A 70,595-nucleotide genomic window follows, 5' to 3' on the forward strand; every position below is an offset into this window, starting at 1 on the left:
TATAAAATAATTACTATATTTTCAAAGGCACTTCAAAATAAGGGTGCATTTAAATATTTTTTAATTAAAATATTCCAAATATTTTAAATTTTATATTATTTTTTCACCTAGTTTAGAAATAGAAGAAAATGTTAAATGTTCTCTATTCATTATTTATCCATCCGTTCATTTATTCACTTAACAAAAATGTGATGAATGACAAGCATATGTCACACAACAAGGATGTAAAAATGAGCCAAACCAGATGGGGTCCCTGTTCTCCTGAAACGTAGGCAAGAGAGAGAGACATTAAATAAACAAATGAACAAAGTTTATTACAGATAACATACAATAAGAGTAAAGTCGATTCTCATTATTCAAGATTGGTACAGTTTATAAAGTCAACATTAACACTGAATTAGTGAATATTGAACTACTGGTCCCCCAAACTTTAATCCAGGGTCAGCAAACTATGTTCCCTGGGACAAACCCAGCCTGCCATGTGTTTCAGATCGAACTACCGATTTAGAGGACATATAGGAGACAAAGGCCCCTACTACCTGACATCACAGAATGTAATCAGCAAAATCAGAACATACAACCTTAGACGTCGCCTATTTTTTTTTCCATACTGCCCAGTTCTTGCCTTACTGTTTCCACACCTTCATCTCCTTGAATATTATAAATCTAATTTTTTTCCCATCGTGTCCATCATTTTTTAGTTTAGGGATACAAATCTCCCATTTGCTAAATCTGCCAAGTCTCCTTCCTTGTGGTTCACTTCCTTATGTAGTTTGTATGAAGTAAACGTTGTGAGCTCATCTTCAGAAAGACTGCTGTCTACAGGACTCCGTGTTCCCTGAGCTGCAGAAACTTCACTGCAGAGAGGTTTTCCATGCGTCTCTGCCCAGACCTGGGTTTCAGAGGTGCCAGTTAATATGTCCATTTTGGGGATTGGGATCCCTTAACCATGAAGTAATATGGATTCAGGCCTCAGACGTGTGCTGTACAGGATCTGAAGCTCCATCTAGTAGCTGACTCCTTTCCTAGTGCAAGTGGATGGCCAGCTTCTTCAGACCAATGGAGAGCATTTTTCTGGTTATCATCTCAATGTCAAGGTTCTTATGGCCGGTTGCATTTTTCAAAGAAGAATGCACTAATACATATCCATCCCCACATGTTCTTCCTTCTGTGTAATGTCGACACTCCTCCTTCAAGAGGTGAAACTAATTTCCTCAGTCAATACGATGTAGTCAAAGAGCCTGTGTGATTGCCAAGGCGAGTTCATAAAACATGGCTCTCAGAATACTCACCTTTGAACTCCAGTCGCCATATTGTGAGGAAGCCAGGTGGCAGGAAGAGGCCCCACTAAGATCTGTTCATAGCAGCATCAACCACGGACACAGGAGTGAACAAGCCCCAAATCTTCAAGTCCTCCACTGGAGGCCCCAGACGTGGGGAGGCAGAGCCATGCTGACTGTCCTGTGCACTGTCCGAATCCCTGACCCACAGAATCCATGAGCACAGCCAGTGGTTGTTTTCCACTACATTTTGGAGGGCTTTGTGATGCAGTCATGGTAATAGGAACAGTATTCCTTTGTGATTCCCAGCTTTCGGCAGATGCTCAACAGTGGCTTCCTCGGTGAACATGCCTTCATGTATGGCACCTGGGCATTTCTTTCTCTTGCTTCCTAGCCCAGCCACCTACCCATAAATTACCTTATTATATTTACCCCACATTGGAGATATAATGAGGCAGAATGGAGTCTTCTTCATGTCAGCTCACTCTGTCCAGAAGTTCCCAGAATAATTTTTCGAATGAAGACATAAAGAACTGAAGAATTTATTTTATGTACAAGGATACTTAGGAATAAAAATTAAAATGAACCTTGTAGAGAGTATATTTATTAAAGAACAGGTAACTTGTTACAGAAAAAAAAATAGAAATGGTGAATAAAGTTCATCCTCAGTAGTGCTACAATAAAAGCAATATAATGAGCTGTAACTTTTGCCAAATGAATGGCAAGAATTTTTTCTTTACTACTCAACAGTGTAAGATGGGTTTCAAGGAACTAGGCACTCTCATAGGTTTCAGTATATGCATTTTTTAAATCCTCACCCAAGGAGTGAGAATATTTTTTCCATTGATTTTTAGAGAGTGGAAGGGAGGGAGGAAGAGGAGAGGAGAGGAAACATCAGTGTGAGAGAGACACATTGATTGGTTGCCTCCCACACATGCCCCAACTGGAGGTGGGGATCAAACCTGCAGCCCAGATATATGCCCTTGACCGTAAATCAACCCTGCACAAAACAACGCTCTAACCACTGAGCATGCCAGCCAGGGCTAGTAAATGCATTTTTATAGCATTTCCAGATAGCAATATGTATGCCCTTAAAATTTTATGTATGTCTGACCCAGAAATTCACTTCCAGGAATTAATCCTAAAGGAATAATCATTGACACACACAATATTTATCTTCAAGAATGTCAAATTCTGTATTTTTATAATAAAAAGAAAAAAGGCTGAAAATAATCCAAACATCAAACAGCAGATGGTAAGATTAACTTGAATTTTAGCTTTGTTTAAACCAAAATAATTATCAAGTAAACACCAAGAAAGACAAGCCATAGATTCATTAAGAAAGCTGGTTATTTATTTATCCATGCCAGTCATTGCCCTAGAAGCTGAAGCACAAAAATGATGAAGATGCAAAAGCCTACAGTGTACTGAGGGGAACAGAGTAATGATTACAGTTCGTTGTGGTAACCACTCACGATAAAGCTGCGGTGCTACAGAGCCTTTGCTAACCTAACTGAGTGTGCGAGTCGGAGAGTTTTGCTTCTGATTTTAAGCAAGGACGTCAAGCTAAGTGCCACAGGTTTTGATAAGAAGAAATGAACTGTGGCAGAACAGGCTGCATGCCTACCAGAATTCTTGCTCCTCCGGAAGCAAGAATTGTTCTGGGAAGTGCCTGCCTCCCTGAGATGGGAATGTGAGAGAATGCAAGCTTCCTTTGTGCAGGAAGCTTTTATGAAGCAGGTCTAACCTTCTCCATACTCTTTCCTTCCCTTTCTGCTGGCTGCAGCTAGACCAGAGCAAATTGCTCGTGAATGGCAGAGCCTGGATCCTACTACTTATGGGAAGAAAGCAGCCTGCTGATCAGGAACGCCAAGTGCTCTAGTAGCATCATTTTGTTTAAAGTCGTTTTGTGTGCTCGCTTCAGCAGCATATATACTAAAATTGGAATGATACAGAGATTAGCATGGTTCCTGCACAAGGATGACACCCAAATTTGTGAAGTGTTCCATATTTTTTTGGGGGGGAGGGAATAGTTGCTTTGTTGTAACATAAATGAAAACAACTCGATTCTGGCTGGGGCCACTGTCTGTGTGGGGTTTGCACATTCTCCCCATGTGTGCGTGGGTTTTCTCTAGGTCTCCCATGTTCCTCCCACATCCCAAAGACGTGCACATGAGATAAATGAGGACGTACTCTATATGTTAAATCACTTAAATGTTGAGGTCTGTTTGTGACTATAGCTAACAATACACTAATACATGCACTCTTTTATTCCCAAGTGAATGTATTAGCTCACCTACTCAAATATATTCACTAAGCATGTACTACGTGCACATGCGTGTGCCAGGTGCTTCATAAACACAAAGATAAACTAAATAGAGATCCTGCCTTCACAGAATTTCCTGTCCTAAAGGAAACACAATAGCCATTCATACAGCTACAACATGAGGCGAAGTGTGAAATCACAGCCCAAGGGGTGATACATACATAACGCCTCATATTAGAGGAGTTAAAAGACAGGAGATGTGACCTTCACAAGGAGGTTCAAGACTTAGGAGACACTAGAAAATGACATTTATATAAAATTCAAACAGGCAGAAATGTGGGTAATGACATTCCTGGAAAGATACAGGTGTGAAAAGATGCCATGGAAAATGGAGACATGGTTCAGGTAAAGGCATCCTGAGAAACAATGAACTGATGGACCGGAGGTGGGGGGGGGGGGTGAAGAGGGGGGGGCGGAGCATAGACACATCCGAATGCCGAATGCCGTTTGTGCTTTCTTCCCGGAGCAATAGGAGGGCACAAAAGGGCCTTGCACTGAGCTGTGGCAGAGGCTGGGGCAGTTAATACAATAGCCCAGGGTGCTTACATTAGAGTAGCAGCAGTGAGAATGCACAATTAACGACTGATTGAGAGTAGGAGGTTCAGCAAAGAAAAGGGATTTAAAATTCTAGGTTGACTAAGAATTATGGAACCATGAATTAAATTCAAAGAGAAAGAGCTGGCCCGGGGCTGGAGGGCAAGGAACTGTTTTAGATACCACGAGTCTAGAACCTCCAGTAGAGCTATAACCTGGATTTAAGCTACAGGAGTTGAAGACTATAGGTCTGGCTGGGAGATGAAAAATTTCAGTTATCTATTTACTGGTGAGAAGTGAGGCTGGAGACTAGATTAATGTTGCCAAAGGAGATTTGAGAGAGAGAAGCAAGCCAGATTTCCTCAAAATATACACAAGGCAGGAAGATAAAGGCAGAGAAGTGAGTGGAGAGGCAGAGGAAACAGAGGAATCAGAATCGCAGGAAGCTTTGGACCATGTCCAGTTTGATAGAAGTATAGAAAAGAACTATCAGTAATACTGTAACATCAAATACACAATCACATCTAATCCCCAAACAACTCAATGAAACAATTCCGTTACTGATCCAACAAAGAACACAAGCACTGGAATAAAATGAACTTGGATTCTAATCTTGACTCTGACTTTGCCCTTTAATAGCTGCATAACTATAGGATCATGAAGTAAAAAAATAATAGTGCCTGTGATTTGCATTGTATTAGTGAGGATTAACGCCCCACTCCACTCTGCCTCGCCGGCTAGGATTAATTCTAAAACGTGTGCAAAGTGTTCAAAGCCGCACTGGACATGTAATAAACACTCAGCAAGAGAGAGCTATTGCTTTGTTTTTAAATGAGAAACATAGGTTTTTCCAAACACAGCCTGCTGATGGAAATGTCAACCCGTAAAAACTTTTAAGAAGGCAAGATTCCACCAACATTTTTTTTCACCAACATATTTTAGTGTACATATGCCTGACCCAGCAATTCTGCTTCAAGAAATCAACTTTGTAGAACTATTCCCAAGTGTAAGAATGTTCATTGTTTGTAATAAGGAAAAATTGGAACCAACCTTAATGCAAGATGGTTATATAGACTGATACATCTATACCACATGATCACACATCTATCTATATGATACATCTATGAAATATTCAATGCCGACCCATACAAAAGATATGATAGGCATCTGCCATATCCTCGTAAGTGAAAAAGGTAATTTCTCAAAGGAATCCATACATGATTCCACTGATGATATATTATGATGCAATTTCAAAAATGTAGGAACTTAAAAAGGAAATGTCAGAAGTATTTTTGAAGGAAAGCCATTGTAACTGGAGATTTAACTCACCATTAGCAACGTGGGTAGAAAGTCAGTAAGATGAACAGAAAGGATTCCGGAGGGGGAAAGTCAGTAAGAGGAGGAGGACACAAATGCCCAGAAATGGGTGCAAAATTGCGTTTGTCTAGAAAGAGGCTCCACAGTTTTCATGTCTCATCCCAAAAGGTTGTAGGGGAAGTGACTGGTACAGAACAGACGCCGAGCATCACACAAATCTCTTCTAGTATTTTCAACCCCTCATGAAAACAGTAATCAGCTCAAATTACAGGTAAATCAGAAATGGTACAAAGCAAAATCCGCAATGAAAATGGGGCCAGAGCTTTCTAATGAACACAATTGGCATCGCAAACCTGCTCCATCCACGTGGCCCCGTGCACGTGCGGTGGTGGACAGTAAACACCCCCCCCCCCCCCCCCGCACCGCGCATGCGTCTGCTGGTGGGATGTCTGAGGGTGCTGGTCTGTTCCAGAAAGGGGGTGGGGGCGCAAAGGTACAGATCAGGTGGTGGTCCTCCCTGGCTTCACTCCCATCTCAGCCCCGCCCTCCCTGGCCTCCCCGCCCCGGTCCCCTGGAAAAGAACTCTAGGAGTGACCCACGTGCCTCGTGCCTCGCCAGGCTAGTTCTCCCTTCCCGGGGGGAGGTCGGGCAAGGTCCCTGGGCCCTCAGGCCGCCCACACTCACTGTCTCAGCAGCTCCGTGGAGTGAAGGGGCTTCCTCGCCTGCCGGGCCCAGGGTGGTGGCACCCAGATCTGAGTCTGGGGCATTGGAGGCATTGCAGCCAGCGGGGGCAGCGGGCAGCTCGGGAGCCGGCGGCGGCGCACTGCGGGACTGGGCCGGCCGGGCCGCCGCAAGCTAACGGGGCCGCCGCTCTCGGGGCGAACATGCTGGGCTGCGGGCAGCCCGATGATGTTCAGGAGAGGGGAGCGCCCGGCCCAGCCCACAGCGGCCCGGAGGCTGCAGCGCTGCCGGCCAGACGCGCCCCTGTTGCCAGGCGCCTGCAGCTTCCGGCTGCCCTCCCTGCTGTCGCCCGCCGCCATCCCTGCCGTCCCTCTGGGAACCGAGCTAGGAGGGGGCTTGGGCAGCTGGGAGACACCCTACCCCGCCCCCGGGGTCACAGATAAAGGGGTCGGAGTGGAGGGACGGTGGCGAAACAAGGCTGGTGAACGAATCAGTCCTGAAACAGGGTCATAGGGGCAGGAAAAGTGCACCCAGCTACAGGTGGGTGGTGGGCAGTTGGACTAGGCTGGCGATGCGCAGTCCTAAGTTGCATTTTTAAGATTCAAACTACCAGGGTCCCAGAGTACTGATGAGTCTGGACCTTTCAAACACCCCAGTAATACCTGACTAGTCCCGTCTTAGGTAAGTGACAGAATCACCCCGAACTCCCTCCCCCTCCGCCGGAATTCCATGTTCTAGGCTTCCTTTGTCTGGGTTCCTTGGCGAAGGCTTACAGGTGTCCTCTCCCTAGCAAGGAGGCTGCCTAGCACCCTGATCTGCACCGGGCCTTAGCTATACTCCTGACCCCACAATAGGCTGCAGATTTGGCCCTGGTAAAATGGTTTCAGATCCCACAAAATTCCTGAAACTGCTCTTAAACCCACTTTTCTGTTTTCATTAAGCTTGATACGAACTTCTAGTTCCTGGGTTAAGAAAACCAACTCAAATTAGACCTGGAACCTAATACTAGCCCCAGCACTCAATGTAGTTGTGTGATCCTGGGGTGGGTGGGGGGGGGGAGGAGTTAACTCATCCAGAAAATTGGGATAGTGGTATATTTACCTAGAGGAATAGCCAGGGGAAAATATTTGGGGCCAAAACCAATTAGGAACTCAGTTCTGGGGCTGCACTCAGAAGTGGAGAACCATGGACCTATGATTATGTGCATTAAGTGTACACTCCACTCAATTCGTGATCGAATGTTCATTAACTGGCTGCTTTTAAGTCTTGCTATCACATGCTCTTGGCTATCACCACCCCTGCCCCCAGCTCTGTGCCAACTCCAGGCCTGACTCTTACTGTTTTATAACCAGGTACCCAAATCCTACCAACCTATGTGAAACTTCCAATCCTCACAGTGGAACCATCTCTATATTCTCCTAACATGTTGTTATGTTTTCACTTACTATTATCCCTAGACAATAAAACTCATGCATCCACAATCCAGCCCCCACTCTTTTCACCATTCCCCATCCAAACACCCAAGGACTACATGTGCCAACTGGAGATACATCATTTTAAATGGCTATTGCCCTTTAAGAGGGTTAACTCAAAGCAGCAACTGGCATGGGATGCGCCAGGCATTGTAAGGACTAGAACAGAGGACGAGGTGACTCAAAGAGAAGTTAATGGAGAGTTTTATCAAACAGTAAGAGATGCTATGAAGAAAAACATTCTATGAAGAGGTGTGTCAGAGGAGACCTTTTACCCAAATGAAAAAGTCAAGTACACAGACCTGAGGGCAGTGTTCCAGACACAATGTTACAAGTGCCGAGACCCTACATCAGAAGCTTCTCATTTACGAGGAACAAGAAAATATATAGCCGGGAGCCATGCTAAAGATGGCCCTTCCAAAGATTTCCGTCCTATTTCCTGGGACCCGAGGACATGCTACCTTATGCAGGGACTTTGCAGATGAGCCAGAATTAAGATATTTGAGATGGGAAGACTACCCTGGATTACCTGGATGGCCCAATGTAATAACCACGGTCCTTGTAAGAGGGAGGCGGGAGGAGCAGAGCCAGAGGTGATGGCAAGATGGAAACAGATGGCACGCTGAAGATGAAGGGGTGACGAGCCAAGCAATGCAAGTAGCTTCTTAAGTCTCCCCTGAGCTTCCAGAAGGCAGCCCTGCTGACAATTTGGTTTAGCCTAGTGAACCAGATTTTGGACTTCTGACTTCCAAAACTGTTAAGATAATAAATCTATGGTTTAAGTAACTTCAGTTTGTGATTTGTTACCACAGCAACAGTAAACATACATAGTGCCTACATGGAGACATGCAGGTTCAGTTCTATACCGCCATAATAAAGCCAGTCATCTTTGCTAAAGGGTCTTGCCACATCTGCGAAACAATTAAAATGAGGTGTGCTGTGTGTTACATGTACGATAAAAAGGCTAGCCTTAAAGAGAGAGGGATGCCTCCCGAGAGAAGGGAGGCACCTGTATGAGGACAATGTTTTATCCAGTTTGATACCAAATCTGTAAAGGAAAACAGTGGGGGGCAGAAAGTTGTCAATCTTCCCCTGGAGGTGGTCCTCAAAGACCCCAATAAACTGTCACTTTCTAGCAGTCCCTGTAGCACGTACATCTCCGTATTTGTTTCCTCTATCTTGCCCATTTCATTCACAAGAGAACAGAGGCTTATTTTCATTTATATGCCCCTAATAAGTACTCAAATTTTACAATAAATGCTTACTTAGCACTTTGAGCCACACACTGCTCTGAGCATTTTACTTGACCCAACACATTTAATCCTTAAAATCCTATGAAACCAGGTATCACTATTTCCCCCATTTTGCTGATAAGGAAAGGTTAAGTAACTTATTAAGCTAGTAAGCAGTTTGGCTCCAAAGCCAGCACTCTGATCCAGCCTACCAGAGGAACATTCTAGGCAACACGAGGTACCATCAGCTAAAGGCCAGTAGTGAGTGCAACAGATGACACTTTTTGAAAACAGGGGCAGCAAGAGACCTAATAAAGCCGGCACTTCAGAGGGTACAAATGGAAATGCACAGGTGAGTGTGTAGCAGTAGCACCTAATGAGGCCCAGACCTTCAGAAAGGTTGGTTAGCCTTCTTCCTTTTAGGAGAGGTGGGCTAAGTAAAACAAGGCATTGAGCTGCATTTAAATAGGAAACCTATCTACTGTCTTCATGACTCTGTGATGAAGGTAGACTCACTGTCCCCTTTTTACTCACCAGGAAACTGACAGCTTCAATTGTCACATGCTGCCAGGTCTACCTTCTCCCTCTATCCCCTCTGAAACTCCTACTAGATTCCTTAATTCTGAAGCAATCCTCATCTGGATGTCTCTAACTCCTCCCCACTCCCAAACATGTTCCTATTCTCTGGCCACACTTGGGAAATTTACAGGATTAAAAACGGGAATATATCTACAAAGGACAGATACAGCCCAGTCCATTTCTTTATTCTAGATATTCGTGGAGAATTTCCTAGCCCTCGCCAGCTTCAAAAGCTGTGCTACTTTGGGTGGTGATGCATCAATGACTAGGGATCCTAACAAACCTATGGCTGTCCATTGCAGGCAAGATTGTTGGGGACAGGGGCATATGGAAGTGCCCCTTTATCCCGTTTTGCTTTCTATTTCAGTCCAAACCTATATGAAAATTCCAGAATTAAACATGTTTTAAATTGCACAGCATCCTGAGTAGTGATGAAATGCCTCGCCCAGGCCTGGTGGTGACAATCCCTTTGTCTAGTGTCTCCATACTATATATACACTCCTTGCCTGTGAGTCATTGAATAGCTTTCTCAGTGATCAGACTGACAGCCCCTATATTGCAGTGCTTGTGTTCAAGTTACCATTATTTTACTTTAAAGCCACATTCACATAACTTACTACAATATGGTTATGACTACTTTATTATTGTTAACCTCTCATTGTGTCTAATTTATATGTTAAACTTTATCAAAGGTATGTATGTATAAGAAAAAATAGTGTACATATAGGGCTTGGTACTATCCAGTTTTAGGCATCCACTGGGAATCTTATCCCCCGTGGATAAGGGGACTACCATATCTAACCAATTTTACAATAAAAATAAAATAAAAAGGCGTCCTAGCTGGCTCAGCTCAGTGATTAGAGCATCAGCCTGTGGACTTAAGGTCTTAGGTTCGATCCCCAGCCCCAAGGGGCACATGTGAGGCGACCAGTCGATGTCTCTCCCCATTTTCTCTAAAAAATAAATGAGAAAAAAAAAATATCCTCAGGTGAAGATTTAAAAAAAAAAAGCTGTGTTAAATGCCATCACCCATATATAGAGTGTCACTTCTATTTATTACTATCCCAATTCCTCCAACATTTACTTTGCCATGCCTAGGTAGTTAGCAATATGCCATCTGTACAACTTTATTACAATAATGCAATTTTTTTCTTCACAGCCAATTTCTACCTTTCAGGATACTGGATGAGCAAAGGCTGAGATGGGGGACTGGGACTCTATCTACTTAAGCAGCAAAACAAAATGGTAATTTCAAAACTCAGACTCTTAGGCGCCACCTAAAGATTAATGTACATTGGTTAATTTTTTTGTACAGTGATCCAACTGTTAGTACTAACACACTAAATTTCTTGCAACACAGGTATACTCAGACGTGTATTGCTGATTTGATAGACTAAAGGACCATAACGTTAATTTCTCTCCAGACGTGTATTGCTGATTTGATAGACTAAAGGACCATAACGTTAATTTCTCTCCAGAATTCATTGACCCTAAATTCATTAGTCCAGAGAAACAGCTTCCAAGACCAAAGAATTTAAAGAAATTCTTAAATGTATTTATCTAGCAACTTTCAAATACTAAAAAGTAACGATTCTGGTGCAAAAGTGTCAAAAGAACAGGGCATCTGTTTCATATACATCATACCCTTGGCACATCTGAGGATTACAAAAACTAACTTATTATACATATTTCATGTTACACTCTACACTTAAAACTTTCAGTTCATTAACCAGATGATACATAAACCATAGAGGAATGTTTCATATAAAATACCAAAACTGCCCAGCTGGCATGGCTCAGTGGTTGAGGTTCAATGTGACCCAGGTCACAGTTCAATTCCTGGTCAGGGCACGTGCCCAGGTTATGGGCTTGATCCCAGTATGGGGCCTGCAGGAAGCAGCCAGGCAATGATTCTCTCATCATTGATATTTCTCTCTCTCAAATATTTTGGATAAAAAAAAAAATACCAACACTTACCATTTAAAGTTATATTTACTAGTTTCATTAGGAGTGCTTTAGGTGCTCCAAAATAACTATTATCAATGGACACTAATTTCATTTCTTCCTTCATAATATATACACTATATTATTTTTTTAATGTTAATCCTCACCAGAGGATATTTTCCCATTGATTTTAGAGACGAGTAGAAGAGAGAGGGAACGACAAACATGTGAGAAACACATGAACTGGTTGCCTCCTGCACGAGCCTAGACCATGGCCCAGGTTGGGGAGGAGCCTGCAACCAAGGTATGTGTCCTTACCAGAATCGAACCCGGGAGCCTTTGGGCCGAAGGCCGACGCTCTATCCACTGAGCAAAACCAGCTAGAGCCATAATATATGCAATGAAAAACTTACTGACATATGGACAGAAGATACAAAACATGAAAAACAAAGGAAAACACATTTACATACTTTATAGGCAAGCCAAAGCCCGAGAAAATGGAATTTCAGCAATATTTTAAAATGTGACCTGCTTTTATTACATCTTACCTATAAATCATGCACAAAGGCCCACAAAATAAATTTTCCTAGTAAACTAGTTTTGGCAAACTCAATAGTAAAAAATAAAGATGCCTCTTTTGCACAGAAAAGTCCTTACTAAACCCAAGAAGTGTTTTTCACAATATACAAACTGAACCCTAGTTTTGGATGCAATGGCTGTTGATTTGACTTAACTTTATCGCATACTAAAATTTGCTGACAGTTAAGGGACAGCAGAGGTGAGGCAGGCTAACAAAAAAAGTCACCAAGACAACAATATGCTTCAATTTTGAAGACTCAGTTTATTAACTGACCAGATTTACAAAAATAAGCATGGTAGATACCTGAAAGGGAAAAACAAAAACAAAAAACCATTAAAGAAGCCACCTCAATAGCTAGGAATTAACATAAATCAGGAGATTATGAAAGTACCAATTCAGTTTCCATTTTTAAGTAGAAAAAAACAGATCTTCCCCCCTCCATAAATACCCTCAAAAGGAGTAACCAAACCAACTGTAACCCCACTAAATTATTAGGACTCAAACCAAACCCGTATCAATTATTTAGTGGGAGAAGTATTTGAGACTGCATCCCATTTACTCGAGTATTAAGTAAATCTCTCTCGAGTAGATGCTCACCTTAGTTCATCCTTCTAATAAGCCTATTGATCTGGTCTTCCCTGTTCCCAGCATCTCCACCTTCTACAAAATGGGTGGTCTTCTTCTTCATCCCACCACGTGGAGAAGATAACTTAAAGGGCCACAGGAAGTTGTTCGCTTCTTTGAAGCGCTTTCCAACAGTGTAGATCTCATGAATCAGATCTTCCATGCAGATGATGCCATATTTACCTGAACATTTTAAGGTTAAGATATATTTTTTTTAAAAGATTGCTAAATGCTAAATTTTAAGGCACTTGAACAAACACAATTATAGGCTACAATATATACTTAAAAGTCAATAAAAATGAGTAAAAAGAGAAAAATGCAGGCCACAAGATGCCAGAAAATACTAACTCTGTCTAATATCAACTTTTCCCCAAAGAGGCAGAACCTACCAAGAGATCGAGCAATCAGTGAGTTATCTGTCAGGGCAATTCGTTTTTTGTTGATTTTGCCATAACCACGCTTGTAGATCAATTCATTCACTGACTTCAGGTTTGGGTACCTGAAATAAGAAAGCAGACATTAAATGACCAAAGAATAAGGTTACCGCTGTCAAAGCACCTAAAATTCATCAGGCCAACATAACCAACGTCCCCAGTAGAAGTCAAAGGAGAAGGCAGACTCACCCCCAAGCAATGTATGGCTCCACAATCCTCAGCATGTTAATGGAAGCCTTGTTGAGCTTAACGAAGGTGCCGTTGAAGATCTGGCGAAGGCGAAGAAGCTGCAGCACCTTCCGGACCTTTGGGCTCACACCATTGATACTGCAGTGAAAAAAGACCAACAATTTAACTTGGCTTTTTATAAGAATTTTTATTAACGAAGGACAGGAAACCATTACAGTTTTGGACAACACAAGTCCACCCAAATAGACGGGAATCCTCTCCTGCTACAAAGACCACTGGTGTTTTTCCTTATTCGGCTAAATTTTTCTATCACCTCTCCCAACTTGCCCCCTCGCCAAGTGAACGGCCTTCGGACACATACCTAGGACATTTAAACATCCCCTGACCCTTCTGCCACTTCCGGTTTTGTACACATCTGCCATCACACTTGGGAGGCTACATTTTAACGACTTCTCACCTCCAGGACCCGGCTCAATTAGAGAATGGATAGGACCGTTGGGGCACAGCTAAACCATTAAGAAACTCCCTCTTGTGCAAGCTGCCCCCCAAAATACTTTCATCCCAGGACCAAGGCCTCCAGAAGTAATGTCCCGGTTTTGCTGATATTGCATAGTTTTCTTCCCTTCAAAACCAGACTGCAGCAGAAACCAAACAAAAACCAAGCAAACCAAACACGAACTCACCCTCTGATCCTGATGACAAATGCCAACTTGGGCTCGGCGGGGACGTAGAAGTGGCCCGCTTCTCTCGCCATCCTGGCCATCCGGATCTCCGTCCGGTACATCTGCCTGTACTCCTTGTGGTAGTGCTTGGCCTTCTCGTAGATGAGCTTCCTCCTCGCCTTTCGAAGCTGAAAAAGCAAGGGCGACCCATCCGCTCTTTCGCTCCCAAACACAGTCAGAGACCCAGGCCAGTTCTTGAGAAGAAAACGAATCCTCCCTTGAAACGTTTTTCCTGTCTTGCCAGTTTGCACTGACATCCCCCAAAGCAGACAAGACACCGCCTTCATCGGAGACGCCACTTCGAGGAGCTCACCCCGCTCACGGGTAGGCAGGTGAAGGGACAAATCCTGCAAAGGGCACCCTGCTTGCTTGCCACCCCGAAGCCTCTTCTTACACGGCAAGGGTCTAAAAAAAAAAAAAAAAGTTGACTTACCATCTTTTGGGCAAACTTCTTCCTCAGGCGCTTGATCTTCAGCTCCGCGAAGTTCCTGCGCTTCTTCTTGAGGGTTTCTGGCACCGCAGGAACCTTCTTCTTCTTCTTCTCTCTGCATGGACAAGCATTAACAGCTCAGGAAGCGCCCAGCCCCGCCGGCCGCCCCCCCTCACCGAGCACTGAACGCAACTACCGGCACTGGCTCTACCTCGTGGACCTTCCGCTGCGACGGGAGACCAAGATTTTAAGCAATTTCTACGCTAACGAGGACCTTTAACACGGACACTCGCGTCTAATCCACGCCCGGTCCCAGCCTCGCACAACACAAATATCCCCAGCAAAGCTAACAAAATGAGAGACTGCTGCCAGACACGGATCCCGAGACTGTTAACGAGGGCTTTAAACCCAGAAGAAAAAAAAAAATCCCATCACCCTTGCTCAGGCCTCAAGCGCCACATGCTGAAAGCAAAGGACTGGCGGCAGGGACGCCTGGATCAAGTACCAGACAAGGACGAACCCAACTCAGAGGTTCCGTGCCTCCCTCACAAAACAGAGGGGGGGACAACCGGCCGACTCCGCACATTCTCAGCTCTCCCACTTCGCCTCGTTCCCCACAACTCCAAAACCTCCGCCCCAAGGCTGCCTGCATCCCCTGCGAGCCTGCGGCCTCCGCCAATGTCACAAGACGTCACAAACACACAGGTGAGTAGGCAAGGGCACAGGGCACAGTAGGACCGGGGGAAAGTGGGACAAAAGGTCTCTGGTTTCGGGGATGGAAGAGGATTCTCGAGGAGAGGAAGAGCCACTTACTCTGCACCCTCCATGGTTCCAGCCGGAAAAGAGAAAGGGGGCGCATGCGCACTGTTCACTTAAAGACGACACGCGAAGCCCCAGGACTCATAGGTGTCCCAGGATAAGCCAGAAAAGAACTCAGAACTGAGAATACGCCCTGCAAACGCAAAATTAAGAAATTCCTGATTCAGTCTCTTAGGATCAAGTTTAGGATAAAATTTGTATGGGGGAAAAATGTGTATCGATTAAACTCTTTAATCAATATGAGAGCAAGGAGTGCTGACACCTTGACTAGTCCTTAGGGTGCGTTAACCCGGTGCGGATCGAATTCCACCCAGTAATGAATGCAAATGACACGCCACCGGTGCGAACTACAAATCCCAGCATGCATCAGTCCTAGTGCCTGCCCGGCGGGAGGGCGACGTTTGGCCGGGACTGCAGGCAGCCACCGCGGTGGTGGTTCCAGTCAGGGAAAATGAGACTCTTTTGGCCCACGATGTAAAGGGCTAGCTGAGATTCCAAGTCGCTCCCGAGAGCCGGTTTTAAGCACCTTTTCGGCTCTCTGCCAACCCCAGTCACAGCCTCCAGCGCCCCAGTTGCCGCGCGGCCGAGGTCCTTCCGTTCCTCCGGCCTGAAGGGCTGTCTTCCGCAGCGCCTGATTGCAGGCGGAGCCGTCCAGAATGACCTGCTTAACCAAAGTGGCGAGAGGGGCACAGCGAAGATCGGACGCCCGGAGGAGGATGGCCGGGGCGCTGCCGACAGCCGGGCCTGGCAGGCGGAGGCCCGGACACCCCACGGCAGGGGGCGTGAGCCGCGAAGGGAGGTGCGACGAGGGCTGGAGGCTGCGGCCACGGCCATGTGAGAGGGGCTGCCCCGCCGTGGTTCAGCGGACTGCGGGCGGGCGGGGGGCTGGGCCGGGGGCGGGGTGCGCCCGGGGGCGGGGTGGGCCGAGCGGAGGGAGGGCCGATGCCGCCTCTGGCTCTTCCCGGTCGCGGGTTATATAGCGCGGAGCGTGGATCCCGCTCAGAGGCGGTCGGGAGCGCTCCGACTTGCGAGTGGCATTTCGCTGCGGAGCCCGGTGCCGGAGTGACAGCCTCGGAGCGTGCAGGGGCCCCGAGACCGCGGAGCAGCTGCCAGCGGCCGGGCAGCGCTCGCCGGCGCCGGGCGAGTCGCCCCTTCCCGGCTCTCCCGCTGCCCCGCACCCCACGCTGCCACCCGCTCGCAACTTGGGTCAAGTTGACAAGTCCCGCGGCGGCCCGCCGGCCCGAGCCGTCTCCGCCGCGCGCCCCTCCCCCGGGGTGAGAGGGAGCCGCCGCGCCGGCTCCGGGGACGCTCGGGCGGCGGCGGCTTGGCCATGAGGGCAGCGCGCGCCGCCTAACTCGCGGCTGTCACCGCCGCTGCAGCGGGACCGGCCGGCCAGGCGGGCGCTCCGGGGCCAGGCGGGCGGGCGGCCGCCGGCAGGAGGCGCCGAGCCGGGCAGCCGCCGCATCGGGCACCGCTTGGGCCCCCGCGCCGAGCCTGGGCGGGAGTGGCCCCCTCGCACCCCAGCCCGGCGGGCACCTCGGACAAACGCCTTCTAGTCCCGGCCGCTCGGACAAACGCCCCGGGGCGGGGAGCCCGGCTGCAGCCGGCGCGGGGTGGGCGCGGGCGCGGGGCTCGTGCGGGCCCCCGGGCGTCGCGATGAACATCGTGGTGGAGTTCTTCGTGGTCACTTTCAAAGTGCTCTGGGCGTTCGTGCTGGCCGCGGCGCGCTGGCTGGTGCGGCCCAAGGAGAAGAGCGTGGCGGGCCAGGTGTGCCTGATCACCGGCGCGGGCAGCGGCCTGGGCCGCCTCTTCGCGCTCGAGTTCGCCCGGCGCCGGGCGCTGCTGGTGCTCTGGGACATCAACACGCAGAGCAACGAGGAGACGGCGGGCATGGTGCGCCACATCTACCGCGACCTGGAGGCGGCGGACGCCGCGGCGCTGCAAGGTAACCCGCACCCGCGCCGCCCTCGCCCGCATTGTTGAGTCCAGCCCCTCCCCGGCCCCGCACCCACCGGGGAGGGGGGCCCGAACCCCACTGCCGCGGTCAGCCTGGCTGTCCTGGAAGAGACATGCCCTTCTTCCCCCCACCCCCCATACACACACCTACACGGCCCCCGCCCTCCCCATCAAGGAGCGCGATCGCCTGTGTTTTAAAGGGACGTGTGCCAAACCCTGGTCTTAGCCGAGGTCCGGTGTCTCTGAGGACGGGGAAGGCCGAGGGCACTTGTGTCCACAGGCTAGAATCGTAGAGAAATGCCCCCATCGCCTTGGCGATGGGAAACTTGTCTGGGAAGTTGTTCTCGGAGCGGACAGATGCACGTTTGGTTCCTGTGGTCTGAGCCTCGTAGACGAGGGCCGCGCTGGTTTCACTGTAACTTTAATCACGAGAAAATAATTACATTGTGTCCCCAGAGATAAGTACGTACTTTAGTTAGACACTTAGCCTGATGGAAAGACGCGCTGCACCCGCTTCTTGAGACAGAGCTTGAATGACTTGAGCCCTTCGGAAAATTTTTTCCATGTTGTTGGTAGCCTCGGGAAATCTGCGTTTTTGTATATTTTTCAACTGACCTGAACCTGAGACTTTAAAAACAAACAAACGTGGAGACCACCACCAAACCTAAGTATTGATTAGGCCAGGAAATTTGACAGTCACTTTTGCTTTTTAACAAGATGTTTGGTTTCCAGGGAAAACATTGAACTGTACAGAGAAGATTAACTTGGGCACCACCCCTCCCCCATATTGATCATTTGTCGCCAAAATTATTGGCACCTGCTGTTTAGGTCAGAAAAATCAAAGGTTAAAATGTTACATTTTCAGCGATGGTTTGGAGGGCAGCAAATACAGATTTTTGTGCTCCCTGCAAAAAGAGAGAAAGCTATTCGTTTTCCAGGGCAGAGATTGCGGTTTTTAAATTGAGTTCTCGGGTGATAACATGGCATAGTTACCTGTGAACTTGATTTACGTAAGGGTGCTATGCCAGTCCGAACACACCAGTGTGCACTTTTCCTGAGAAACTCTAGGATCATTTATTGGCTTTGGATGAATTCAGATTATTAGTTACAGCGTTGATTTGTGAGCCTTGAGGTGCGTTTCCATTTTGAGGGTGCTCATACTAAAAAGTAAAATCCACTTCTGGCCACTGTCCCGCCCCAAGAGGAGTGTGTACTGTGTGTGCCTGGGAGGAGGGGTGTTGCTCCCTGGGCCCAGATCAGTTCTTTCCAGGTGTCTTTCGCTCCAGGAAGCTGGTCCCATGAGGTCTGACTTGTATTGGGCTTGTCACAGTTACATGATTTCCCCCTAAGCAAAGCTCTCCAGCAAATTGCTGTAGTTCCCCAAGACTTTTCAGGGAGGGAAGCAGCTGTAAGCCCAGCCATTGGCAAGCCTCACGGTGTTAGAAATCTGAAGCTCACTGTAGAATTTTTGTTTTGTGTGATCTTTGTCCTACTGATTGCCATGTGACTCACGTTTTGCAAACCCCCTCCCTTCTCTGTTCCATTCCCCCCGCCCCTCATCTGGACTTCTGAGGACAGCTGGGAATGGCGAGGAAGAAATCCTGCCCCACTGTAACCTGCAGGTGTTTACCTACACCTGCGATGTGGGAAAGAGGGAGAATGTCTACCTGACGGCGGAAAGGGTCCGCAAGGAGGTTGGCGAGGTCTCGGTCCTGGTCAATAACGCCGGCGTGGTCTCTGGGCACCACCTCCTGGAATGTCCTGATGAGCTCATTGAGAGAACCATGATGGTCAATTGCCACGCACACTTCTGGGTAAATATAAACATCCTCTGTTCCTTTCTGGGGCCTCTTCCATGAGAAGCGGGGGACGGAGAGAAGCTTCAGTGCCAGCCTGAAAGCCACCTGCACACTCCCACCTCAGAGCTTCCTTCTAAGCACTGTTCCCGGCGGCGAATTACGTCGCTCACTCACCGGTTACTGTTAAATCGCTGTTTGCTTCCCGCCCCCACCCCCAATTCAGCATTTCTTGAGAGGGTAGAGGACTGAACATTTTGAACTAGTTTGAAAGACTGCCATAAAAATAACAAGAGGAAGCATAAAATCCTGGGTTTGTTTATTTTACTTTCCGTTGAGTTTGTAAAACATCGGCTGTTCTTATGAATTCCTAAAGTCAGAGTTTAGGCTTCCAAATTACTGCTCGGCCGCATTTTGGGAAGTGCCAGAGATTCTGAGATCAGCGTTTGTGGTCCCTTGGGCGCAGTCAGGCCACCCTGGCAGGCACTTCACATCATGGACCATCGCAGGGTCGGGGCACTGTCCTGTTGGAGTCCATCTCAGCTTAGAGGAGGCCTCGCAGGAGACAGAAGCCACCCTTATAGGACCACAGGGTCCCTACGTAGGGGCAGGAGGGTTGTGAGATCTGGGGGAGCAGACACTTAGACCATCGAGGACGTCAGCTCCTGGGTGATGGGGAGAACTTCGGAGCTCCGACAGCGCCTGAGGGTGAGAGCGAGGGCTTTCCACTGCTCGAGGGACCAGACTAACCCAGTTTTTCAGCCGAACTGATTCAGTAATGGTAGGTGTGAAACCCTCCCCTGTAACTGTGCATGGTTGACCCACTTTCTGCTTTACTTCCCCAGAGTATTCCCCCTTTACTTTTGTAGAGAAGTGGGGTCCGATAAAGAAAAGGGTAAGGAGAAAGGACTGTGTGTGTGTGTGTGTGTGTGGTGTGTTTCCCATAGGCAGATTAGCTTTCTAATCGAACACAATGAAGAACTGTGTCTCCTAAATAGGTCACCTTAAACCTCACTAGTTTTTTAGCAACTGCTTAAAAACTTAACCTAGCTTTAGAAGTACTTAAGTCAAGTGTTGCTCTTTTAACAGCAAACCATTTCTTTTATCCTGGAAGAAGCTTATACATTTTATTTTCAAACATGAACTTTATTTAATTCATTTTCAGCCCTCTAGAAGTGAACATATCAACGTTGTGGGTTAACGCATGTCATGTTTTAGAGGAGGAAGGAGAAGACCAGATGCAGTCTGGGGGCATTAAGTGTGCTTGTGTGTGTGTGGAGGTGAGCAAGCGTGTGATGTGCGCAGTGGGGGTAGGGGTGGGTGTCCTTGCTGCCGCGGGTCCACAAGCGCAGTGGCAGGTGACGGGTGGGGCAGACGAGTGAAGGCCAGTGCAACTGACAAACTGGGCAACACAGCTTACCCAGAGTCTCGTGTGCTTATAATTCTGAGTGAAGCAGTCTCCTTAGCGATAGAAGATGTATATACATTGCCGGTGGACTGTAGTTTTCCTGTTTGAAGAATGGTAAGGGTGAAGCTGCCATGGAAACTTGAGTTCAGTCAGCTATTCATCCTCAACAGGTATTCAGTCTTTGGGAGGCTAGTTATGAACCCCGGCACCGGGTCTGGCTTTTTCCGATAGCCTTTGACGGAGCTGATGCTCGGTTTCTGAATTCTAAACGCTTATCTACACAAAATACTCTAAAGCAGTGGTTCTCAACCTTCTTAAGGCCGCGACCCTTTAATACAGTTCCTCATGCGGTGACCCTCCCAACCATAAAATTACTTTCATTGCTACTTCATAACTGTAATTTTGCTACTGTAAACAATATGTAATTTTATATGTTTTCCGATAGTCTTAGGCGACCCCTGTGAAAGGGTCGTTTGACCCCCAAAGGGGTCGCGACGCACAGGTTGAGAACCGCTGCTCTAAAGTCTAACCACTTACTTTCTCTGCGTGCTCATTTTGCTGAACTATAAAATTTCAAACGCAACCAGATTTTTCCAGAAATCCCCTATGATCTGCAGTTAAGTACTTATAAGAGGGAAGCGGCTCTTCTTCTCTAAACATCCTATGAAACGAGAGCTAATTTAGTGGGTGTTAAGCACAGAAAAGCCATAGCTTCGGCTTTGAAAATACACATCAATTAATGTACTGTACCTAAACATTAGGCTGCTTTCTAACCTAAGGAGAAAACCCAGTCACCTCTCCAGTAGCAGGATTATTGTGGAGCGGAATCTGCTAGTACACAGCACGCAGGAACAGACCACCTTCCCAGAGGCCCTTTGAGATGTTGCCTAACTCCACAATTTAGGGAGTTCTTGGAAGCCTGGACCGTATGACGTCACTTCATATTAAAATATGGGAGGCTCCTGAGTTCTCCAGCTGTTTTTCCCCCAAGCATCTAAACTTAAGAATTTATTTTCAATATTGAGTTAGAAAATTCGCTTTCTAGTTAGCATTTTTCACTTCTTGCCAAGAAACCTTTTAAGATCTAGCAACTAAAATGTAAAAGAAGACTTACTATCATGTTAATTTTTACAGTGATTCTTTGGGGGGGCGGGGGGCTACATAGCCTAAGAGCCACCGGAATTCAGCTCCCCTTCCAGTGGCCCCTCTTAGAGGAAGATGTTTCTGGTAGCTGTTCAGAGATGTTCAGTGTTGGCGTGTGCTGTTCTCTTCCAGAAAAAAATGACCAGTGTGCCTTTTGACTGTATGCAGGTGGGGAAAAGTTGTCCCAAACATTTTTTAAAAGTAGATCAGCTGAGCAAAGACTTGTCCAGTCATTTGAACAGATTGTCTTGAGCCAGACTTTTAAGTAGCAGTTGTTGGTGGTTTTCATAAAATAATCAATAGCATGCAGTCCTGACCCCGAGTGAAAGTCATATGCAGTTAAATAGAAAACCACGTGGGTGTCATGTGGGGGTCCACCAAAAAGCTGCTGCTTGCAAACCATTCCTCACTCTCTTCCCCCGCCTGGAAGGCCCTCCGCCCCTCCTCCAGCGGCCTTTGAAGGCCTCGCTCAAGTTCTTGCTGTAACCTTTTCTGGCGTTTTTGCATATTAGAGCTGCAAGTGTCCTTAGAGATCATCTTGTCCAGCCTCTTATTTTCTGATGAAGCTACAGCAAAATGACTTGTCCGAGCTTTCTCTCTTCCTGCCGTGAATCTCTTGCAGCCTCGCACAGTCTGTGTTCTTTGGTGCAACTTTTTATACTTCGTGCTCTGAAACCCGCAGTAGATGGCACACAGTCTGAAGGCAGCTTATTATATGCATCTGTTTGCTTTCCCCCTCCTGGCACAGAACTTGAGTCCTAAGCCACTCAATAAATGTTTGATAATCAAGGCCAGGCTTCTGCTTAAATATTTAGATCAACTCTTCAGAGCATGCTCACATGGGTCTGTCCCCTGCAGCTTCCAAAGGTAAGCATTATGCTGGACTAATTGAAGCTGGGAACGATCGATGAGACTTCACAGTGGGGCTGTCTCCCGTTTGGTACCGTGCGCATCTCCTTTTGCTTTCCTGCAGTTTTTCCATTCTCCCTGCCCCACCTGTATGCTCATCTTTACTGTAGTGCAGTAAGTCTGCTCAGTGGCACGAGGCTGGCAACTTTGAGAGGGCTGGTGTGAATATGCGAATTGGAATCAAGCTCAAGTGGAATGCCTGGTGTCCATTCCCATTTCCCAGTGACCAGGCCTTGAGGAGAGGACTTCCTCTCCAACTGCTTCCTTGCTTCTTGCTATTCCCATGCACGTTGGCGGTTTTTACCGGACGTGGCACTGTTCTGCACAGCCCTCCTGTCTGCTGTGATACTTCGCCCTTTACCCTCCAGTACTCTTCCATCACCAGGAACCTTCCTAGGAACCTTCTCTTGGTCACCAGTCAAGAAGTGATAGATTGGGGGCAGGTCCTAGTCAGCATAATCTGTTGTGCACCCATTCCGGTGAGGACGAGACCATGCAGAGTGTATACAATACCATGCCCTTTGTTGGTCATTATCTCAGGTTCTCTATATTTTGGTGAGAAATATAGAAAGTTGGCTTTCATACAGGAACTGCAAACCCATGTTTCCCCCCAAAATATTAACATGGCTTCACTTGTTATTTTTAAGCATAGAGCCTTAGCTTGCTGTTTCTAGAAGATAGTTTATCCGTAGATCCTTCTTAACCAAGGAGCTGCATCTGGCCTTTCGATGTGAGCAGCACATTGATCCCTGATTAACCAAAAGGGGGAAGCAAAAGCATTTAGCTGCAGGCCTTTTATGTGCAGGAGAAATTTTGCATCGCAAAGGACTCAATCTGTCACATAGCTAGTTGGTAATTTACTTCTATTGATATGGTAGTCAGACAAGATAATTGGTAGTTAATTAATAGACCACTTAACTTAAAAGGTTTCACAGTTTTAAAATACTAATTACTGAATTAGGCATTTATCTATATCCAAATGTCTAAAGTCTATTTAGTTAAAATCCATCCAGGAAAAGTAAAAGCCCACCAGGAGACCTGAGTAATGTAGCACTTAAAGACATTAGTACCTAGTATCTCATGAATGGCCCCTAATTATTAACGTTCAAGCTTTTGTGTGTGTGATTTACTAGTTTTTAATCTCAAAGACTGTAATCCTCTGTTCTCTGGTTAGAGAAACCTAGTTTTGTTTAATGCTTCTTAGATTTAGAATTTAAAAAAATATTTCTAAAGTATTCATTTAAAACTGTATAGTCAATGCTTCCTCCTCCAAACCATAATATTGAGAATTATTAGACTGCTAGAGGTGCATGAAATCTGTGCACGGGTGTGGTCCCTAGGTCTGGCCAGCGATCGAAGCATGAGCGTCTGGTATAGAAGGGCAGGTCCCAACTGACCTCTGGGCCCTGGGCAGCACCTGGGCCCCTGCGCCCCCACATGCCCCCCTCCGCCTGAGTCACGGTGCCCGAGTCCCCAGGTGGAGATGCAGTGAGCACAGCTGGATGCTGCAGGCCAGGGTGCAGCGTGGGCCTTTGGGCCACCCAGCGGTGCCACACGGAAGCCCGGGGGCAGCGCGCTCTCTCCCAGCCAGCCCCGCAGACTGGCTCCTGCATGAACCCACGGGGAGCCTGAGCGGCGCTGCGCACAGGTGTGGGGTGGGCTCCTCACAGGTGCCTGGTACCTGAGCTTGGTGGCTTCCCTTCACGCGAGCCCTGGTGTCCTGGGGAAGGGTAGCAGGGAGAGTGAGAGCAAGCTCGGCGGACACCGCACAATCTCACCACACCTCCATCCCTGTCACCCCCGCCGCCCTGGAAGCCAGCAAGAGGTCAAAGCCCCCCTCCCCCCCACCCAGGGGCTGGGTTGCTGACACCCGCCATGTTCCATACCGCCCCCAGTGGTCACCACACATCATAGTGAGCAGTTGGTCTCTCGGCTGAACAACTGCCTGAAGGGAAAATTTGCATATTAGGCTTTTATTATATAGGATATATTTTCTAGAGCAGTGGTTCTCAACCTGTGGGTCGTGACTCCTTTGGGGGTCGAACAACCCTTTCACAGGGGTCGCCTAAGACCATCGGAAAACACATATATAATTACATACTGTTTTTGTGATTAATCACTATGCTTTAATTATGTTCAATTTGTAACAATGAAAATACATCCTGCATATCAGATATTTACATTACAATTCATAACAGTAGCAAAATTACAGTTAGGAAGTAGCAATGAAAATAATTTTATGGTTGGGGGTCACCACAACATGAGGAACTGTATTAAAGGGTTGCAGCATTAGGAAGGTTGAGAACCACTGTTCTAGAGCACTGTTTTCCTTTCTAAGGATAGCTCCTAAAAACTTGCCCTAGCTAGTTTGGCTCAGTGGATAGAGCATCAGCCTGTGAACTGAAGGGTCCCAGGTTTGATTCTAGTCAAGGGTACGTACCTTGGTTGCAGGCTCCTCCCTGGCCTGGGCCCTGGTCAGGGCATGTGCAGGAGGCAACCAATCGATGTGTTTCTCTCACATTGATATTTCTCTCTGTCTTTCCCTCTCTCTTCCACTCTCTCTAAAAAAATCAATGGGCAAATTTAAACACACACACACAAACACACACACACACAAAAAACCCCTTGTAATTCAAGGCCTCTTTTAAAGTCTGTACTAGAACTAGCTGCATTCTGTTATTAAATAAATATATGCATAAAAATCAAATGTTTGAGCTGTAGAGATAAAGACTTCTTATGTCTTGAACTGAACTAAAAATTGCCTTAGTAATTCTTGTGGTCACACTGAGTAAAACTTCTCCTTGGGTACCTGAGACTGTGCCTGACAAAGTCATTGCATAGCCTTCTTTCCTAAAACAAAATAGGATCACATGCTCATTGAACTTTGAGTGTCTATATTTGATACATTACATGCTGGGCCCATGTCTATTGCTACTAGAAATCAACACCTATGACATGATAAAATGTCACTTTACGTAACTGGTCTGAGTGAGCAGGGAACCATCCTGTAAAAGTCTTCCCCACATTTCTGACATATGTTCTCTTATGTGTCTGGTTATCTTGATCGTTTAGAACAGTGGTTCTCAACCTTCTGGCCCTTTAAATACAGTTCCTCATGTGGTGACCCAACCATAACATGATTTTCGTTGCTACTTCATAACTGTAATGTTGCTACTGTTATGAATCATCATGTAAATATCTGATATGCAGGATGGTCTTAGGTGACCCCTGTGAAAGGGTCGTTCGACCGCCAAAGGGGTCGCGACCCACAGGTTGAGAACCACTGGTTTAAGAGCTCTTACCAAGTAACCGGTGCCATAGGAGGAATAGCAGTGCTCCCCCAGTTGCCAAATCCAGTGTGTAACTTGGTCTTTCTGCAGAATGTGACCCTGTTGACCATCTCTCTGAAACTCGGTGGTTTAACTTCCATGATAAGCCCCGTTTCTCCTGCTTCTCTTCCTGTCAACCCTCTTAGCCTCCCTGCCTCTGAAACGTAATGACTCTGGTATTAGGTGCTCACACCTCTTCCCGCTGGGCACTTCTGGCTGGGCAATCAATCTATCAGCAGCTTCAACTGTGATTCCTGTGGCAGGTCCCAAGTTCACAAACTGCCTTGTCTGTTCTTTGCATTCCCTAACATCAGCAGGTCTCAAAATTGAACTCCCTCCTTTTTGCTCCTTCTTGAATTCCCAGGCGCGGCCAGGACCAGGCTTGGAGACATCAGCAGTGTCTGTCTTTGTTGGTGCTGCACGCACGGGGCACCCAGCCCTGACTGCTCTGTTGCTTCCGTGTGCTGTGATCCCTCCTTTACCCTCTGCCTCCACCTGTGTGCTTCCGTCACTCTTGCCTGGTCTCTGGAAAGTCTCCCAATGTCTTTCCCTGTTTCCAGCCATTGCTCCGCACCCTGGGGTTTTCTAAGCAGACTTAAGTTTGTGATGTGCCTGCTTAAGGGTACACTGACTGGAACCGACCCCAAACCCTTGCGTGACCATTTTGTTCACAGCACGAAGTCCAGGCTCATTAACACCGCAGCTCAGACCTCCCCAAGCTGAATCCACTTGCCTCAAGCTCATCACTTAGCCCCTGGTTTGCCCTAAACGAGGTCAAATGGGGCTGTGCCCTGAAAGAGCCCTGGCCACTCAGCTGCTCTGCCATTTGAGTCCTGTCTCACTGGGAGACAGAGCTAAATAGTTCAGACAATGGGTCACTACTCCAGGGAAAGAAAAAACAAACACAATCAAGATGTTTTCATGTTGACTAACTAGTATCTTTATATATTAAGGGGCAGTCCTTGTAGAATCAACTCCAGTTCCAGGTTCAGGGAATGGCCCTCTTGTTGGATTATGTGCTGTTTATCTCATTTCTGGAAACAAAGTTGGTATTTGTTCCTTTTCCCATGCAAGACTTTAGCCATCATCCAACCATGTAGAATGTATCTAGAGGACATGTCGGGGTGGATGCATTCTTTGACCTGTGCTAATGCTAACACAGATTGAATAGCTTTTCCCAAAAGACTGAATGGACATTGCCTGGCGGAGTCCCTACCCACTTGCTGCAGGATTGGGTCCCTGGGGCCAGCAGAAGAGCTACAAACCCAATGGCCAATGCTTAACTGCCCACATTCTCTCATTTTATTCTCTCCCTTTAAATTTGTGTTTACCTTAGCCATTCTTCAGGTTGTCAAGTGAATTTACTTTAGTATCATGATTATATCCCTTAAGATGTGGCAATCAGAAAATCCCTTTCAGTAGTCTTAACCTCACTTGGGAGTTAGAATGCATTTTTAAAGTAGGAACCCCCTTTTTATTTCAGTTTGTTTTGAGTTAAGGGGTGTTAATAGCAGGTTCATCTAAAATTTCTGTCTCTTGGAAACTACATTTAAACCTGTTTCAATTCTGGTAAGTAGTCAGTTTGCCTCTGTCTAGCCCAGAGAGCTGCCTGTGTGGATAGATGTGTAGGTGGTCCTGTGTGCTTGCTCGGCTTGGAATGCACAGTGAGTGACATATGCAGAAGGCTCCTGACCAGGTGCAGTGACACCCCTGGACTTGGAATAGTCTTTCCGCGCGTGGCTATTGTTAAGTCCTAAATAGCCAGGATATTGGGGGACCCCCAAATTGTACTATGCTGAAATTCCACTAGGGGGCGTACTGGCAGGGGGGATTTGTATCTTATTTCCTTCTACACACAACCAGTTATTTTCCCAAGATAAAGGGCCTTTTGTAGCTAATCTTTGAAATATGACAAACTCTGATAGATTTTAAAAAATGGGAACTATTCCCTGCCTCCACTGAATGGGTTAATAAATCCAGTGTTTTGAGTCTGATAAGATAAAAATGTGTTAAATCTCTCGGTTTAATTAGTGATTTCTTATCTCAGAAGTTACTGTCAAAGTTAGCTATTCAAAGAACAAATCCCTCTTCTAGTTTCCATTAACTGACCTAAAAACTCCTTCTAGGCTCAGACCCCTTGTAAGCATAACTGGAAAATAACTCGGAGGAAGGGGGCTTTTCATCCTCCCTTTGAGAATACATATCGACAATTAAAGCATGCAGCTGGTCCCCGTGGTGGGGAGCCTGAGAGGGCCTCCCTGTGCTGTGACCCACACTCTGTGAGATACCCCTGTTCAGAGCGGAGGTTGTCAGAGCACGGCCTCAGGATTTCGTCACCCTCGCCCGACAGTGGGCCAGCTAGTCCCAGTCACCTGGGTCTCTGGGTTTACAAGGCTTGCGCCATCTCAGCCTAGAGGGGATGCTTCCAACAGCAGGAATGCTAACACCTTTTACTTGATCCCACCCAGCATGGCCCATTCCTGAATTCCTTTTTCTTTTTTTTTCCTTTATTTGTCAATTCTCTTAAAACTTACGTTCACACCTGTCAGAGACCATTTTCCAAAATGCTCTGAAAGTAAAAGAAGTGAACCAAGGGGGTGAAAATGGAATATCCTCTCCTAATGATGATAAAACTTTCAGCACTTCAGCAAATGCTGCGAGAACATTTAACAAGTGAGGGCAATTACTGCGGCAACCTTGAGTGCTGTCAAATTAGCCCAACTGACAAGCCACTTACAGTGACTTCACATCTGGAGACAAAACACGGCTTGGTCTGTGAGGCTCTCAAAGTTCACACAAAGCTGTGAACCCTGGCACTGGTGTTAACGTTGCGTGACACTGGCGATTTTGGGTTTGGGGAAACCACAGTGTTTCTCATTTGCTGCTTGCATAAAGTCTGCATTTCTTGCTTTTCCTTCAAATAGCTCAATACTGGAATTTTAAAATATCAATGTGGTTCAGCTTCTTAGTGTCATTCTAAACAATGGAGCTCAAAGTCAGACTCCCCAAATCGGTGTAACTGGGAAAATACTTGGTGGTGTAACTTGTGTAGCACATGGGTATTTTGAGGACAAAGTGAAACTTAAAATCCACAGCCTGAAATTTCCCACCTGCAAATTGTAGCTAACATACTGCCCCCTACTGATTTCTCAAGGATTTTTTAAAACAAGATAGTTTTATAATCTCCTGGGAAAGAGGAAACAGCAGATACAAAAAGTAGTTCTGTGCTGTTAGTGTTTTTACATTTGCCGGACTCTTCTCCGTCACGCTTTGTAATTGATATTTTAAAACAGTTGTTTTCTGGTCCTAGTAAAAGAGGGCTAAAGAAAAGGATTAGAAGGGGGTGTTATGGGAAAGTGTTGGGGTGTTTCCCAGCACCGTCTGGGACTCCGGAGGAGGAGGTGTCTGAACAATCACTCAGCAATGTGTTTTTGAGGCTGCTTCCAGGGGTCAGGACGGGTTTTTGCCGGAAGTGTGGTCTGGTGCTGCGTGGAGGGCAGGGAGGCCTGGGAGCCATACATAGCAAGAAACCAGGAGTTGCAGGAACTTGAAAAAAACAACATAACCTAAAATAGATAGCACTTATAACCAAGCTAGCCTATAAATATATGCTTAATGAGCCTTGTGTGCATTACTGTGCTTTTATATAGCCCTTAAGTTTTATAAAGCCCTTTCATGCACATTCTTCGGAATTAAGTAGACTTACCCCCATTTTTATGGGTGAGGAAACAAACTGTGACAGGTTATGGGACTTGCCTAAGGTCAGTCACCCCTGGGGAAGGAAGAAGCCAGGACCCAGGCCCTCATCCTAGGGCTTTAGTTTGAAGCCTCTACAAAGTGCAGTGTTAGTAAGGTCTGCGACTTTAAGCAAAACGGCGCATAATGTAACCACCTTCGTCACAGGCCAAATGATATAATCAAGAGTTAAGTTCCTAGGGCATCTCATCAATGTTAACGAATCGATGTTGAATGAATCAGTGTTATTCCAGGACCTGCTGTACTTCCCTGGGCTACATGTTCAAAGCCCCTGGACTTGCCTGTGAGTCACTTCTGCTTTTGTCCTGTGGTAGAATGTAAGAATCCACCTTCAAACGTTGAATTTTTTTTTTTTTTAACTAGCATGGTTAGTTTAGCAATAGCTAATTAACTCTAGCTTAATATCCCCAGAAAGATAGCTCCATAAATCAGACAAGCATGCAAAAATTGTAGACTAAAGAATGAATAGAATTTTATTACCAAAGCCCAATTCATGTGTTTTTCTGCCTTATCTGTAATTTTCATTGAGAATAGAATAGTGCATCCCTGCTTACCCAGCCTCTTTCCCCCTCCTACTCTTCCCCTTCCTCCTCCTTCTCCTCTTCCTCCTCCTCCTCCTCCTCCTCATGTATGTGTCAACATTGACAAACTGGATGCAAAAAGTAGTGAATAAAAAAGCTCTTCTACAAGGACTGGCTGAACAAAGTCCTATAAATACTTGGGACCAAAATGTCACTAACAGCATGATTTTAGTGTAGTTTCATTGTTAAGGTTATTATCTCCTGAAAAATGTAAAACCTTTATTCTGTTACATAACAATCTTATGGGATCAGAATTCCAGATAACTCTGTAAGCTTTGCCTTAGAAAATGCTAATCACGGTTTTTCAAAATTGTGCAGTTCTGACGGGCTGATTGTGTCCACACTTACCCCTTTATTAAAGGGGTCACTTTTTCCTAGGCCAGGCTTTCTCCCAGGCTCATCAAAGCATGACAGCTTTAGAGAGGTGAGCGTGAGAAATGAAAGAGATGCAGAGGCCTAAAGGTCTGAATTTCCTGTCGGGAAAGCCGAGCCTTCACAGCCTCTGGGTGATTTTGAAGTCTTCTCGGTCGAGTTTTGAGAGCTTGTTCTAATGTGGACCGGGAGTCTGTTCAGGCTGCTGTAACAGAATATCACAGACTGGGTGGCTTATCAATGAAATAAATGTATCTCTCACAGATCTGGAGGTTTGTCCAAGATCAAGGGTCCAGCAGGTTGGGTGTCTGGTGAGGACCTACTTGCTGGTGTGTAGACAGCTGTCTCTGCTGTAACCTCCCATGGCGGAGGGGGGAGGGAGCTCTCTGGGTTTCTTTATAAGGGCACTCATCCCATTCATGAGTGCTCCACCCTCGTGGCCTAATCACCTCCTAATACCATCGCCTTGAGGATTAGGTTTCAACATGAATCCTGAGGGGGACACAAGCATTCGCAGACCACGGCCGAGGAGCCTGCTCACTGCTAAAATGGACCCAGGCAGTGTGCATACAGCGAGGCTGTAAACGGACTCAGAGCACCCCCAGAGCTCTGGGGCTCTCCTTGGACTTGAACTGGCCTTTATCTAATAAACATTGTGGGGAGAAGAGTGTGGGGCGTGGAGAACGGCCTTCCCAGCCCCTAAAATCCTGGTTCGACAGAGCAGAGAAAGGAGTCTGCCTCTGTCGCTGCATTGCTAGCAGGGACTGCTCTGAAGCCTCGGGAGCTGAGGCGTGGGCAGAGCCTCCGGCTCACAGAACTCGTGCGCAGCCTGGGCCCACGCAGCGGGCCACACGTTGGAAAAGCAGACCCAGGCCCCTCCCAGACCTACGGGGTCGAAATCTGCATTCGATTCAGGTCCCAGGTGATCCGTTCACGTCAGAGTTTGAGAAGGAACTTTGCTTGAAGGGAACCACTGATTTATAGAAAAGGTGGTTTCTACAATCCTTGAATTTACTCAACATGCCCAGTACAATACAGGTACTTGACAGACCCTCACACATAGTAAATTCTACGTTGTGATCATGCAGGCTTGAGAATACAGTAAGTTTTCAGGAATAACCTTTTGATTATATTTCTTACATTTAGGTTAAGATTTTAAGTTTTTAAAAAGACTCCGGGAAAAAAAAACTAGAAATCAGAGAAGAATTTGAACTGTTTCCACATATGAAACACAAGGGGTGATGGAAGGTGATCCTGGGGACAGTGCTGGGATGGGGTGGGGTGGGAGGGCAGCAGGGCCCTGCACTTCAGGCCTGAGCGTGGCCGGGCCTGCTGCACATGGCCGTGCCCCGTGGAAGTGGTTACAGTCACCAGAGCAGAACGGAGGCCCTGCCCTTGGGAAGATCAGTCTTCTTTATAATTTCTGAGATGTGATTCAAGTTCGGGGCAAAGCAAAGGGATTAATGACAACCTGTTGTTCAGCCGACGGTTTGGCTGCAATTTTGTGGATTATTTTCCTGATTCTATAAAGAGTTATTACAGAAGGGGAGGGCCCTGAGCTGAGGGAGCTCCCGGAGCATTCCTTTGATCATGGAGGACTCGGCAGGGGGAGGGTCAGCCTTTCAGAAACAGGGCTCAGCATTCATGGTTTCTTTCACACACCGAGCTTCCATGGGCTGGAGTGAAACGCAGAAAAGCGATGATTGTTTTGCAGATAACTTGTAATTTTTTTTTAACATAGAAGAGACATGAATTATTTGTTGGATTATTTTAAGGCATAGGCATGACCAGTTATCCGTGTGTGATGACTAGATATTCTTACTGCTCACCAGATGCGGGCCCTAATGGGGAGATACTTACTGAGTCATTTACGAGACTCTTGTGCAAGTAAGACCTCAGTGTTACAACTTGTATTTTGAAAGCGTGGCAGGAATCAAAGGAAGAATTATTGGCTATACGTCATCATAACATTTTTGAGCTAAGAAACTTGGAGATCTCCTTTTCATCTCACAAATGAGTTAAGTCAAGGGAGGTCAAGTAACGAGGAAGGCTAAGTGATTGGCAGTTGGGACCACGTGGTTTCTGGGCCCCAAAGGCAGGTTTGAGTTTTAAGTCGCCTCCTCTCCGGTGTTTCTGCGTGGCACATGCTCAATGTAAGGGATGTGGATGTCTGAGTCTTCGCCTCAGGGTAGGTTCTCTCCAGGCCTCGACAGTGGGAAGGCAACATAATGAACACACTTAGTTTTGCTGAATAACTCGGGGTGTCAAGGTGTTCATTTGAAAGGCCTCGCTCTTTTATTAGCTTCTTGGTTGCAGGGCAGCTGAAGGAATGGGCGTGTGTGTGGGTGTGCATGCGTGTGTGTGTGTGTGTGTGTCTGTGTGTGTGTGTGCGCGCAGGATTAACTGCTGATGCCTGCAAATGTGAGCTAATCCTGCGGCCTCAACCCAGCCATAAAAAGGACGGTAGATGGTACAAGTCGACGATGATGACATGTTGAGCCTCCTCTGTAGCTAAAGACAGAACATTTTGTGTCAATCTGAGATTTTGATGAACATTTTGTTAAGATTGAGAGAGTGGTTCCAGGCTTCGGTATCTTGGGGCCCTATTGCACAATGTGTCCCTTTCTGTCTGCAAACACACCCAACTAGGAAAGAAAAAAAAGCCAGGATCCAGTTACATAAATTTCAGAATGTGTGCTGTCAACTGCATCCAGCATACTTTAAGTCGGTATATTGGTATTGAACATAGATCTGGGTTTCACTTCCTAATTGAAGGTAATTTTGTAATGAAAATTTTCAAGTAGCATTTTCTGCGTCAAAGTGCAATGTCTGAAGTGCGGTCAGGATAGTATTTGCTTAGTCATGTGCTCCGCTCCCGGGTTTGGTGGCAGGAATGTCACCATTTTTCAGTCTCTGAACACATTAATGACATCCTCTTAACCTTTGTAGTACAGTTCACTGTATTTTCAGTGCTTCACAAGTCTGTGCTGTTGAATCATAGTTCTTCAGGAGCGGGGACTGAGTTTCCAGAGCACAGTGCCCCCAGATGTCATCTGAGCCTTGTCAACAGCAGTGTGGTCCCTGGGATTCTCTGGGAGCTACGTAGACAGGAGAAGCAAGACCCAGGGAGCGGTGTTGAACCACTGGAGGGGGGCACCCTAAGGGTTCCAGTTACATGTTCTTTGTTCAGTGAGTCTTGATTGTAGTACCTTTAATTGTATATGTTGCTGTTCTTTGTAGATTCTAAAAACTGTCAACATAGAGTGGAAAACTGTACTGTAAGTGCTGATGGTGGTACCCTTTCACTGTAGTATGATTCGTGGGTCTCTTTAGAAAGTTCACTCTGTTTCTTGGACATTCAAATGAGAGCTAAACACTGCAAAATGATTCTTTAAAAACACCCCTTCTCTTGAATTGACTACAGGACAGTTGTAAAAATGCACAGAAATACATGAGGCCTCTTCCTGCTGGGGAACTCCCTCGCTTTCCCCTTCGTGCCCATTCACTTGGACTTGCTTACAAGTACGGCAAGCACGTTCTAGGCGTCTCGCCCACACGTCAGTCTCGGAGTTTCCCAGCAGGCTTTGCGGGATCCACGTTTCCCCCGGTGCTCTTTGTTAGCTCTGGGCTGATTGGGCCTGACAGGGCCGCCGCCGGCTCTGCTGCAGCCTGTCATTAAGAGCACGGGAATGAGCAGGGCGGTAGGAACTGTAGGAGGTTAATTTGGCATAAACCTAACATTCAGAGATTTCTCGAGATAGGACATGTCATGTCTGTCCAGTCATCCTTCTGTTCAAGTTCTTGTTTATATTGTAAATATGACCTTTACAGTTATCTTTCAAAGTGCCCGGTGCTTTGAAGAGGACCCCTGAGGAGCCAGGGAGATCTTAGGCTTGTTAAGGAGGTTCCATAGGAATGTCAGCGTCCATAGGAATGTCCCTTTTCCTTCTGGTGGTTTTTTTTGTGTGTTTTTGGTTAATCCTCACCCAAGGACATTTCTTCCTTTGATTTTTAGAAAGAGTGGAAAGGGCAGGGGGGGGGGGGGGGGCAGAGAGACACATCGATTGGTTGCCTCCCACCCCAACCAGGGCTGGGGAGCGAACCTGCCACCGCAGTAAATGCCCTTGATTGGAACTGAACCCTCGACCCTTCAGTCCAGGGGTCGATGCTCTAACCCCTGAGCCAAACTGGCTAGGCTCCTCTGTATAAAGTCACATAGCAACCCTGTCAGCTGGTGGCCAACTGCAGTATTGGAGTCTCGTGAGGAAAATTAATCATGGGTAAGGAAAGGTGTGTCTCCACACTTTTTAGCCAGGCACCATTATTAAGAGTTGTGGTTTTTTTTGCAGTTAAGATAATCCCTAGGTCCATTCTACCTGTAAATTCTCTCACGGAACAGACCAATTAGTGTACATTGGTTACTGATTTTAAGTGCCCTACCCCCCCCCCCCCCCCCCCGCCCTGAGATCAAGAGCCAACCCTGTTTTCCTGACGAGAAGCTGGGTATCTTCCTCTGTTTCTTAGACATTTGAGTAAGAGGATATAGCGATGGACTGTGACTCTCTGACTTAGGTTAAACGTTTAGCCAACCTTGCCAGCTGCCATTGGCACCAGCCTCTCTGCTTCCTTCGCCTCAGAGGCCCCTTTTCCAGGCCCAGCCCCTGCCCCAGGGAACCCGTCCTTCCAGGGGAGAACGGTCCTGGTGTCGCGTGGCTGCCTGGGCCGCCCGCCTGGGTGCACCGATGGCAGCACAGCCATGAGCTTGTACTTAAGCCGTTGGGTGTGCGCTTCAGGTTTGTCCTTTCTGTTCTGCTAATGACTCTTTGAGACAAAGTGAAAGATCGCGAACCTTAGCTTGAACTGACTGGTGTCATGGCAACTAGCACTTCACCTTTCGCTGGTCCCCATCTCATACATGCTGCAGTATTTGCGTGCATTAATAATTCATTGCCAAGTGCCAGCTTTCTGTGCGCTGTCAGACGGTGTCAGGGACGGAACATGCTGTGCTATCTCAGATGTCATCTCCCAGGCTGGGGAGGGCAAGAGCCATTAGGAAAGAGACTAGTCCGGGGTTTGGGGAAATTCCTGAAAGTGAGGTGCCTTCTAGCCACTGATTTATCGCATTTCCCTTGTAAAGTCGGGTAGAATCCGTGCTGATCAAAGTTTATTTGGTAATGCGCTCCAGACATAAGGCAGGGGTTTGGTTGTGAAAATAATGCACAAGTGGTCATTGCTCACCTCCATTCAGGCAGCAAAGAAAATGATTAACAGCCTTGGTGCTCAGTCACGTGGATCTGGCTCCAGCGTGAGCCCTGCAAACTCAGAGTTAGAAAGAAACCTGCGTGGTCCCTACGCGCCTGCTCCTGTCCCAGGCTGGCCTCGGCCCGGCGCACAGTAGGGGCTGAGCATTTGACGCCAGCCCTGGAGGATGACAGTGTGGACTCCGAGGCCCACGTGGCATCCCACTTCCCTCAGCACCTCGCTTTCCTGGCATTTTGTAGTTGTCGTAGTAACTGTAGTATTAGACCTGTGATTGGTAAACTTTTCCAAATAAAGAATATTAGGCCTTGGTCTTGGAGTGAGAAATACCATAACACATTGCCTTTCATTGACAGAGGCCAGATCTGTCCCTGACTAGGCGAGAAATCACATGTTTTAAACAAAACATTGACCTGACCCTTCCCTCTCAAAAGAAAGCTTCAGATGGAAACAAACTATGTCACACTTTACTAGCTACTTACAGGGAAGCATACTTCCCTGAAAACAGCGATTCACAACCACAATTAATTGGAAAAGAAATGGTCACTTAGCCATGTTTGGATTTTTTTCCTTTTCCTTTTTCCCTTTAAATACAAACCAGCAGCTTTGACATCCCTCCAAACTACGTTGCAGAGGGTGCAGGGGAAGAAGCCCAAACGACATTTTTTTTTTTTTTTTTTTAGAAAAAAAGCAGCCATAAGACCCTGCTTTTGTGAAGGTTAGACTAGAACTGCTTTCTATTTGGTGTTCTGACTTAACACAGTGAGGCGCTGGCGAGTGTGAATTCTGCACAGACAGGAAGGGACCCGCTGACATTTCCCATCCCTGGCCAGGGCAGAACACAGAACCTGCATGGAGTCGGCATTCAAGAAACACTTGTTGAACAAGTTAATGCCACCAGACTAATTTCAGAGGAGGGGACATTCATCAGTTTCAGAAACTTAGAGGAAATTAAACTTTGAAAACCATTAGGAATTTGTTAATCTTCTATCCCCTACTTTCATATGGTGCTGGGACCTGGATTAGTCATTTAACACCTGCAAGCAACATTGTGGCGTGTGAACAAGGGGGTGTCGTTGAGCCGACCCGCTCAGTGTCTGTGTGTGTAGTCGCGGCCAGCCACCAAGAGTCGGGGGGACACTGGCCACGTGGCGGTCACAGTCGGCGTTCGGATTTGTCAGGTCACCAAGTAGCATATCTTAGTGGTATCTTACACTGTGTTTAATTGCTTGGGATTTAACATTGAGTTCTTATATTTAAGAACTTAAAAATAGGGCCCTTCATACTAAATCTATCGTCTTTCGAGACTAAGCAAACTTTTAATACTTAAAAATGATTTCTGGATAACATCAAGAATAAATTTAATATTTTTTTGGAGTATAAATCTGGAGACAATTAATTATAACCAGATACTTACAAGAACACTCATAGACTCGCTTATTTAAGGATAGGTTTTCTGTTGGAATACAGAAGCCTCTTTGTGATGTTACTTTACTGCAATTCTGTGATATAATAGCCATATGTCAGCTATAGAGCCTAAAGGAGAAGCTGTAATGACCTAAAGCACCACAGCTTGCCCTTTTTGGCTATCAAGCAGTCCAAAATCATAGCTATTATCACCATTGCCCTGACCATTCCTGCTTACTACTACGAAGAAATAAAGTCAAGCTGAAGCATGGGCTGTCACACGCCCAGCCCTGCGGCGGGTCTGTAGGCACACAAGGAGTCCCGTCACTTTCTCCCCAGTGCTTGTCACCACGTGGGAATCTCCCTTCATCGCTGAAAGAACCTGTATCTTCTCGCCTAGTCTGGGCTAGCTAGACATATTCATCAAAACCAAGATACCATATAGCAGATGTTACGGTTGTACCTACTATGTGTCTTAAAGAAATATGGACCAAGTCAAGGTGAACAGAATAATATTAGGTAAAGGCTTAACACCCCAACTACTTTCGATAGAGAGGTCCTGGGAAGCCCCAGTGACATGAGCGCTTCGAAGCAGAAGGGACTGTGGTGCATAGTATGCTCCGAGGTGCGTAGGAGGCCCGGGGGGTGGAGCGTCAGGGAAGAGCCATGGGTGAACCCTGCCAGGTGAGAATAAGCATGACGTGGGCGACAGCAGCGGAGGCCCAGACAGATGGGGTCCGAGTTGGGGGCGAGGGGTGTCACATGCCGGGCCAGCGTCAGACTCAGGAAAACCTTAGGACATGTCACCAAGCTCCATCTGGCCAGCTGCGTGCATCATGGTTTGGAACATGGGAAAACTTCAAAATTGATGGAATGACTGTTTTTCATCTTGGACGTGCAAAAGCTTTGATAACACATTAGATATTTATGCAGAAATTCAGCGATCACTTAGCCAGAAACTCCTCTGAGAAGGGAATGCAGGTCTTCTTAAAGTCCATTGTGTGCAGCGTTGGGGTTTTTTAACTTCATAAATCATGGGAAGCTGTGTTGGCAATGGGCTATAACTCAACAGTAGACAGATTGCTCTTTGCTGCTTTCTTTTAAGAAGCAGGTTATAAAACTGTTGGGAGCCTGGTAGAGTAGTTCATAGATCATCTTAAGCAATTTGAAGTAATGTAAAAAAAAAATACGGCCTTGCATCTCAAAGGCAATAGAGCCTGAAGGAGAAGAGACTTCATTGAGGCCCCTTCCTGGAATTGGAGCCCAGTGCTCTGCTACCTGAGTGGCCGTCACCTGCCTCCGTGGGAAAGCCACCCCCCTGCACAGCCCTCAGTGCAGTGCGGTCAGTGAGAAGTTTCTGTCAATGCAGGGTTAGCATTATGACAGTTTTCATTAAAATGATTCTATACTTTTCCCCAGTTCTTACATATGAAAATACTTCACCTCCTGTTAGCACACTTGGCAGTAAAGCTTTGCGTGCTGGAAGGGACTGCTGGGACACCCCTGCATTCATGGTTTGTCACTGCTCAGATGTGTCCATTAGGTAAACTTAACACAAGACATCTGTTTGTGGGGCGGCTGGAGGCCCTCCCAGACCATGAGAGCTGCACTTAGGTGTCCTGAGCATAAGAAGACTCTGACCTGGGGGTCGTTTAGATCAGCAGACAACACTCACTTAAAAAATGATAGAGACCCTTATACGAACGGCTTTCTTTTCATCTGGACACTGTCTTCAAAGGGTCTTGGGTCACGGTCTTGTTGGTCACGGCTTATAACAGGCCGGCCATGCCAATGACACGTGCGAGGTTACCCCAGCTCTGAAGGGATCGTCTCCTTGTTGGTTAGTGTGAACTCTGTTCCATGCTGTTGGGTTGGGTTTTAGAGGAAGCTGCTCGTGTCAGTTCTGAAGCCTGTCTCTCCCTTTTCTTTCAGACCACGAAGGCTTTTCTTCCCACGATGCTGGAGATCAATCACGGTCATATCGTGACAGTCGCGAGTTCCTTGGGGCTGTTCAGTACCGCTGGAGTCGAGGTTTGTCAGATGGGAAGCATTTCCTTCATTGAATCGCATTCTCTGGTGACGAGTACCCCCACATCCTAAGAAGAGTACCTGCTGCCCTCTGCCTGGTGTCCCAGGGCCGGCTAGTGTGACGGGGAGCAGCGGGAAGGGAAGGCGCTGGGCCAGTCCTCTGTGTGCCCCGTGCCCGCTAGCAGTTTTTTGCTTGATGATGGTGGAAGACACAGGTTCAAGAACAAAGCCCGTGGAGGGCAGGGGCAGTGTCACAGGGAGCAGATAAGTGAGGCCCAAGGTTGACCAAAGTGAGCTACCTGTCTGTGTCAGCTCGTCAGATGAGATGGCTCTAGCAGATGTGAGGGGTCCTGCCTTGTCAGTGTGTGGAACTGGCCTCCACACCACATTCAAACCAGAAAGCGTGTGCATGTATAGTCCCGTGCTGTTAACCAGAAAGCGTGTGCATGTACAGTCCCGTGCTGTTAACCAGAAAGCGTGTGCGTGTACAGTCCCGTGCTGTTAACCAGAAAGCGTGTGCGTGTACAGTCCCGTGCTGTTAACCAGAAAGCGTGTGCGTGTACAGTCCCGTGCTGTTAACCATAAAGCGTGTGCGTGTACAGTCCCGTGCTGTTAACCAGAAAGCGTGTGCGTGTATAGTCCCGTGCTGTTAACCAGAAAGCGTGTGCGTGTACAGTCCCGTGCTGTTAACCAGAAAGCGTGTGCATGTACAGTCCCGTGCTGTTAACCAGAAAGCGTGTGCATGTACAGTCCCGTGCTGTTAACCAGAAAGCGTGTGCGTGTACAGTCCCGTGCTGTTAACCAGAAAGCGTGTGCGTGTACAGTCTCGTGCTGTTAACCAGAAAGCGTGTGCGTGTACAGTCCCGTGCTGTTAACCAGAAAGCGTGTGCATGTACAGTCCCGTGCTGTTAACCAGAAAGCGTGTGCGTGTATAGTTCCGTGCTGTTAACCAGAAAGCGTGTGCGTGTACAGTCCCGTGCTGTTAACCAGAAAGCGTGTGCGTGTATAGTTCCGTGCTGTTAACCATAAAGCGTGTGCGTGTATAGTCCCGTGCTGTTAACCAGAAAGCGTGTGCATGTACAGTCCCGTGCTGTTAACCATAAAGCGTGTGCGTGTACAGTCCCGTGCTGTTAACCAGAAAGCGTGTGCATGTACAGTCCCGTGCTGTTAACCAGAAAGCGTGTGCATGTACAGTCCCGTGCTGTTAACCAGAAAGCGTGTGCATGTACAGTCTCGTGCTGTTAACCAGAAAGCGTGTGCGTGTACAGTCCCGTGCTGTTAACCAGAAAGCGTGTGCGTGTATAGTTCCGTGCTGTTAACCATAAAGCGTGTGCGTGTATAGTCCCGTGCTGTTAACCAGAAAGCGTGTGCGTGTACAGTCCCGTGCTGTTAACCAGAAAGCGTGTGCATGTACAGTCCCGTGCTGTTAACCAGAAAGCGTGTGCGTGTATAGTTCCGTGCTGTTAACCAGAAAGCGTGTGCGTGTACAGTCCCGTGCTGTTAACCAGAAAGCGTGTGCGTGTACAGTCCCGTGCTGTTAACCAGAAAGCGTGTGCATGTACAGTCCCGTGCTGTTAACCAGAAAGAGTGTGCATGTAAAGTCCCGTGCTGTTAACCAGAAAGCGTGTGCATGTACAGTCCCGTGCTGTTAACCAGAAAGCGTGTGCGTGTACAGTCCCGTGCTGTTAACCAGAAAGCGTGTGCATGTACAGTCCCGTGCTGTTAACCTGAAAGCGTGTGCGTGTACAGTCCCGTGCTGTTAACCAGAAAGCGTGTGCATGTACAGTCCCGTGCTGTTAACCAGAACGCGTGTGCATGTACAGTCCCGTGCTGTTAACCAGAAAGCGTGTGCATGTACAGTCCCGTGCTGTTCTCCTATGGGTGCCTGTAGGGTTAACACTGAAAGCATCGCCCCACGCAGATGGGCACAGACTAGACGACTTCCGCATTCTGCGTGGCCTTCCCAAGTTTAATGTTGGGTAGTGGAGAACTTTATTCTTATACCATGTTTCCTTAGGCTGAGTTCTAGTTTAAGTTCACAGGTATAGTTATTTTTACTTGTACTTCACCCGAAAAAGAAAATCAGGTCATAACAACTTATAACCTAAGCTAGACTCACCTCTGTTCTCCTAGCATTAATTTAACTGTTTCTCAGTTTCCTTTGGGGAACAAGAGACCATTTGTAAAATTTCCAGACACTTCAAAGTGAACCTCTCTCCATTTCTAACTCCAGTTCGCTGGCTCTCCTAGACTCCTTTGTGGTAACTTCCCCCAAGTAATCTGATACTTCATTGATGTGGCAGAAAGTGTTCATGTGTTTTTGCTGTTGCTTTGAAAATATTATTTCTGCACTGAACCACATCAGATATCTGTCTTTTAAAATGCTTTCCTTTTCTTTGCTTAGTCACCTGTAACCTTTCGTAGCAAACATGTAACCAGAGCAATGGGCCCGGGAGAAGGTTGGGTTTGGTCTGGGGCTTCGGTGTACTCAGCTCTTGCCCTCCTCTCTCCCACTAACAGGATTACTGTGCCAGTAAATTCGGAGTCGTGGGTTTCCACGAATCCCTGAGCCACGAGTTAAAGGCTGCTGAGAAGGACGGAATTAAGACAACACTGGTGTGCCCGTACCTGGTAGACACTGGCATGTTCCGAGGCTGCCGGATCAGGTCCGTGAGAACCTATCTTACTGCTGATAAAAAGTGTTTTAAAAATCATCTTTCCATATCGGGAAAACGTGAAATTGGATCCTAGACGTCGGCTTGCACTTGGACTCTCATTTGACAGATAACCTATAATTTCCACTGGTCAGAGGCTTTGAGGTGAATGAGACGAACAGGCGGGTCTTGTGCCACACTGTGCCACCCAGCAGACGTCCGTCTAGAAGCGTCAGAACATGGCTTCTCCGGGCCTTCGTGGAGGAGACGCAGCTCCCAGGAGTGCCCTGGAGGCCCCCTCTTTAGGAGGTGTTTACTTCCTTAGAACCGAGTGGGAATGTCAGTGTCAGGGGAGTTACTCTCCAGGCCTGGAAGGTCCTTTCTGCAGAGGGTGTATGTAGCCAGATTCAGTCCAGAATGAGAAGAAACGGCTCGGTTTACTAGGAATGAAAGGAGGCAGGTGGGAGTCTAAATGTGAAGTCGCATCTGACTTTGCTAAGCAGCATAAACCCCGCGAGTCAGTAAGAGGGTACCTGCGATGACGTGCTTGAGACCTCTGTTGGATGCATTTGAAAGGCAAAGGAGATAACCCAACACGTGCCCTGTTGGTCACATCCTGAACCTGACCAAGCAGGGAGGCAGGTGGAAGGTGACTTCAGTCCTTGCAGTCTCAGGCTGACCTTCCCCGCGCGTGCGTGCGTGTGCGTGCGTGTGTGTGTGTGTGTGTGTGTGTGTGTGGTTTTCCCTCCTTCTTTGTTAGGAATCAGCTGCTCAGGGTCTGAGGAGCTCTGCTTCCTACTTAGCATCAGGGCAGGTGTCCAGAGCTGTGGTGGGACAAAGGAGAGTGAAAGGACTAACGCGTTTCAGTTGGCTATTTCAACACGCGCCGTGCTGACCTCAGCTGAAGGTCAGAGTCAATGCAAGTCATGTCCGTGAGCCCTGGAGAACACACCTGGCTTCCCGGCCAGCGCCCAGGAAGGGCTTCTGCTGCCTCCGGAAGGCTGTGCAGGGCTCACACGCCACTACCTGCCCTGCCCTGCACACCACTCCGGCATCTCATTTGGGCTCAGTGTTTGTTATGCCAAACACCCTCTGCTTTTTATGTTGAAAGAAAAAAATAATTTAAGGCATTTAAACTTGACTCACTTTAGAGAAAGCAGATTTTGCCCTCTTTTTTAAACTTGTTTTCCAGACTCTGCCTGTTCATAGTAGGAAAATTTAGAAAAAAAAAACAAAAGCAAAATGAAGTGAAAACTGAGGCAAAATCTTGTCGCTCAGATAACATCGCTGCTCATGTTGTGAAGTGAAGTGCAGGCTTGCCTGTGGTGTGCTCAGCTTTCATTGCGTTTTAATCACGTAACTTTCAGGAAGGAGATCGAGCCGTTCCTGCCCCCTCTGAAGCCCGACTACTGTGTGCAGCAGGCCATGCGGGCCATCCTCACCGACCAGCCCATGGTCTGCACGCCCCGCCTCATGTACATCGTGACCTTCATGAAGAGGTAACGGTCCCTCCCGGGCACCGCCCCCGGGCCACCCTGCCGGAGCGCACGCCTCGCGTTTGCTAACCGCTGTGCTTTCCCTTGCAGCATCCTCCCTTTCGAAGCGGTCGTGTGCATGTATCGGTTCCTCGGAGCGGACAAGTGTATGTACCCCTTTATCGCTCAGAGAAAACAAGCCACAAACAATAATGAGGCGAAAAACGGCATCTGAGGATCTTTTCTGGGCGGAGCGCCGTTTCCCTCGGAAGACGAGCAAGATGTTTCCGTTCATCACATCAAGTAACGGACATTCTCGGGATTCTGAATTCGAGTGGACTTTTTTTTTTTTATTAATCAACTTTTTAAAAAATAAAGTGTAAATTAACCGACTAGAGTACTTGGAAAAATGCGATCAGCAAAAGTGAGGTCGAGTGTTGCCAGTGGGGTCCCTTTTAGGCAGAACCCTAAAGCCAGTCAGTTCTTTCAGACAAGCACTGTGTGGCGTCTCCAGGCTCCCGTGACTTTTTTTAATGAGCAGAAAGTCTAGAGATGATAACTACAGTGTGTTTCATGTGTGTGGTTTTTCTTAATTCCCATAGCGTTCATTAATTCTTGTCATTAAACTCTAGTCAGTTGACTCCCTTGCAACTCCAAGGACCGATAGTGCGATGCTTTCTCCCGTTTCCTCAGTTTCCGTTTGGCACAGCCTGTGCAGCCTCTCGTGGTGTTTATATAGCTCTTCTAAAAAGGAATTTTGAAATCTCCATCAGTTTGAATCAAGTGATGTTTGATTGTTTCGGTAAGATAATCGGGTCTCTTTCTTAAGGTCACAACGACTAAAGTGTTAGCTGGATTTTTAAACTTTCTCTCTGAAACCTTTCCTGAAGTACCTATCACTGGGGACCGAATTATCCCAAAAAGATCATGCATTTCCTACCTATGAATTCTGCTGCATACAGAACGTGCCCTTTCCTCAGGAAGTCGCTGTTTCCTTTCTTTGGGTGGACTTTTATCTAGAACACATAGCAGATCAGCAAAGAGAACGTTTCTAAAAATGGGGACTTCTAAATTTTAAAAAAATCCCCATTTTTGTGCCAACTATGATGAGTGTTGGGGGGGGGGATCTTACACTATGGAGTACATATGGAAGGCTGTAAAGATTCTTTTGAAATTTTTATTCACCTTGTACAACAGCAAATGACATTTTTACAGTATTTTTTTGTAAAGCAAACTATTTTGTGCCTTGAATTTGGTAAATGTGTATTAGTGAGACGTTGTAAAAGTGAACTTCTACCTCTGTATCTAAATGTATACCATCCACTTGTAAATGACTATAAACTATTATGTGATTGCCTTTTTTTTTTTTAGAATGTCTTGTTTAAATAGCAACCAATGTTTAAGGCTATTAAAATAAGCCATCTTTTACTAATTAATTGGGAAGTTTTATAAAGGACTGATTAAATTTAAAGAATTAACTTACATACAACTGAGTGTGTGGTTTATTAGTTATCAGCAATGTCGTAGGGAAAATCATGTTCTTTTTTTCTCTGCCATATCACGCCTTAAGAAAAATGCTTGAATGGGATGGTGTCGGGAACAGACATGAACAGCTTAGGATGCCATTCACGCCAATCTCCACTGTTACCATTGCTTGGATTAGATCCCTTATCAGGGCCTTGTTTATGCTAAAAGTGGGAAAAGAAAAAGAAGCCCATTCCCTCTGAGTCGGCCTGCCCCGCACAGATCAAATCTGCTCTGTGTCCACACAGGACAGTCCTGCGCAGTGCCTGTCCCCATCGCTGGTCTGTGAGGAGTGGCTTCATGTTATGTTGGGAGTTCTCTTTATCAAAGATAACCAAGCCGCACGCCACTGAGACAACGGAGGCACCAGGCTGCCTCTTCATTTCCATCTTGAGTTTAAAGAAGTATTTAAAGTGGCCTCAGAACAGTGTGGGCAGAGACGTGTCCGAGGTGACTCAGGATTGCCTGCATCAGCCAGCACCCGCCAGCCACCCTGGAGAAATCCATTCTACTCAAGCGACCCATTTCTCCATCGCAGGACTAAGGAAACTTCCCTACGTTTAATTTTAATTCTCCCGTGTTGTCATTTAAGCTATTGCTATTTTTGTTTGTTGCTACCCTTGTAAGGTTGTCCATCTCTGAGTTCCATAAACCCAGTTCATTTCCCTTTTGTGTAGAATTCAATTCCCACGTCCCAGCCTAGTTTAATTACATCCATGGCTCTCCTTTGAACGTTGTCCAACTTCCCTAGCTGTGCAGTTGGAAGGGGATACAGTGAATGCAAGGGTAGGGTTCCAGGCCTCTGCGGCGATGTAGTTCTTTCCCTCCGTGTCACAGTCTCGGTCTAACGCTGGGTGCATGGTCATCGTTCTCCCCAAACGTGAGCTCTTTTGCCGTCGAGCCTGCGTACTGCTGTTGCTCACTCAAGTAATGGCCAAGGCGACTGTTCTTGCTGATGATTCCTCTACACCCCCACTTGACATTACTGCTGACTTTGCATATGTTCTCTTTGCTGTCATCTGGCCCAGTCAGGCCACTGTTCAGGGCCACTGCACTCAAGGCTGACCCCTAGGGAGACCACTTCTGTCTCCCAGCTGTGTGAGAGTGCATTCTCCCTCTCCCTCTCTCTCTCTCTCTCTCTCTCTCTCTCTCTCTCTCTCTCTCTCACACACACACACACACACACACACACACACACACACACACACACACACACTCCTTTCAGTCGGTTTAATGATAATCACATTGAGTGGGACCCAGGAATTATGAAGCCGGTGGAGATAAATTCCAGCCATTGTTCCCCCTGCTCTGCTAGGTCTGCTGCTCTGTCACAGGAGATTAGCTGAGCTTGACAGGGCTCAACTGCGTGCAGCCAGGCTGGGTTTTTTTCTTTTCTTTCTTTCTCTTTTTTTTTTTCTTTAAGTATCCTGTTTCCTTGAAAGGCTATACCTTTCAAAATTTTCCCAAGTTAAAAAAAAAAAAGTCAAATGTCTTTTTCAAAGTTTTCTTTTCCAACTGGCAGAAATACTTCCAAATTGGCGTTGACCTGAACCTTGGATATTTGCTTTTGCCTCCGACAAAATTTAAAATCAGTGGGGGTTGGGGAAGCAGGGTAGATCTTTCTGTGCCAAATCTATTGCCTGTGTCTGATTTAAAAAGAGGAACTGAGAAAGCAAGGCTGGGATGGGCCTGCCGGGCTGGGACCCTGGGCCACTGAGCAGGCAGACAGCCTTGGCCCCCGGGGCACCTTAGGAAAGCACACCAGGCATCCCCGGGCCCAGGGCCTGTCCCAGGGGCTCTGGGAGCTTACAGGGAATGCACAAGGTCACATCTGAGTATCTCTCTGTGCTGATGCTACAAACGAAGCCTCAGAGTGCGGCGAGGTCTCAGCAAGGGGGAGGCAGGAGGTGGCTGTTGCAATGAGCCTTGAAGGTTGGTGGTACAACAGGTGCGAGGAGGAGGAGGAGGGCTGGGCCCAGGAACAGGGTCTCCGGAAAGGCCGGAGAGTGAACAGCAAGATCACACTCATTAGACCTCAAATAGGACGGGAGCAGAGAACGCCACGCACTCCCTAAGGAAGTCCCATCTGTCTCGAAAACAGCCTTCATTCCAGGGGCAGGACCGGTGCGCTTCATTCGACAGAGAAGAGAGAAGCTCTGCCCGCGGCATTTGCTGGCAGCGACATGAGCAGTTGTGAGGTTAACAGAATCAGGCAAGTGGCTATGAAGAATTTGGGGACATGGAAGCCAGGGGACCAGTTGGGAGGGAAGCTGAGGCAGGGAGGTGGTAAGAGGGGAAAGGAGATGGCCGGAGAGTGTGTGGACCAATGACAACGGCTGCACAGGGGACTTAACTTTTCTCTCTCTATATATATTTTTAATATATATATTTATTGATTTCAGAGAGGAAAAGAGAGGGAGAGAGAGATCAAAATATTAATGATGAGAGAGAATCATTGATCGGCTGCCTCCTGCACGCCCAATACTTCGATCGAGCCCAAAACCTGGGCACGTGCCCTGATCAGGAACTGAACCTGACCTCCTGGTTCATAGGTCGATGCTCAACCACTGAGCCACGCAGCTGGGCGGGACTTAACTTTCCTGACAAGCACACTCATCAGGAGCCTAAGCAAGTGGGAGCAGCAGATCGGACCGTGCATCTGATACCAGAAATTCTGCATGGAGATGACAGGAACAGGCAGGCGGGGCCGCTCGCCCCTGTGCCCCGGAAAGAAGCCGGTGCTAAGGTTCTGGACCCCCCTGCAGAGACGCTCTGAAGTGAGCCTGGAAGGAGGAGACGCAGAATGAGAAGGTCCAGGGACCCAAACTTGGGGAATGAGAGGGAGCCAGTGAAAAGACAAGTCATGGAAGGTGACGTCGGAACCAAGTTAGGAGGGGGACTTCCTCCTCCAGGGGAGAAGCCAGACGAGAGAGAAACAGTTATCTCCTCTGCCTGGACCTAATCTCCAGTCTGAGTCACCCTTAAGAAACCCCAGCCTGACCCAAGAAAAAGAGTCTGCGTGGCCAGCTCCGGGGCCGCGGCCCCAAGGTGAAGGTCAGTGCTACCAGATAGCACGGGAGCTTTCACCGGCAGGCACGCGGGTGGCCAGTCACTGGGTCCATTGTTCCCGCGACCAGGGGGAAGTTTCCTCCTGGGGAACCCTGCCGCTCGTTGGCAATTTTGTCAGCGTGGCTGCGGAAGCCGGCCTTGCTGAGACCTGCAGGCAACGAATGGTCCCTGGGAACCTCGGGGGAAAAACAAGGCACAGTTCAGGGTCGCCCAATGGATACATGTGACTTCAAGTGCGCCATTTCCACAAGCCATGAAGACGGGGCACCATGCACTTCTTATCAGTCTGCGCAACCAGACAGGCTCCTATCTGGTTCCCTGGCGCGCTGACCTCACCGCTGGCGAGGCACGGCGAGGACCTGCTCCGGGCCGGTCCCGGGTCAAGATGGACATCACTGCTTTCCCAGGGAACGGCAAGGCAGAGCGTGGGACCACAGTCCTGGGTACTTTTTTTTTTTTTAAGTTTACTATTATTATTGATTTCAGAGAAGAAGGGAGAGGGAGAGAGAGAAACATCATGATGAGAGAGAATCCTCGATTGACTGCCTCCTGCTCACACCCTACTGTGGATCGGGCCCATAACCTGGGCATGTGCCCTGACCAGGAATCGAACCTCGACCTCCTGGTTCATAGGTCAACTCTCAACCCCTGAGCCACGCCAGCTGAGCAGCCCTAGGTACGTTTAATTATGACCCTTCCCGGGCTCCCTGTTCCTACATGACCGTGGCCATCTCACAACGCTAGCCCATTTCTACGACTCTCGCTCCGGGAAAGCCCTGAGAATGTGCCATCACTAGTCTAGACCAGGGATGGTGAACCTTTTGAGCTCGGTGTGTCAGCATTTTGAAAAACCCTCACTTAACTCTGGTGCCGTGTCACATATAGAAATTTTTTGATACTTGCAACCATAGTAAAACAAAGACTTATATTTTTGATATTTATTTTATATATTTAAATGCCATTTAACAAAGAAGAATCAACCAAAAAAATGGGTTCACGTGTCACCTCTGACACGCGTGTCATAGGTTCGCCATCGCTGGTCTAGACTCTTCCTCATTCAGTAGTTATTTCTCCTTTAACTTGCTCTGCTTCTGTAGACAACTTGCGCTGTCTCCCAGGAGCTTCTCACAAGCTTTTTAGCTGTAATTGTTGAAACCTTTCTAACCACCAGCCAAGAGCAAGGGAATCGATTAGCAAGAAAAACAAAGCCTCTCCAGCCCAGGTTTGAGTTGGGGGTTTTCCTGTCAGGGTGATTTAAACCATGCTGTAGGGCAGCGGTTCTCAACCTGTGGGTCGCGACCCCTTTGGCGGTCCAACGACCCTTTCACAGGGGTCGCCTAAGACCATCCTGCATATCAGATACTTACATGATGATTCATAACAGTAGCAACATTACAGTTATGAAGTAGCCACGAAAATAATTTTATGGTTGGGGGTCGCCACATGAGGAACTGTATTTAAAAGGCCAGAAGATTGAGAACCACTGCTGTAGGGAGAGATGTGTGTTCATAGCCGCCATGAGAAATGCCCCCTCGCCTTGCCCACACCTCCTGGGTGGTCCACCTGGCCACCACCCGCAGGCCTCCCCTCCCCCACGGCGGCGGCCAGAGCCTGGCTCCTCCACCCCGGCCTCTGCCCACAGGTGTGTGTCTCCCCATCCAGCCGGCTCTGTGCAGGAGGCCAGCGGCAGGTGGGGGCCCTGCCCTCCCCCACTCCAGGCACACAGCGTCCTGCAGCTGTAGAGCACCCATTTAAGAGCGCAGTATTGCAGGTTGACTCGTGTCCCCCCAAAAGATGATGCTGTCCTAACTCTCAGTTCCTGTAAACAGGACCATTTTGCGATCATAATTAGGTCCATTACCCCGGGGGGCCTTAACCCAATCACTGGCACCCTTTAAGAGATGGTGCCCCACCCCATCTGTCTCTTCCTTTGACAGACCCAATGATGCCCCTTCTTGCAGCCTCCGACCACCCTCCAACACGGAATAATCTCAGCCATCCTCCGCCCGAGAGCAGCCAACACCGTTTTTTGAGCTTAACTCCTTATTGCCGAGCAATTTGTCAGAGCTCCCAAATTTGTCAGAATCATGCGACCGGGGCTGAGGCCCCATCAACCGCCCGGCCAGCCTGCATCTGCGGGCCTCCCCCACCTACCTCTCTCTGGGCTTCTGTTTCCACAGTGACCATGTGGCCCTGGGGGGTTGGCCGAGGAGAATTGAGAGGGCTCCCAGCGGCTCTTAAAGATACGAAACCAGTGTGGAGGCCACCCCCTCTTTCAGGACGTGCTGAAGCCTCCCCAAGATGAGTGGGGTGAAGCTCAGGATGCCATGGAAGCTGCTGTGGCCTTGGAGAGGAATCTGACCCAGGCCCTTTAGGATCTGCAGGCCCTGGGTTCTGACCCCACAGACCCTCGTCTCTGTGCCTTCCTGGAGATCCACTTCCTGGGTGAGCAGGTGAAACTCATCAAGAAGATGGGCGACACCTGATGCACCTCCAAAGGCCGCCCCCTGGCTGCGCTGGGCGAGTGCTTCCTCCAAAGGGTCACCTTCAAGCACCACCAGGAGGCTGTGGAGCCCCAAGGCCTCTCAGGGGCTCCTCTCTGTCCCCCTGGTGTCTGGCTTTTACCTGAGCCTCTCCCTGCAACCACTAGGCAGCCTTTTAACTCCCCCCTGGAGCCCTCTCTCATGCCTGGGGCCCAGTGGTAACAATAAAGTTTTCTGCAGAAAAAAAAGACAGAGACAGAGACAGCAGGGAGAATGCATGTGACGACAGAGGCAGAGACTAGAGTGACGAGGCCACGAGCCAAGGACTGCCGGCGAGGATGCAGCTAGGAAGAGGCAAGGAGCTCTCCCTCGGAGCCGCCAAAGAGGAACCAACCCCGTGCACACCCTGATTTGGAATCTCTAGCCCAGCCGTGGGCAAACTACGGCCCGCGGGCCGGATCCGGCCCGTTTGAAATGAATAAAACTAAAAAAAAAAGACCGTACCCTTTTCTGTAATGATGTCTACTTTGAATTTATATTAGTTCACACAAACACTCCATCCATGCTTTTGTTCCGGCCCTCCGGTCCAGTTTAAGAACCCATTGTGGCCCTCGAGTCAAAAAGTTTGCCCACCCCTGCTCTAGCCTCTAGAACAGTGGTTCTCAACCTTGGCTGCACATTAGAATCACCTGGGAATCTTTTTAAAATCCTGATTTCTGGGCCTCATCCTCCGGAAATTCTGTTTCTTTCTTATGGGGTGGGGCCACAATATTAGTAACAAAGAAACAGAATTTCCGGAGGATGAGACCCAGAAATCAGAATTTTAAAAAGATTCCCAGGTGATTCTAACGTGCAGCCAAGGTTGAGAACCACTGCTCTAGAACTTCAAGAGAATAAATTGCTGTTGTTTCCGCCACTCGGTTTGCGACGCTATTTTCGGCAGCCCTGGGAATCCAGCACGTCCAGGGTCACTGCCTGAGCGCGAACCCAGCCCTGGCCCTCACTAGCCGTCAACGTCCGCCTGTGTAAGGGAAAGTCATAGTATCTGCCCCAGGACTATGGTGAGGGATGCAGGAGAGGTGTGGAGGAGAAGGGGCCACAGACTCAACCCGACAACCTCAGGGGAGGCGTTACAAACTCCGAGACCTGAAGCAACCACCCGAGGTGGCCTGAATATAAAAATTCCCAACTAAAAGCGAGTCATGGTGGGCAGTCCTGGCCTAGGCCTGCAGCTTCCTTGACAAAGGTCAGTCTTTGCCTTAGGTGATCCCTGTCCACTGTTCTGACCCATGGAAGATAACATACCTTTGAAATGTCAGAGTCATCTCCTGCCCCTGGCCCCTCAGGCACAACCTCTGCACCAGAACCTCCTGTTACCTGGTTCCCCATACACCATCTCTATGTGCTGGAGACGTGAATTCTTCACTAGCCTGTACCCACCAATGTAAAAAAATGTGTATGTCGCTCCGTTTAAGTTTTGATCCAATCCCAGAGATTTCCCGTTTGACTTTCTCCCACCCCCTTACCCTACCACCAATGGATTTCATGCACCCCACCCCCTTATGTCTCCTCCTTTGATCCCGCTGTATAAAATTACTGCCATTCTCTGCAGCATTTTTTAAAAAATAATTCTTTATCGTTGAAAGTATTACATATGTCCCCCACTGACCCCCTCCACCATCCCCCGCCCCCACCCCCCACATTCACCACCCTATTACTGGTGTCCATGGGCCATGCATATATGCATACAAGGTCTTTGGTTGATTGCCTCCCACCCACCCACCCTCTCCCACCCTCCCTCCAAGATTCCACACACTGTTCCATGTTTCCATGTCTCTGGCTCCTCTCTGTTCATCAGTTATTTTGTTAATTAGATTCCACATATGAGTGAGATCATGTGATACTTGTCTTTCTCCGACTGACTTATTTCACTTAGCATGATACCCTCCAGGTCCCTTCATGCTGTCTCAAAGGGGATTCTTCTTCTTCTTCTTCTTTTTTTTTTTTTTTTACAGCTGCATAGTATTCCATGGTGTAAATGTACCATAGCTTTTTTATCCACTCATCTACTGATGGGAACTTGGGCTGTTTCCAGATCTTAGCTATTGCAAATTGTGCCTCTGCATCATTTTCTCAACCCGTTGAGATTTTGCTTCCTAGCAATCGTCATCAATTTGGCTCAAATAAACTCATAAAAAGTTCTCTACAAGGTTGGACATTTCTTGGGCCGACAACCTCTGCTAGTCTTAGTGTCCTTGTGTGTAAACTGGGAACAATAGTACCTGTCTCAGGAGTATAACGAGGAGTGTGAGAGAGGACGCACACAGAGCACTTGGTGCCGCATCCATTCCTAACCGAACACGGTGAAGCGATTGCCTTTGTTGTTCCACTTATTTACCCGTTCATTGGTTGGTTCTTGTATGTGCCTTGACCAGGGATCGAACCTGCAACCTTGGCGTATTAAGATAACACTCCAACCAACTGAGCTACCCGGCCAGGGCTCCACTGGTTGTGACCTACACGTGGTTCAGCCTAACAGTAAAGAGGGTGGTGATGGTGGTGGCAGCACCAATATCAGAGGCCCCCGTTTATAATACTGTTTGGTTTTTACAACAACCGTTCTCAATCCTCTGACACCAACCAGGTGTCCTACCATGCCCTTCAGTTCTGACACCACTCGGCGTTAGCGCAGGCCCAGCAGCCTAAGGGCTCAGTCCCGCCAGCCTACCCCCAATTCCGCTGCCAGCTTCCAGGGAGGACACCAGACTGTCCATATGTCTGCCCGGCGGGCTACAAAGTTGGGGGCTCCCACACCCTCCTCCTCAGCTTTGATAATTGACTAGAATGACTCAGAACTCAGGTAGACACTATACTTAGTTGATTAGAAAGGACACAAATGAAAGGCCAGATGAAGAGGGACACAGGGCAGGAGCGGGAGGGGAGGTGGCAGCCAGCTTCCATGCCCTTTCCAGACACACCACCTCGCAGCATCTCCATGTGTTCACCAACCCAGAGGAGTGTTATTGCAGAAGCATGGTTGGCTCAGTCACTGACCACAGGTGATTGAGCACCATCTCCAGCCCTGCTTCCCGCTCTGGAGGCTGGGAAAGGGGTGGTTGGAAATGTCAATCCTCACAGACCCACAGATAGAGCAGGCCCAGAGCTGCCGGCGGGGGCTGAGCGGGAGGGGGAGGGTGGAGTGTTGGGGGATGGAGGGACTGAGCAAACAAGAAAGAAAGAGAAAAAAAAACTCATGGACAATAGTATGGTGACTGCAGGGGAGGGGCAGGGGGAGGCAGATGAGAGAAAAGAGGGGATAAATGGTGATGGACAGAGACTTGGCTTGGGGTGGCGAACACACAATGCAGTACAGATGATGTGTTGTGGAACTGTGCACCTGAAGCTGTATACTTTTGTTAACCATTGGCACCCCCGTAAATCCCATAAAAAGGAAAACAAACTCAGTCCTCTGAGTGGCTAGCTCTCCCTCCAAACCAAGTGCCCACCAGGGTCACCTCATTAGCATAAGCGCAGGTGTGGTGGGAAGAGGCTCGTTAGGAATACAGAAGACACTCCCATCACTCCAGAAATGCCACGGGTTTTAGGAGCTTTGTGCTGGAAAGCAGGTCAAAACTGAATACGTACACACACACACACACACACACTTGTACCATAAATACCTCCGGTGCTGCAGTCAGCTTTTATACATCTGAGGACAGTGTCCTTAGTCATCTCAGCAGCACCTCACATAGAGCTGAGCGCAGTAGATGCTTAATAAATGTGGACCTGCTCTCTGTGCTCTTCAATACCACCTGTGATCGGCTCCCCTGGGACACCTAAACATACTTCGCCAAGTTTTTTGTGCAGTAAAGGATTTCTTTTTGTGCACTACAGGATTTCCACCCCCTCCCCCGCCTCCTCTGTTGCTTCTAAAGGGACTTTAGAGGACAATAGAATTTTCCTTGGCCTCGCAGAGTGGCTTAGTTGACTGAGCATTGTCCCGTGCACCAAAAGGTTGCCGGTTTGATTCCTGGTCAGGACACATACCTGAGTTTCTGGTTTGATCCTTAGTTGGGGAGTGTACAGAGGGAGGCTTCTCTCTCTCTCTCTCTCTCTCTCTCTCTCTCTCTCTCTCTCTCTCTCTCAATTCCTCTCTAAGCATGACCTTGGGTGAGTATTAAAACAATAAAAAATGCCCTGACCGATTTGGCTCAGTGGATAGAGCGTCAGCCTGCGTACTGAAGGGTCCCAGGTTCGATTCCGGTCAAGGACATGTACCTTGGTTGCGGGCATATCCCCAGTAGGGGGTGTGCAGGAGGCAGCTGATCGATGTTTCTCTCTCATCGTTGTTTCTAATTCTCTATCCCTCTCCCTTCCTCTCTGTAAAAAAAAAAAAAATCAATAAAATATACTTAAAAAAACAATAAAAAATTTAAAATAATAAAAAGAATTGTCTATTCACACACCCTGAGAGCCTTTGCTCCCAGCAACCTCACCTGTGCTGGAAAGTTACTGATGGCCAGAAAAGTGTGTGAGGCACCCCACCCCACAGGTGCTGGTCCTCCTGGCCCCTCAGAATATCTGGCCAGTCTTGGAGAGTCAGGAGAGAAAATCAACAGCCGGCCACGGGGTTTCCTGCAGGACGCTGGGGCCTTCACACCAGCCCTGGCAGGGGACCTGGACGCCGCTCTCACGGAGGCCTCGGGAGCCCCACGCTGCCCTCGCCTTCCTGCGGGGGAGCGCGGGCTGGGAAAGGCAGAACCTGGCCCGGGAGGGAGGAAAGGAACGCGGCTGTCTCGGAAGCAACTGGAGCAAAAGCTGCGGCCCCGGGGACATTCCCGACCACAGCTCCTCCAGCTGCTCCGACTTCCTGTTCCAGCACCGGAGAGTGTCCCTGAGGACGCCCCCAGCTGAAAGGCAGGAGCCCTTCCCATTACCTGCTGCAGATGCGACTGCGGACTCAGCCCCTCCCCCTCCGGGAGGAGAGGGCTTGGCTGGCGCTCCCTCTCTGGGACCCAGCTTTGGGGAGCGAGTTTCATTTACGCCTCGAGGTTTTAGCTCAGTGAGCCCCAGAATAAGAAGAGGGTGTCACCAGGGCACTTCTGGTCTATTCCCAATGAAGCAATGCCAGTGTGGAATGACTTCTCTTAGAAGGAAAGAAGTATTATTTTATGATCGGCGGGATGTGGAGGTGGTGGGAATCATGTAACTTCAAAGATCAATGAAATGTCACTAAAGAGGAAAAGATGAGGTTACGTGGACGGGAGAAAACTGCGAAAAGTGGCAGACTTCCCCAGGCCAGTCTACTTGGCTCTCTCCGCAGTGGAGGCTTATAGGCTGAAATAGAATTATTTTTATTTTTATTATTATTTTTAAATATTTGTATTGATTTCAGAGAGGAAGGGAGAGGGAGGGAGAGATAGAAACATCAATAATGAACAAGAATCATTGATTAGCTGCCTCCTGCACACCCCCACAACCTGGGCATGTGCCCTTGACCAGAATCAAACCCAGGACCTTTCAGTCCGCAGGCCGACACTCTATCCACTGAGCCAAACCAGCTAGGGCTGATTATATATATATATATATATATATATAATAGTTTATTGATTTTTTTTTAGAGAGAGAGGAAGGGAAAGGGAGAAAGAGAAACATCAATGTGAGAGGGCAGCATCAACTGGCTGTCTCCTGCACACCAGGCATATGCCCTTGACCGGAAATCGAGCCGCCAGAGAAACACAGATTCCAGCGGGGTGGCATTTACAGCTACTCGAGGTGCAGTCCTGACAGACAGGCAGGAAGAACACACGGGGCTGGGGAGCCTACATAGCTTCGGGCGATAAATAAATGACATAACCTGACTATAAGGCTGTACACACTCCGGGCAGATGAGGCTCGAGTGAGGGGACACCCTGAACCCCGAGATTCCAGCCCCCTGCAGGCCTGCATGGATGATGCGACTTGTCTGTGAGGAGCCGTGTCCGCAGTGAAACCTGTGGGCTGTCACCTCGGCCCACTGAGGGGAAACGTCAACTTGCTGACCCAACTTTACTGTTTCCTCCGCGAGTTAGCGTCTTTTGACCTTGGGAAGGATTCCAATAAAACAGTAATATGTTTGCATTAGGTTTTGCAACAATTTGTGTATACTGGGCCTCCTGGGTGTTTGTAATGTCTAAGAGGAGCTGGCGTGAAAGAATCATATATCAGTCCCGTGATTCCAATGTGAAGCGTCTAATTGAGTAATTGTTTACATTCATGATTTTACTAGGTTTGTAAACAATACTGGAATGTTTACGAGAACTCGAGATGCACTATATTTTTGTTTCATTTTTTTAGACTTATTAAAATATGTTTTAGTGTTGGGACTGTTCTGATGGTTAGGTATTTGAAATGCTTATATTTAAAACCAAATATATTCCATGTATAAATTTGTTGAAGATATAGAAGGGGATTTAACTAACAAGTGAAAAGCCCCTTTAAGAGTGATTGCTAAAATTAACTAGACTTATAAATAAAATAAATGAGAGTTGTCAGTTGAACTTAAAAGCTTAAGCAAAATTGGGGAGGTTTCCAACATATTCATTAAATTGAGTATAATTTTTTAAAATACGTTTTTATTGATTTCAGAGAGGAAAGGAGAGGGAGAGAGAGTTAGAAACATCAATGATGAGAGAGAATCATTGATCGGCTGCCTCCTGCACGCCCCCTACTGGAGATCGAGCCCACAACCTGGGCATGTGCCTTGACTGGAATCGAACCTTGACCTTCTGGTTCATAGGTGGACACACTCAACCACTGACCCACACCGGCCGGGTGAGTGTTTTTTTTTTAAGTAACCAAAGATAGTATCTCTTCTACACACAAAGATCCCTTCTAGGTCATTACAAAATCACTCACCTTGCAGAAGGGGCAGAAGAGATGAGCGGCAAGAACAAGGACCAGGTGTGCCTGCCCCCAGGCCCTGCCACTGCATGAGCTCCATGAACTCTCCCCCTACCTTTTTATTATGAAAATTTTCCAACGTACGAAAAAGTGAAAAAACATACAGTACAATGAACACCCACACACGCACCTCCTAGACTCCATGGTCCTAAACTTTTTGTCATACTGCCTTTATGTACACCTACCTGTCTATCTACAGAGCCACTTCAAAGTAATTTGCTGATATCATCATACTTTATCTCAAAATGCTTCAGTATAAACCTCCAACAGTAGGAATGCTCACTTCTCCTTTTCCTTTTTTACAAAGAATGTTTTCTCTGTAACCACATCACATCACACCTGCTGATGTCCACAAGGACTTCCTAATGCCATCTGAATCCCAGTCCAGAGTCAGATGTTCTCAAAGCTATGTCCAAACAAATTTTTTCTTCTGAGTTTAGTTTCTTTAATTCCTGTGATATTTTCACTATACATTTATGTCATGTGATGCAGTAATATGTTATGTATCATATTTTATTATAGCCATTCATCTGGTTATATGAGTTGTTGTCATTTTCTGGGTTTTGCCTATCCAGATGATATTTTTTTGAAAACTGCATTCCAGCCCCGGCTGGGTGGTTCCGGTGGTTGGAGCATCATCCCATACACCAAAAAGTTGGTTAGGGGAAATACCAGAGGCAACCGATCGGTGTTTCTCTCTCACATCAATGTCTCTCTCTTTTCTTGCTCTCTTTCTCCCTCTCTCCCCTTTCCTCTCTCTCTAATCATTTTTAATTTATTGATTGATTTAAGAGAGGAAGGGAGAGCGAAACATTGATTTGTTGTCCATTTATTTATGCATTCATTGTTCGCTCTTATATGTGCCCTGGCCTAGGATCAAACCTGTAACCTTGGCTACCGAGCCAATGCTCTAACCAACTGACTACCTGGTCAGGGTCTTCACATGACCTTCCTGTGTGTGCACACTCATGGAGAGAGAAAGAAAGATTTTTAAAAAGACTTATCATGTGGGCGTGAGAGAACTGAGGGAGCTTAAGGAACCCCAGATGTGACAGAGGAAGCCACCCTTAGGGAAAGTTTGAGATGGGTTTCCCTGGAAGGACTTCTCAGAGTGTTGGGGTTGGGTTGGCCGGCCCTGGTGCCAACAGGACTGACGTTCACTGTGGGTCAGGGCAGGACTCAGGGGCGGCGTGGGGAGGCCAGAGGCAGAAGGAGAAGCAGTGACCAGGTAGCTGTGGTCTGGAGGACTCAGCCGGCCTTTCAACGTCTACTTCTTCCCCTCTGTGTTCCCGCCCCGCATCTGATGATCAGAGATGCGCCGTTTTTAAAGAGTTTCATCAAAGCCTTGCTTAGACACAAGAGGAGGTCTTCACTCCTTTTGCTTAAAAACGGGTGCAGACAACAGATGAGAGTGCGTATGTAGTTCAAACGGAAGACGGTTGATACAGACCTCGGAGGAGGCTGGCGCACCAGCAGAACAAACAGGGACACAGAATGTGGAGGCCTATACCTGCAGACGCCTCCTGAGCGCTGGCTTTCAGATACTAACTCATCTAATCTTGGCAACTGCCCTGGTGAGGCCGTCACTATTATTAAACTCAGTTACAGACAAGCAACGGAGGCGTGGAGACATCGACTCATGTAGCTCAAGGTCACGTAGACGGTGTCAGAGCCAGGATTGGAACCCCGTAATCTGGCTTCAGAGTCTACACTCTCAGCTTCTCCCCTTTCTCACGTGCCTTCCCTCTGAGTGGGGGACGAATGTCCCTGTGTAACAGAGGAAGGGGGGCCCCAATTCCCTGCCGCACGTGGAAATTAAACAGGACCCTGGGAGCCGAGCCCACACCCTGGGGAAGCGCGGGGAGGAATCACATTGTCCAGATGCCTTTTCCGGTGAAGCGCAGCCTCCGACAGGCGGTCACACCAGGTGCTGCCTCCGGTTCAACCAGCGCAGGAGCGAGAAGATGCTCGGTGGCGTTAGTCAATCGGGAAATGCCAATCAAAACCACAAAGAGGCCCCACTCCACACCCGGCAGGGTGGCTGTCATCAAAAAGGCAGGAGTTAAGAAAGGAATAGCACGTTTTTGAAAAGGACAGAAGTTACGTGTTGGTGAGGAAGTGGGGACGATGGAAGCCCCTCATACGTTGCTCGTGGGAATGGAACATGGTGCGGCCACATTGAAAAGTAGTCTAGCGGCCCCCCAAGAAGTGAGATGTAGAGTTACCCTAGGACAGTGGTCGGCAAACTCATTAGTCAACAGAGCAAAATATCAACAGCACAACGATTGAAATTTCTTTTGAGAGCCAAATTTTTTAAACTTAAACTATATAGGTAGGTGCATTGTTATTAACTTAATTAGGGTACTCCTAAGGCTCAGGAAGAGCCGCACTCAAGGGGCCAAAAAGCCTCAGTTTGCCGACCATGGCCCTATGATAACTCTAGATACGGACGTCAAGAAATTGAAAACAGGGACTCAAACAGATGGTTGTGCACAAATACTCTCTATTCATGAGAGCCGGAAGGTGGAAACAACCCAAATACCCAACAACGAATGGATAAGCAACATAGCCTCCCAGTGGAATAATTCCGCATAATTCGAGCTGGGTGGGATCCATCGCCCCATTTGCCAGGGAGGAAAACTGAGACGGACGGTTCTTTAGGTTGCCACGGGTTCTAGGGGGCCAGGGGGTGAAGCGGGAATTCGCACCCAGACAGCCTAAGGCCAGGGCCAAGGTGTTTCCCCACAGGCCCAAGTCAGTTTCATGGAGAGCCCTGCCAGCATTAGACTCATGAGGTTAGAATGCCATCTCCTCCCCCCCCAGCCCTCTCACCGGTGGAAGGGGCAAGACCGCCCCACTCCCAGTCACCCCGCTTCTCCCGCACCTTTGCTGGAGGAGAGGTCTTCCCTCTTCCCTGTCAAGCTCAATTCTCAGAGCGTTCTTCCTCCCCTGCCCTCAGCCCATCGCCTGTTGCCAAATCCTGCCGGGCTGCCTCAAACCCTTTCCACACCCAGTGCCCCATTGTCTCTTTCCTTCTCTGCCTCACAAACTGAGAATGCAAGGACAACCAGACGTGGCCCCACCCTCAAGGAGCTTACTGTCACACAGAAACCAATGAGTAGGCAGTTTGTGTACAGGGATTAAGTTCTTGGGAAAGGAGGGACAGGGTCACGCCTACAAGTGAGGGCTAAGGGTGGGCATCTAGGTAGGCTGAGGAAATCCAGGAGGGCTTCCTGAAGGAGGGGGCGCCTTAGACTCAGGACAGTAGGGACTATCGGCACTAGCCAGCTCATTCACAGCTCCCTGTGGTCCAGCCCTGTGTAGCAGTCATCCTTCCCCAGTCCCCCAGTAATCCTGTGCTCTGCACACTTTGACCCTACAACATCTGCACGCAGCAAACATTGACAGACCCGGGTTCAAATCCCCATTCTGACACCACCCAGCAGGCTTGCCCTGGCTGTTTAACCTCACCGAGCCTTCCTTTCCCCAGCTGCGAAACAGTGAGAATAATACCTACCGTGTGCAGCTGGGGGAAGAATTAGCAGGAACATATGTCCAACTGGCACATAGCAGCTATTGAATCCGTGGTTGCTCTTAATATCTGTTTGTATGATCATACCTTCCCCCTGTCAAACTTCAGTTTCTTCAAGAAATCATCTGAGATCCAAGAGTTGAAATGAATGTGCCTCTCGGGGTTGGCCTTGGGTTAGTGACTATGACATGTACAAGTTCCTAGATGCTCAGCTCCCGGCAGCAGTGATTGTGTTTTATTCATTGTTAACCGCTCAGCCCAGCTGATTATAAAATTAAAATACGGACCCCATCCTGTCCTGAGGAATGTCTGGGGCAACTGGGGGAGAGGGTGCCGTGCTGGCCACAGGCCAGGGGACCGGACGCAGTGATTGAATGGGCACTGGGGGGTGGGGTGAGGGGAGACAACATAAATCAGATCCAGAAAAGGTGGAAAATATAGGAAAGGGAAGGTGGGAATGAATTAAGACGAACATGTTTCAAATTGTCTGAACTTGTACATGGAGTCATTTTGCTTCACATTAAGAAAATCTTCCACAGATAAGCAATCCCCAAAAGAAGACATTTGAAGAGACTTCCCACCCACCTCCGCAGGATGGAAATTGATCTGACATTAAGGTGTGCTGCCCTTTGATTCTATGCGTTTATTTCTAAGAACTTCTCTTAAGGAAATTATCAACTAAGAGTGTGATGGTGTATTCAAAAATGTTTTCTTACAGCATCGCCTATCATAATAGCAAAAAAATAGCCAACAACTAGATGCCCAATGATAGGAAGCTATTACATAAATGATGGCACAATATTATGTAGCCATAACAATGAATGTAGCAAATCTGTGTTTCTTAGCATTGAAAGATGTTCATGATCGCCCAGCCGGCGTGGCTCAGTGGTTGAGCGTCGACCTATGAACCAGGTGGTCATGGTTAGATTCCCGCTCGGGGCACATGCCTGCGTTGCAGGCTTGATCCCCAGTGGGGGGCTTGCAGGAGGCAGCCAATCAATGATACTTCGTCATCATTGATGTTTCTATTTCTCTCCCCTCTCCCTTCTTCTCTGAAATCATTTTTTTTTAAAAAGATATTCATGATCAGTGAAAGTGAAAAAAAGCAGGTTACAAAATAATAACCATCCTATTTTTGTATTTGGGTGCGTATCTATAAATACATAGAGAAATTGAAGTCTGGGAGCATATCTCCCAGGTACAGTGATGAGGTTCCACATGGGCTGTAAGTGGTGCAGCAGGAGCCGCCTCCCTCTGTGCACGGAACAGCTGCTGGCCTGGTGCTCACCGGAGATCCCAGGCACACGGTCCCCATCAGGGTGTGAGTCTAAAGCCACCAGCAGAGAAACTCTTCCCAGACAAGAGCCAGTCAGACAGAGTAAAAGGGCTTTTCCCGCTCTTGCCTGCCTGTGAGAGCAGAGGAGGGAACATGCTCAGGAGAAAGGTGGCGAGGTCCCTGCTCTGCCCTAGGAGTAGGGGTCACACACTCTCATGAGCAGCCGGTGGTTGTCTCCACTAAGCGGTGATGGGCCCTGGGAGAGGAAGAGCCTAAGACCTCCTCCCCCCCACCTAGGAAGTCACCAAGTCAAGATCTAACTGTGAGGGTTCCTCCCTGCCCGAGGCACGTGGCTGAGCCCAGGGGCCCCTCGCGAGCCCCTCCAGGCACCAGCACACTATAATTGAGGTAAATCCTCAGGCTTGAACTTGCTCCAGGCTGCAGGGGAGCAGAAACCTTCCTGGGTGAATGGAGAAGTAAAAAGAACGGAGTTTAGAGGGAAAGGCAGGCAGGAGACTGTCCCTAGAGATAGTCTTACTCCCCCTAAGGGTCCACCAGAACTTTTTCTTCTTCTTCCATTAATGACAGTCCCCAGCGGCCGCTTGGTATTGCTACCTATTCCTGTATGTCCAGGCATCTCCCAGCTCACCTCCTTGACGAGGTTGACCACACCCGGAGGGCTGGGCCTGTGTCTCTGGTCTCCCTATCTCACGCCCCAAGTACCAAGCAGGGCACCTTGTGCAATGATATCGTTCCTTCAGCACCTCATTCCTGTGGGCCTACTACCAGCAGCATGGTTAGAGGCCCTGGAGAGTCTTGTAGTGAACAGGGCAGTTTCCATAAGAGAAAAATAAGAACTTAAATAAGACAAACAATTGCACCTGACCTTCCACTCGGTGAGCCACATGCAGAGAGCCAGGGCTGGGAGCAGTCTCGCCAGACGGAATGGCGTTCTGATGTGAATGGAGTTTTTCAGAAAGCGTCACTCTTCGATAAAAGCCAACCGCTCGCTTCATCTGCTGTCTGACCAGAGGGAACAGTGATCCATTCGGACCTGGAGGAAGAACGGTTCCGGCAAACTTACCGGGAGCCAGCGTGTGGTTCTCCGACCTGGCGTCTGCCTGGGGAGGGTTCAGGGCTCTATTGGTTGCACGTGAATCCCATGAACTAGCCGCGAAGTGGCCTCTAACCCAGCAGCTGGCGCCGGCTACTCAATACCATTGGATCATGTCCACACCATGCAACGAGCCCAGAGAAGGACCGCTCTCAAAGGCGAGCGGCAGCCTGGATTTGGATGATGTGTTACGTCTACGACGCATTTTGTCATTGTTTTAGCGGGACTCGCGCCCTCTTGCACTCGTTCTTTTAGGAAATGCTTTCCCCACCGTGCACCCCTGACTTCTGAATGGGAGCTCCCGCCTCTTCCCGCTGCGGCCTCCCGCCTTGCTCACATGTGATTGGCTGAAGAGGGCCCGCCAGCCCCATCCGGAGCCAATCACAGCATCTCATCCTGTCCGTTTACAGTGGGTGGAAGAGAACCCCGCTTCCACGTGGTCCAGTCCCAGGGTTTGTCCAACTGGATCTCAAGCAAGAGACGCAGCATTTCCGGCGGGAAAGCTCTAGGGCAGCGGTTCTCAACCTGTGGGTCGCGACCCCTTTGGTGGTCGAATGATCCTTTCACAGGGGTCGCCTAAGACCATCCTGCATATCAGATATTTACATTGCAATTCATAACAGTAGCAACGTTACAGTTATGAAGTAGCAACGAAAATAATGTTATGGTTGTGTCACAACATGAGGAACTGTATTTAAAGGGCCAGAAGGTTGAGAACCGCTGCTCTAGGGTCTGAGATGCGGGAGCAGCATGGCCGTGCGGAAGGAGGCAGCCTGAGGACTGCACCTGCGCTGGAGGAGCAGAACTGAGAGATGAGAGACAGCCGCCTGCAGCAAGCCTCCCCGCATGAGGACACCCCAACCTGACATTTCCTATAAAGTCTTCTTTTTGCCTGAGCTTGTTCAAGATGGCGTTCCGTCACTTGCAACCAAAGTGTCTGAGACCCTAGTCTGTCTTATTGTAATGTGTTCCTCGCCCCCGAGGAAGGAGCTGGAGGAGGTCCCGTGACCCGTCCAGCTTCCCACCGCCGCCACCAGAGACAGCAGCAAAGATGGGAACACCGCTGGGGACCCTGGAGCACGTCTGTGACCCTTAGAAGGGTGTTCCCTGCTCCAGATCGCATCCCCGCTCGCACGCACTGGTGCACCCCGGTGGCTGTCTTTTCCACAACGTGAAGCCACGCAGGTCACATCCGTGTTTGGATCCTGCGGGGTCACACGGTCACAGCAGAGAGCCTCCAAAGGGCTCCTGCCCACCATTCCCTCCCTCCCTCCCTGCAGCTCCTGGAGTGAGCATGCTGTTCCCTCTGCCAGGGGCCTGGCCTCCTGCCCGCCCACCCGGGAGGCCTGGCACATCCCTCCAGTCCCCAGGCACGCAGGAAGCCTCGCTGCTACCCACCACCTCAGGAGGAGCCATGCTTCCTTGTCTCTGCCCCTTCCTGGATCTGCCTCTACCGAGGTGGCGTCTCCTGGTTCTAAGCCTCCTCTGCCTTCCGGAAGAGAGGTTCCTGGGGACAGGGCTAGGAATGCCATCCATCTCTAATGCTGGGCACACAGTAGGTATTCAATAAATGTTCGCTGAAGGCCAATGCAAATATCAAGCATTCATACCTCGTTCACAATCAGCATCAGGTTGGGGGTCGACTGACTGTGGTGCTTTGAAGCCAGGGAGAGCTGACCGGGCAAATCTGAACACCTCTGCAGAGATTCATCATCTCGTGTACCCAATTAACGCTGAGCCATTAGCCCTTTCTGCGGCTGCCAGGATCTATTAAGCCATTTAACTTCTCCACAGGCACTTCAGCATCAGTCCCAAGGGCATTTTTTTCAGGCCTGGGCAGCCAACGCCTAAATGGCTTAAGTGGTGAGCGTTCTATCACTCCCACTGGGAACCCAGCCGCCAAGGCAGCGCCTTAAAGTTTCAAGGATCTAAGACGACTGTGGGACAGGAAAGCTCCTGAAACCCAGACTAGAGCCAGCCTCAGCCCTGAAAGAAACACTGGCCTGGTGGCTTTCCTAAGGGCTGATCTTCTGAGTAACAGAAAACCGCCTTCTGTGGGGTGATTGGAATGGTCCCAGGAAAGTCCCCGGGCGGACGGCTGCCCCTCGGCAATTCACTGCAGGGCCTGAAATTCCCTCCATTAATCACTGTGCAAATATTTATTGAGCACCTACTAAGAGCCAGACACTTGGAGAATCTGCCTTGCAGCATTAGAGGATTGTTCTGTTAGGCTAAGGTAGGCTTTATGCCGAGCTCAAAAGCAAATGTCCCTCTGCCCGGCCGAGTGGCTCAGTGGTTGAGCATCGACCTATGAACCAGGAGGCCACCATTTGCTTCCCAGTCAGGGCACACGCCCGGGTTGCTGTGGAAGGCCCTGTACCCGCTGCTCTCTGTAGTCATTTCCTCACAATCATGCACAGGGCACATGCAGGGGGGGCGGGGAGGGGGGGCGGGCGGGAAGACATGCAGGAGGCAGCCCATCAATGATTCTCTCTCATCACTGATGTTTCTATCTCTCTCTTTCTCTCCCTTCCTCTCTGAAGTCAATAAAAGCATATTTTTTTTTAAAAAAAAAGCAAATGTCCCTCTAAGATTTAAAAAAAAACAACACAAAACAAAATGTCCCTCAAAGGCAGTGGTTCTCAACCTTGGCTGCACATCAGAATCACCTGGGAATCTTTTTAAATTCACCCCATTACAAAGAAACAGAATTTCCGGAGGATGAGGCCCAGATATCAGGATTTTAAAAAGATTCCCAAGTGATTCTAATGTGCAGCCAAGGTTGAGAACCACTGCTCTACGGGCAGTCCGATAAGCATTATCAGTCATTAGTACCATCCTTCCAAGAAGACCCAAGGCAGAGGACAGCTGCATGGATGGGTCCTAGGACCGGTAGTTGCTGGGGAAGAAGTGTAAGCCTTACGGGATATAGACCAGTGCGTAGGCACCATGGGTGAGCTTACCATTTCCAGTTCCCCACCCCTGCGGCCCGATGGAGTTGCCAGATCAGAGACACCAGACCAGTGGGTGTGTCCAATAGACCTTGTGTATAGGAGTAGCCTGTATCCCACAGCCTGCCTCAGCTTTTCATTCTATCAGGAAAGGCTATGGATTTGCCCTGAGAATGTGGACGCAAATCTAAGCTTCCTGGTTTGGGCATTTAGTTTAGCGTCTGGGAGCAAAACTCGTAGTTAGGGCCAGTTCTAAGCTGCAATAATAATAATAACCCAACAACCACAGCTGTCACTGATCAAGTACCCACGAGGTGCCAGGCCCTGTACCCGCTGCTCTCTGTCGCCATTTCCTCACAATAATGCCCAGGAAATGTGTTTTTAAGAAACCAACGCTACACTTGATCTTAGCCAGAAGGCCAAGAGAACTGGGAGGGGAACCAGGTCTGCCCTCTGAGAGCTGATTCACAACAATGAACAGTTTCTTTAAAGCAGCGGTGCTCAACCTGTGGGTCGCAACCCCTTTGGGGGTCGAACGACCCTTTCATAGGGGTCGCCTAAGACCATCGGAAAACATATATATAGTTACATATTGTTTTTGTGATTAATCACTATGCTTTAATTATGTTCAATTTGTAACAATGAAAACACATCCTGCATATCAGATATGTACATGACGATTCATAACAGTAGCAAAATTACAGTCATGAAGTAGCAACAAAAATAATTTTATGGTTGGGGGTCACCACAACATGAGGAACTCTATTAAAGGGGTCACGACCCACAGGTTGAGAACCGCTGCTCTAAAGAGACCGAATGGCTCATCCATACCTGGATTAGAGGTATGGAGAGAGGAAGAGGGTAGATGGTTGGAAGGGATCCTACCACAAGTACCATCTGGGGCACACTCGTCTATGCTGTCCTCTTAACCCCCCAAAAAAGTCCCATGTAGTCGGTGGAGACAGCACGGACCAGGAAGTCCCACAGCCCCCGAAACCAGCAGCACCGCCTTCCAGACGCTGCTTCTCCCACTGGGTGTCGGTTTCCCACAGTGTGGCCCACGGCCACGGAGAGCTGACCCTCGACCGTTACAGATCACTGAAGATGGACAACTGGATGGAATTGTGATTGGTCAGCCCTCCCATGAACTCAGGGCCTGGCACTTCCTATAGACCAGTCACAGGCCAGAACCTGGACCACGGGGCCCACCTGTGAGTCCTGACCTAATGCTGAGCCGGCTGGCCCAGGCAGACTCTGGTCCCAGGCCTCCTTTAGACCAGCTGTCGCCAACCGTGAGGTCCATAAAGGTTAGCAAGCGCTGCTTTAGACGGATCCAGGCCCTGTCCACCCTCCCTGCCTCCCTCCTTAGGAATCCGTGCCTGTGAGCTGTGGCCCCGGCCCACCTGCGCTCCTTTCAAAGAACCCCGGGATGATGCCACCCACAGGTGTGGGTGGTTGTCTCATCAGCCATCTCTCCTGATCCCTGGGGCTCTGCCTTCTCAGGTTTCATGAACTTTCGCCCGACAAACCAACCGTGTGCTCCCCTTCCCAGGAAATGAAAGTAAAAACAGTTTCTAAGGCATTAAAAATCATTACAGTCCTTTATTGTTGTTGTTAATCCTCACCCGAGGGTATTTTTCCATTGATTTTTAGAGAGAGTGCAAGGGCGGGGGAGAGACAGTGACAGACACATCCATCGGTTGCCTCCCGCTCATACCCTGACCAGGGCCAGGGAATGAGCCTGCAACTTAGGTACCTGCCCTGACCAGAATCGAACCCGGACCCTTCAGTCCACAGGCCGGCACTCTACCCACTGAGCCAAACCAGCTAGGGCTACAATTGTTTTTAAAAATTATCTTCATTGTTGAAAATATTACAGATATCCCCCCGTTTTTCCCCCTCCACCCCACACCCACCCGTCCCAGGCCTTCACCGAACTATTGTCCATGTCCATGGGCTACGTATGCATCTATGTGAATCTCTCCCCACATTACAACGTTTTATTATATAACATAGGCTCTATAGATAATTATGTTATTAAATATAGCATTGTATGTTATTTAGAGATATGTTATAAACACCCTCTAATAATTAAAGTCTAGAACTTTTCAACATATAAAAAACAGAGAGAAGAATGTAATGACCTCCCACATCCTCATCACCTAGTCTCAACAATAATCGACACTTCGTCCATCTGGTTTCATCTGTCTCCCACACTTTTTTTTTTACTCTGGGCATTTTTAAAGCAAATACCAGAGAACATATGATTTCGCCCACATTTTATTTTATATTTTTCCTCCCTTTTGATTGAATTTCTTTGGGGTGACATTGGTTAATAAAATGACATAGGTTTCAGGTGTGCAATTCTATACTCCATCATCTGTGTATTGTATTGTGTGCTCACCTCCCCAAGTCAAGTTTCCTTCCCAGATAAGCGCATTTTAAAAGACATAACCATCCTGCCAGCATTACCTTAACAAGATAAACAATAAACCCTTCATATGCTCTGATGCTCAGTCCCACTGTTCAGCTTTCCCAGGTTGTTTTAAAAATGCCCGATGCCTTATTATAACTGCTGGGTTTTCAGGAAGTAAGCCAGGTTCATACACCACATTTGGTTGTCACATGTTTTTATCTAAAACCATCTTCCCTCCTTATTTGTTCTAATGCCATTTATTTGTTGAAGAGAGTAAGTCATTTATCGGGTAGAATTCCCCCACATTCTGGACTTGGCCGACCGTGTCCTCTTCATGCAGTTAGTTTCACTATTGCTGTCATTTTGTGTAAACTGCTAAGCACGATTTAGAGCAACGATGTGCAATGGAAGTAATCTGCAAGCCACAGGTGTAATTTATATGTCCTAGCTGCCACATTTACAAAGTTCAAAGAGGTAGGTAAAATGATTTTTAGCAATATATTCAATTATTTATTCAAAATGAAACAGCCAAACTATTATCAGTTTCAAACTGTTACCAATATAAAAAGTTATAAAGGAGCCACGGGGTCATCGGTAATAGTGTCAGCAATAAAAATGAGCTATTTTGTAGTCTTCTGTCCACCGCCTCTTCAAAAGTGGGGGTGCATGGTGAACTGTGAGCACATCTCAGTTCAGAACGGCTACATACCAAGTGTTCACTGGCCACACGTGGGTAGGGTCGTTACGGAGGCTTGTTTAGATTCAGTTTTCAATGTTTTATGTGAGAAGAATACTTCGTACGTGTTGCTGTAGATTTCCTATTTTTCAAATTCCCTGTCAACCTTTCACCAGGTAGTTTTAGCATTCACTGGTGACCATTTCTAAATCCGTTACTTTATTAGGGCTGTAAATGCATGATTTCCTAAGTCAATTATTCCTCTGCATTTACTAGGGAGAAGTCGTATGTAAAGATGAGCTTGCCCTCACCAGCTCTTCGGCTACTCTGAAATATAGACCACGTGGGAAAAGTGGCCTATGGGCTTCTTCTGTTTATCAATTTTCAGAGAAATGAGTTGGTACCCAAACGACTGCTAATGGTGACTGATAAGGGGTCTCTTTTTATTATTGTGAACGTATAGTTTTCAATTTGCTACCTATCAATACATTGTGGTCTTTATTCTTTATGATGCGAAAAATTTCCCACTTCAGGCCAGTAAGACCTTCTGGGCGGCTGCTGGGCCAGTTTCGATAGGTCCCCTGCTTCCTGGCACAACCACGGAGGCTCACGGTGAACGTTTCCTGCTCCAATCAGAAACCAGCTATTTCTCCAGGGAGCCCTGGTTCCTTCGGTGAATAAGATCAGGACATTACAAGCACCCAGAGGAGTCAAAAGGACAAAGATTATCTTCTTTTTGGGTGGAGAGGGTTGGATAGGAGGAGAAAGGGAGATTTCAGAGGGCCTCCCACATCTCTTCCTGCCCTGCCCCTCCCTTTCTCGGAGTCTCTGACTCTCCACACCATCTACTCTCAGGACTAGAACCTTCTATTGCCCTTAAAGTGCAGGTGAAAGTTCAGCCAACTGGAGCCCAGGGGTCCCCACCTCACCTCCCTTGGCGAAGAGCCCAGAGCCTTTGTCCACAGTTGCATCACTTCCCACCCAGCCCTTCCTGAGCCAACTCCCCAGTGTCTCTGGGACAACACAGTCGGCCTCATCCCAGTGACATCAGGGAAACTCCTGTTTCCAGCAGCTTCTCCTTCAGCTGCAAAAATGTGCCGCGGTAGACAGGGCGTGGGCCTCCGAAGTCTCTGCAGGAAGCGCAGTTGTTTTCTCAGCACCACATCCGAGAGCATCTTCCGTGAGAGCTGTGGTTGCCCAGCTGGTGTGCAGCCCTCCCATCCCCTCGCCTGTCCGGCTCCACCCCGGATGGCCAGCCGGGGGGCAGCAGGGGGCGGGCAGACCCCACACCACATGGTGGGCGTTAAGGAGGTCGCAGGACCAGCCTGGAGGAGCCAAAGGTAACGGAGGCTGGTGAGGGGCGCCTGAGGTCTCTC

At 48.1% G+C, this 70,595-nt stretch overlaps 2 protein-coding genes and 1 non-coding gene across 5 annotated transcripts; 2 read left to right on the top strand and 1 right to left on the bottom strand.

Moving 5' to 3' along the window:
- Window positions 1-3,191: 3,191 nt before the first annotated feature.
- LOC118671063 lies at window positions 3,192-3,295 on the top strand. Its single transcript, XR_004972580.1, has one exon. It is a non-coding gene; the product is annotated as a U6 spliceosomal RNA (small nuclear RNA).
- An 8,888-nt stretch (window positions 3,296-12,183) lies between these two features.
- RPL7 (ribosomal protein L7) lies at window positions 12,184-15,302 on the bottom strand. The gene is made up of 7 exons (XM_036338530.1): window positions 15,158-15,302; window positions 14,348-14,459; window positions 13,876-14,042; window positions 13,193-13,330; window positions 12,959-13,068; window positions 12,543-12,752; window positions 12,184-12,248 (listed from the first exon to the last, which is right to left on the bottom strand). Exons 1-6 carry the CDS (start codon window positions 15,169-15,171, stop codon window positions 12,544-12,546), a joined length of 750 nt encoding a protein of 249 aa, XP_036194423.1. The 5' UTR covers window positions 15,172-15,302; the 3' UTR covers window positions 12,184-12,248; window position 12,543.
- A 779-nt stretch (window positions 15,303-16,081) lies between these two features.
- Window positions 16,082-44,718, top strand: RDH10 (retinol dehydrogenase 10). Of its 3 annotated transcripts, XM_036338527.1 has the most exons (6): window positions 16,083-17,108; window positions 18,698-18,933; window positions 39,012-39,110; window positions 41,628-41,773; window positions 43,129-43,260; window positions 43,348-44,580. In XM_036338527.1, exons 1-6 carry the CDS (start codon window positions 16,820-16,822, stop codon window positions 43,469-43,471), a joined length of 1,026 nt encoding a protein of 341 aa, XP_036194420.1. In that variant the 5' UTR covers window positions 16,083-16,819; the 3' UTR covers window positions 43,472-44,580. The 3 variants fall into 3 exon arrangements, 2 of the variants coding, with proteins under 2 accessions (XP_036194421.1, XP_036194420.1); XR_004972523.1 differs by lacking the exon at window positions 43,348-44,580 and having other exon boundaries at window positions 16,082-17,108; window positions 41,628-41,926; XM_036338528.1 differs by lacking the exon at window positions 39,012-39,110 and having other exon boundaries at window positions 16,082-17,108; window positions 43,348-44,718.
- The last annotated feature ends 25,877 nt before the right edge of the window (window positions 44,719-70,595 follow it).

Source organism: Myotis myotis, unplaced genomic scaffold (genome assembly GCF_014108235.1).
Source record: "Myotis myotis isolate mMyoMyo1 unplaced genomic scaffold, mMyoMyo1.p scaffold_m19_p_16, whole genome shotgun sequence".
NCBI lineage: Eukaryota > Metazoa > Chordata > Mammalia > Chiroptera > Vespertilionidae > Myotis > Myotis myotis.

Excerpts from the sequence above, each read along its gene's own strand:
- RDH10 (XM_036338527.1), top strand. The coding sequence starts at position 16,820 with ATGAACATCGTGGTGGAGTTCTTCGTGGTCACTTTCAAAGTGCTCTGG. Across the intron at positions 18,934-39,011 it reads ATTGCCACGCACACTTCTGG|ACCACGAAGGCTTTTCTTCC; the intron begins GTAAATATAAAC and ends CTTTTCTTTCAG. Across the intron at positions 41,774-43,128 it reads TTCCGAGGCTGCCGGATCAG|GAAGGAGATCGAGCCGTTCC; the intron begins GTCCGTGAGAAC and ends CGTAACTTTCAG.
- RPL7 (XM_036338530.1), bottom strand. Across the intron at positions 13,331-13,875 it reads TTTGTCATCAGGATCAGAGG|TATCAATGGTGTGAGCCCAA; the intron begins GTGAGTTCGTGT and ends TTTTCACTGCAG. Across the intron at positions 13,069-13,192 it reads GAGCCATACATTGCTTGGGG|GTACCCAAACCTGAAGTCAG; the intron begins GTGAGTCTGCCT and ends TTCTTATTTCAG.